Source organism: Hyla sarda, chromosome 3, assembly GCF_029499605.1.
Source record: "Hyla sarda isolate aHylSar1 chromosome 3, aHylSar1.hap1, whole genome shotgun sequence".
NCBI lineage: Eukaryota > Metazoa > Chordata > Amphibia > Anura > Hylidae > Hyla > Hyla sarda.
In genome coordinates this window covers 21,395,568-21,467,656 of record NC_079191.1, presented here as the reverse complement: position 1 = coordinate 21,467,656, position 72,089 = coordinate 21,395,568, and the positions used below count along the sequence as shown (strand labels likewise).

General features: G+C 43.9%; 2 protein-coding genes across 2 annotated transcripts in view; one reads left to right on the top strand and one right to left on the bottom strand.

The window, feature by feature from the left end:
• The window catches only part of EVA1A (eva-1 homolog A, regulator of programmed cell death), a 370,201-nt gene extending 352,471 nt beyond the window's left edge, over positions 1 to 17,730 (bottom strand). The window contains exon 1 of the mRNA XM_056563857.1: positions 17,611 to 17,730. Within this exon, the coding sequence (XP_056419832.1) occupies positions 17,611 to 17,704 (94 nt within the window). The 5' untranslated portion in view covers positions 17,705 to 17,730. The remainder of the gene's footprint in view (positions 1 to 17,610) is intronic.
• Positions 17,731 to 41,292: 23,562 nt separating this feature from the next.
• On the top strand, positions 41,293 to 61,985 carry MRPL19 (mitochondrial ribosomal protein L19). The gene is made up of 6 exons (XM_056563010.1): positions 41,293 to 41,489; positions 43,569 to 43,677; positions 47,604 to 47,722; positions 58,011 to 58,145; positions 59,997 to 60,175; positions 61,667 to 61,985. Exons 1-6 carry the CDS (start codon positions 41,444 to 41,446, stop codon positions 61,910 to 61,912), a joined length of 834 nt encoding a protein of 277 aa, XP_056418985.1. The 5' UTR covers positions 41,293 to 41,443; the 3' UTR covers positions 61,913 to 61,985.
• The last annotated feature ends 10,104 nt before the right edge of the window (positions 61,986 to 72,089 follow it).

The following is a 72,089-nucleotide window of genomic DNA, read 5'->3' as shown; positions in this document are numbered from 1 at the left end:
GGGCAGTTTTAGTCCCCGCCGTGCGCCGGGCGGGGATCGGAGCGGGATGGCTGCTGAAATCATTCAGCAGGCATCCCGTGCAAATGACCAGGGGGGTCATCAGACCCCCCCATGTCGGCGATCGCGGCAAATCGCAAGTGAATTCACACTTGCGATTTGCGCGATTCCGGGTCATTACGGGTCTATAGTGACCCGGTGACCCGCAATGTAAGGGGGATCGCGGGTGTCTAAGACACCCACGATCCCCCTGAAGCGATAGGAGTGAGGTGGCAGGGGTGCCACCCCTCCTATCCCTGCTATTGGTGGTCTAGACGCGACCACCAATAGCAGATCGGGGGCGGGGGGGTTTACTTTCGTTTTCCCCGTCCTGCCCTCCCACAATAGGCGGGGCAGGACGGGGAAACGACGGGGACCGGCGCCGAAGATCCACTTACCGATCCGGGCGGGCGTCGGAGGCTGCAGGCGACGGAGATCGGCGGGCGGCGATGACGTGCGGCTGGATCCGACGGAAGCCGGTGAGTTGCCTAGCAACATCTGGAGGGTACAGTTTGAGACCATTATACAGTGGTCTCTAACTGTAGCCCTCCAGATGTTGCAAAACTACAACTCCCAGCATGCCCAGACTGCTGTTTGGGCATGCTGGAATATGTAGTTTTGCAACAGCTGGAGGGCTACAGTTTGAGACCACTATATAGTGGTCCCTAAACTGTAGCCCTCCAGATCTTGCAAAACTACAACTCCTAGCATGCTCAAACAACTGTTTGCTGTCAGGGCATGCTGGGAATTGTAGTTTTGCAACAGCTGGAGGTCCACAGTTTGGAGATCACTTTGCAGTGGTCTCTAAAACTGTAGCCCAACAGATGCAAAACTGCAAATCCCAGCATGTCCAAACAGCAATCAGCTGTCTCGGCATGCTGGGAGTTGTAGTTGCGTACCTCCAGCTATTGCATAACTACATCTCCCAGCATGCCCTTCGGCGATCAGTACATGCTGGGAGTTGTAGTTTTGCAACAGCTGGAGGCACACTGGTTAGAAAATACTGAGTTAGGTAACAGAACCTAACTGAAGGTTTTCCAACCAGTGTGCCTCCAGCTGTTGCAAAAGTACAACTCCCAGCATGCACGGTCTGTCAGTACATGCTGGGAGTTGTAGTTTTGGAACAGCTGGAGGTTTGCCCCCCCCCCCATGTGAACGTACAGGGTACATTCACACGGGCAGGCTTACAGTAAGTTTCCTGCTCCAAGTTTGGGCTGCGGCAAATTTTTCGCCGTATCTCAAACTTCTAGCGAGAAACTCACCGTAACCCGCCAGTGCGAATGTACCCTAAAAACACTACACTACACTAACACCTAATAAAGAGTAAAACACTACATATACACCCCCTTACACTGTCCCCCCAATAAAAATGAAAAACGTATTGTATGGCAGTGTTTCCAAAACGGAGCCTCCAGCTGTTGCAAAACAACAACTCCCAGCATTTCCGGACAGCCACTGACTGTCCAGGCATGCTGGGAATTTAGCAACAGCTGGAGGCACCCTGTTTGGGAATCACTGGCGTATAATACCCCTATGTCCACCCCTGTGCAATCCCTAATTTAGTCCTCAAATGCGCATGGCGCTCTCTCACTTTGGAGCCCTGTCGTATTTCAAGGCAACAGTTTAGGGCCACATATGGGGTATCTCTGTACTCGGGAGAAATTGCACTACTAATTTTGGGGGGCTTTTTCTCCTTTTACCCCTTAGGAAAAGGAAAAGTTGGGGCTACACCAGCTTGTTAGTGTAAAAAAATAAAAAAAATTACACTAACATGCCGGTGTTGCCCTTTACTTTTTATTTTCACAAGCGTTAAAAGGAAAAAAAAGACACCCAAAATTTGTAACGCAATTTCTCCTGAGTACGGACATACCCCATATGTGGGTGTAAAATGCTCTGCGGGCGCACAACAAGGCTCAGGAGTGAGAGCGCACTATGTACATTTGAGGTCTAAATTGGTGATTTGCACAGGGGTGGCTGATTTTACAGCGGTTCTGACATAAACCCCCCCCCAAAAAATACCCACATGTGACCCCATTTTGGAAACTACACCCCTCACGGAATGTAATAAGGGGTACAGTGAGCATTTACGCCCCACAGGTGTTTGACAGATTTTTGCAACAGTGGTCCGTGAAAATGAAAAATTTTATTTTTCATTTGCACAGCCCACTGTTCCAAAGATCTGTCAAACGCCAGTGGGGTGTAAATACTCACTGCACCCCTTATTAAATTCTGTGAGGGGTGTAGTTTCCAAAATAGGGTCACATGTGGGGGGTTCCACTGTTCTGGCACCACGGGGGGCTTTGTAAACGCAGATGGCCCCTGACTTCCATTCCAAACAATTTTTTTTCCCAAAAGCTCAACGGCACTCCTTCTCTTCTGAGCATTGTAGTGCGCCAGCAGAGCACTTGACGTCCACACATGGGGTATTTCCATACTCAGAAGAGATGGGGTTACAAATTTTGGGGGGTATTTTCTGCTATTAACCCTTGCAAAAATGTGAAATTTGGGGGGAAACACACATTTTAGTGAAAAAAAAATTTTTTTTTTACATATGCAAAAGTCGTGAAACACCTGTGGGGTATTAAGGCTCACTTAATTTCTTGTTACGTTCCTCAAGGGGTCTAGTTTCCAAAATGGTATGCCATGTGAGGGTTTTTTGCTGTTCTGGCACCATAGGGGCTTCCTAAATGCAACATGCCCCCCAAAAACCATTTCAGAAAAACGTACTCTCCAAAATCCCCTTGTCTCTCCTTCGCTTCTGAGCCCTCTACTGCGCCCGCCGAACAATTTACATAGACATATGAGGTATGTGCTTACTCGAGAGAAATTGGGCTACAAATACAAGTATACATTTTCTCCGTTTACTCCTTGTAAAAATAAAAAAATTGGGTCTACAAGAACATGCGAGTGTAAAAAATGAAGATTGTGAATTTTCTCCTTCACTTTGTTGCTATTCCTGTGAAACACCTAAAGGGTTAAAACGCTGACTGAATGTCATTTTGAATACTTTGGGGGGTGTAGTTTTTATAATGGGGTCATTTGTGGGGTATTTCTAATATGAAGACCCTTCAAATCCACTTCAAACCTGAACTGGTCCCTGAAAAATAGTGAGTTTGAAAATTTTGAGAAAAATTGGAAAATTGCTGCTGAACTTTGAAGCCCTCTGGTGTCTTCCAAAAGTAAAAACTCATCAATTTTATGATGCAAACATAAAGTAGACATATTGTATATGTGAATCAAAATTTTTTTTATTTGGAATATCCATTTTCCTTACAAGCAGAGAGCTTCAAAGTTAGAAAAATACAAATTTTTCAAATTTTTCATCAAATTTGGGGATTTTTCACCAAGAAAGGATGCAAGTTACCACCAAATTTTACCGCTATGTTAAAGTAGAATATGTCACGAAAAAACAATCTCGGAATCAGAATGATAACTAAAAGCATTCCAGAGTTATTAATGTTTAAAGTGACAGTGGTCAGATGTGCAAAAAACGCTCTGGTCCTGAGGTGTAAAATGGCCTGGTCCTTAAGGGGTTAAACAAAAATAAAAAAAAATAATAATTTAACTAAAACCACACACACACCCCAATCAAAAAAAGTCACATCAAAACAAAAACTGTACTGTTAAAAACAGAACGGGGGAAAGAAAAAAAATAAAAAATAAATAAATAAATAAATGCTTTCATACAGGCCCATATAAAAAAGGAGAAAAAGAATAAAAATAAAATAAAGTTAAGGGTCAGACTAGGACAAGATTTCCCCCCGCATTTATATCCTGTGAGGTTATGCATATATCATTAAATTATGCAAATTAGCATGGTCGGTATTTTTTTTTGCAAGAAAAAGGTGGCAACTAGAGATGAGCGAATTTACAGTAAATTCGATTCGTCACGAACTTCTCGGCTCGGCAGTTGATGACTTTTCCTGCATAAATTAGTTCAGCTTTCCGGTGCTCCGGTGGTCTGGAAAAGGTGGATACAGTCCTAAGAGACTCTTTCCTAGGACTGTATGCACCTTTTCCAGCCCACCGGAGCACCAGAAAGCTGAACTAATTTATGCAGGATAAGTCATCAACTGCCGAGCCGAGAAGTTCGTGACGAATCGAATTTACTGTAAATTCGCTCATCTCTAGTGGCAACCCTAAACCAGCTTTTCGGTCAATCCTAAATATTTTGATATTTAAAAGAGTTACCATTTTGTCGATTTTAAACAGCTATGAAAATGGCAAAATCACAAAGTCATTACCCAATAGTTTAGCCAAAAACTATCAAGACTTGAGCCTCTTCACAAGCACTTTACCTTAGTAGAGAGAAGAAGACTTGCCATACAGCAGGGTCAGGACATAGGGTAAGTGGAGTAAACGCCATAGAGATTAGGTTGGGCTGAATATATTATATTTATATATTTTTTAGGCTAAAATGTTTAGCCTAAAGTCTATCTGTGTGTTATACGCAGATAAGCCGCTGCAGTTCAATGATTTAATCATTGCGCCGCACATAGCAACGACGCAGGGGACGCCACAACGGAGGCCAGAAGCAGCGTGGACCCGACCCCGGCAACAGGTAATTATACAACCGGGGATGGGGGAGGTAACAGGGCAGCGGCGCCGGCAATGGGTGCCACTCCCCCTGGCTATCGGCGCCACTGCCCCATTGCCGATGCCGCTTCTCTCCCTCTAGCTATCGGCGCTGGCAATGGGGCAGCGGCACAGATAGCCAGGGGGAGAGAAAGGGCGGCAGCAGGGCTCTAGACCCCAGGGAAAGGCAGGGGGAGAGAAGCGGGCAGCGACGGCCTTTCTCCCCCTGCCTTTCCTGGGGGCTTCTGCGGGGTCAGAAACAGTGTATCTGGGTATACACACGCACCCTCATTTTAACCATATTTTTTTACCCAAATATCCTTGGTAAAATGAGGGTGCGTGTTATACCCCGATAAATACAGTGTGTGTGTAGTGTAATATATATATATATATATATATATATATTATATATACATACATACATACATACACATACATTTTATAGGGTATATGGTGTATAGCTGTGCAGTGATGAAAGGGTGCTGGTTTATCCCTTAACAGTCATGACGCCAGGGTGAGGGCTCCTCTGTCTATGCTTGTTTTATCGCCACCCGTCCCAAGAGTGATAGGGAGGTATAATTGTTGTCCACAACCGGAGGTTTCAGAAAACTGTCGGAACTTTTACTGCAGGTTTTATGCTGAATTAAACAGGAACAGTCGTTGTACAGAGTCTATGAGGATCCTGACAGTTGGTTGGGACCTTGTGAGTTTTAAGCTCAGGAGATTTATATGCGCTGTTCCGCTGGATTTGAGTTTAGGTCCAGCAGTCATGTGGACTTTAGCGGGGAGTTGTATTATAACTTTGGTACTATCAGGCTTCGGCCTGGTCTTGTCTTTGAAAGTTGCACGGATCTCTACTCTCTGCTAGTCCAGAACCCAATAGAGTGAGGATTGGCTGGCAGCTCCCTTATATGGGCAGGGGCTGGCCTTGAGCTCATTGGTCCATACCATCTGTCATTCACTTTACAAGGAATTATGTCTAAACATGTGACCAGACACGTGACCTAGGAAGGTCCTTTAACATACCTAATAGAATTAACATTAGTCACATGACTTAAGGTCCTGCGACACTATATACACAGTTAAATATACAATTAAATATACATACAAACGTCACAAAATTGGAGGAAGAGGCGACTAGGGGCTATCCCACCAGGAGGGCCCTACTGGAACAAAGTAACTTCGGCTTTGGGGACCACCATACAAGGTACGGTATACTATACGGTACCGGGAAACCACATTATATATTATATATTTTTATTTATTTTTTTAACATTACTGGTGTTAGAAGTAGGTGAGGGTCTTTCTTAGAGTCTATTTAATAGTGGTGTTAGTTTGTGCAGATTTAAAGGGCCACTCCAGCCTAAAAAGGCATCCCCCTCCTTACTGGTATAAGGAGGTGAAGGTAAACAGCTGACCAGTAAGAAGGGGTGCAGGGAGGCTATTTTTCTGATGAGACACCACTTCCAGTCCCCGCTGCTCTCCAGTTTGAACAGCCAATTCACCATAAGTAACTTTCTAAATGGAACTCAAAAACTCCCTAAGATAAAAATCTGTGCAGAGGAAAGGTTGTCCAGTTGCTCAAAGCAACCAATCAGATTGCGTCTCTTTCATTATTAACAAGGCCTCTGTAAAATGAAAGAAGCAATACGATTGGTTGCTATGGGCAACTCAGCAACTTTTCCTCTTGACAGGTTGATTGATCTCCCCCATTGAGCATCCAAAAGGTACTTCTAAACTGTGAGCGAGGGGATTGGTGGGGAAGCGGGCAATTAGTTGACATCTCATTTTTAAATGGCTCATGGGGGAGATTGCTCAAAACTTGTGCAGAGGAAAAAGTTGCCCATATGATTAAATCAGATACCTTAAATTTTTCTAAAAGGCCTTTGAAAAATAAAAAGCGATCCAATTGGTCAACTTAACTCATTCTGATATATATATATATATATATATATATATATATATATATATATATATATATATATATATATACATATACACACACACACACACACACGTATACATATACATATATAGTTACATAGTTAGTACGGTCGAAAAAAGACATATGTCCATCAAGTTCAACCAGGGAATTAAGGGGTAGGGGTGTGGCGCGATATTGGGGAAGGGATGGGATTTTATATTTCTTCATAAGCATTAATGTTATTTTGTTCCATGAATGTATCTAATCCTGTTTTAAAGTTGTTAATTGTTCCTGCTGTGACCAGTTCCTGAGGTAGACCGTTCCATAAATACACACATACATATACACACACATTTCTATGTTTTGTGTTTAATAAAAACTGCCACTAGGCGTCTCCCTACTTGTCCAGAGCACATTCTACCCCCCCCCCCCCCCCACCTCTTGCAGACTTTGGCAGATGTTCAAAGTCCGCAAATGCAGTTTGGAGTGCCAAGGTGGGAGGTGCAGCCTTAGCCAATCATCGCTCATCTCATGCTGAACTGCTCTGGGCTGTATCTAGCAGAGTGAGGGAGGAAGTTCTCCCCTGTATGGTTTCAGATGACATCACATCTGTTGGGCAATGTCTCTACCCAGTCTGTGAATCTGACTGAGACCGAGCAGAAAATACAGAGCAATATCAAGGTAATCAAGGTTGAAAACTAAAAAAGTAAAGGCAGGGGGTGGTTTATCATGATGGGGCAGTGAACTGGGGATTATAAAATGTAACAAGATAATGAGAGGTACTCTAAAAATTTGTTTTATGGTAAATGATTTCCAATAGGTATTCTGACAAGTTGTAGGACTCTGTAGGCCTAAAAAGGTTGGCCTTATTCTGAATGTTTTCTAGTAGGATTGGATGATCATTCCTCATTGGCTTTCCCCATGAACCATCAATAATTCTGACAAAAAATAAAATAAAATAAAATATATATATATATACACACACACACACACACACATATATATACACACATACACACACTAATTGAAGGGAAATTGACCCATTTATGGCCAACCCTACAAAGACCATGAAGACCATGAACGTTCTCAGATGGCACATTTCACAATCCCTAATCCTTCTCTTTTTTTCCCCTGCAGCCATTCCAAGGTCTCTACATTGAAGTCTTCTATAATAGACCCCCTTCCTCTCATTACCAAGCCCATTACCATGTCCCACCTCAATATTAGAGTCTATTTAAGCCTCATTCAGGACGTGTTAGCATATAGATGTCCTTGATAAGCCTCTGAATGGACTTGTCAGACTAATTGCCTTTATAGAAGGTCTGTAAAGAGTTTACCTACAAGGGAAAGGTCCCCCACACCCAGACCAGTCCCTATCAGCTCAGATAAACAGAAAACCAATTAGCACCCGAGGGGACAATGAAAAAGGTCGCCCATTAGGACGCAGAAAATGTTCACACCGCATGAGACTAGGAAATAACTTGGCCTTAAGCAAGACCAGTTAAATGGCAATAGCTTCAAAGCACTTCCAGCCAAGGGAGGTGAGGAAGTTCTCTTTACATTCATGGTAGACAAGTAATGGAATCATTTGTATGATGTATTTGTGCATCTTATGGCCCAGAAATTCAGATAATACAATAGTGGTTCCAGATTTTGTCAGTCAATGGAAATTCAATATGGAGTCTGCAAAGTAAGGAACCCCTCAACAAGAGACTGGTTGAGAAACACTGCATTAGAGCATGGCTCTCCAGATTTGTAAATTACTTCTATATAAAAAGTCTTAACCCTTCCAGTACTTGGCTGCTGTATGTTCCAGAGGAAGTTGTGTAGCCCTTCCCAGTCTGAGCACAGTGATCTCTGCTGACACCTTTGTCCATGTCCGGAACCATCCAGAGCAGGAGAGGTTTGCTATAGGTATTTGTTCCTGCTCTGGACAGTTCCTGACATTTACAGAGATGTCAGCAGAGAGCACTGTGGTCAGACAGGAAAGAACCACACAACTTCCTCTGGAGCATACAGCAGCTAATAAGTACTGAAAGGATTAAGATTTTTAAATAGAAGTAATTTACAAATCTGTAAGTTGATTTGAAAACCTTTGTTTCCCAAAGGAGTACCCATTTAAAAAAAAAATTAAATAAATAAATAAATTAAAAAAACACAAGCAATTCTACAAACAGAAGCACTGTCTGGCTGGTAATGACTTCCCCCACCAAACAAGATCAGCTATGACCTGAAAGTGAATAATAAATAATGAAAAATAATAATAAATAATAATAATAATAATGAATAAATTATATATATACAATATATATTTATTTATGTATATATAAAATATTTGAATAAATATGCAATATAACGAATAAAAAAAAAAAATAAAAAAAAAAAAAAAAGACTGTGGCCCTCATCACTCTGATCAGCTTTTCTTTAATTCAGTACTGTGAAGCAGGTACAGTCATCGATGGTCAGTGGAGATTCTGCTGATGGGAGATCTTTTTTTTCTCTTTGATTGAGCAGTTGAAATGCGACTGGCTGATCCTCATATTTTTACAGACATGAGCTGTCGGGGGGGGGGGGGGGGGGGTATCAGAAGGCCCTTATGCACATCAGCTGGTTCAGTCAACACTACCTTTAAAAGGAAAACTGTCAGCTTGCTCCCCTCGCACTAACTGGGTGGTAGTGTGGGGGACCCTGATCAGTTTGATGCTTACCGTGCCCGGATCCGCCCCGCCGTTCGGCTGAAATCCTTGTCTTTCTGTATATGCTAATTAGGTGCTAAGACTATGATATTCCGCACTCCCATTCACACTTCTAAATTTCCACTTGCGGAAATTCAGAAGAAGTGTGAATGGGAGTGCGGAATTCCATGGAAGTCTATGGGTTTTAATTTGAGGCAGAATTCCGCGAGCGGAAATTCTGCAGTGCGAATAGACCCTAAGGCTAGGTGCACAATACAGAATCTCCAGGCAGAAAGTTTACGCCTGGAGATTGCGAGTGCGGCCAGCACCGACTGATTTAGGACCGCACGGACACTGCAGTCCCCAGTAGACTGCAATGTGTTCAGCGAGTATTTCCGCCTGAAGAATCAGCAACGCCATTCTACATGCGGAAATTTCCAAGCGTATTTTCCGTTCACAAATTCCGAAGTGTGAATCTTCCCACCATAGTTGTCTACTAGGGATGTAAGAAAAAAATCGATTCTCGCGATAATCGCGATTTTTCATTTGCCGATACAGAATCGATTCAAAATATTTTTGAATCGATTCTTTTAGGGATGTGGAATTTTTAATAAAACGCACTTTATCTTACCTGCCAACGAGCCCCCGGAGCTCCGGTACAGGTGTTGGGTCCCCGGGCTGTATTCTTCTTACTTCCTGTTAGTCCGGCACGTCACATGGAGCTTCAGCCTATCACCAGCCGCAGCGATGTCCCGCCTCCGCTGGTGATAGGCTGAAGCTCCATGTGACGTGCCGGACTAACAGGAAGTAAGAAGAATACAGCCCGGGGACCGAACACCTGTACCGGAGCTCCGCGGGCTCGTTGGCAGGTAAGATAAAGTGCGTTTTATTTTATTTTGCAGCCCGGACGGGATAACATGAGAAAAGTGAGCACCGGAGTACTAGATCGCCGCTGTCAAAGCTGACAGCGGCGTCTATTGGGATCTATGAATGCTCCCAGGTGGGCGATATATCGCGATGTATCGTCACCTAGACGGTATCGCGATATATCGCGATATATCGAATCGCCACACTGGTATCGCGATTCGAATCGAATCGCCAAATTCTTGGCGATTCACACCCCTATTGTCTACCATACCCCAGATGGAGGAAATGTGGAAGTGTCATCTGTAGTGAGGACGAGGGTCTGTCCACCATGGTGGGAGAGTCATGGCTTTGTTTTACAGGCTGCCTGGCTGGAGCGCATTCCCCGACTTCTTTCATGAGTCTCATCCCTGTGTGCATATGGTCTCCTGTCTCACAGATCAAAGGAGACTCCCGACAGCAGAGCCCACAGTTCACTGGTCATTTAGAACAATGCAGGTCATCTAGTCTTGTGATACATTGTATGGAAAGTTTCTCATTTGTAGCCGTTACCAGCCAAAATCCTAATAGAATATATATTTTAAATTTTTTTATTTTTATTTTTTAAATAACGCACATGAAACTCTTCCAATGACTGAAGAACTGTTGATTTATTCAGAATACCGAATAATAATAATAATAATAATAATAATACCGAATAATACTACTAATAACGAATAATAATACTGAATAATAATATAATACCAAATAATACTAATAATACCGAATACTACTAATAATAATAACGAATAATAATACTGAATAATAATATACATAATAATAATACTGAATAATAATAATAATAATAATAATGTATATATACTTGAGTAAAAGCCGACCCGAATATAAGCCAAGACCCTTCACTCGAGTATAAGCCGAGGGGGAGTTTTCAGCACGAAAAATCGTGCTGAAAAACTTGGCTTATATGGTAATAAGTAATAATACTAATAATAATAAAATAATAATTCTAATAATTCTAATTCTAATTATTATAATAATCATGTTACCATACCTTGACCAAAGCCTCTCTCTCTCCCTCTCTCTCCCTCCCCCTCCCCCCCCCCCCACTATGAAAATTCTGCATTTCCCGTGCCAAAAAAGTTAACACAATAAGCTATCCCAAAATTGGGCACCACAATCATGAATCCAGTGACAGTTTGTGCACCACAGAGAGTAAGGTTAGGTGCACTAGATAAGAAAGTGACAGATCATCTGGGATTACTAGATCAATGATCTTTCAGATTCTTACTTATCACTACGACTCCCCATTATTTCTGCTGGCGTAAGGGTGGGTGAACTACAGCAAAAATTTCTGTAAAAGAGTGTGAACCCAGCCCAATGTTAGATTCATTACTATCTGCCAAGCCCCCTATTCTGTCCCGTAGTGTCAGTGTCCTCGGACTAGCCTTGTATACAGTCGGTATAGCGATGGACCTGGCACAGTCCCCTCACAGTGAATAGACTCCCCCTCTAGACCCCCAGGGGTCTCAGGTCGGGCGCACTCCTTACTTAGTCTACAATCTTTAGTCATTTACAAATTCTGGCGCTTTACAAAATAAATACTTTTTGGTGAAAACCAGTCTCTGAGATGCAAATGCTGCATCTCTATACAAAGACCCAGTCATTGTGCGGAGCAGGTTGTGATGCTTGGGAACTGCTAATTCCCTCACAAATAACCTCTATGGGGGAAATAAGCCTGGTTGTTGTCACAGCATAGGCTGCAATGAGGGTCTCCCAGCTGGGAAACAAGGTCTCTGTTAGCTTGCCATGACATAACCCACTACATAAAGGTCCTCAACCCAGTCCTCAAGGCCACCAACAGTCCAGGATATGAATTTTTCCCTGTTCTATTCCAATGGAGTAACTGAAAAAATAAAAATAAAAAATAAAAAAAAATGTTGGTGGGTCTTAAAGGGGTACTCTGCTGCCCAGCGTTTGGAACAAACTGTTCCAAAAGCTGGAGCTCGTGACGTCATAGCCACGCCCCTTCATGCATCACGCCCCACCCTCAATGCAAGTCTATGGGAGGGGGCATGGCAGCCACCACGCCCCCTCCCATAGACTTGCATTGAGGGTGATGTAATGAGGGGGCAGGGCTATGACATCACAAGCTCCCGACGCAAGCTCCAGTGTTCGGAACAGTTTGTTCCAAATGCTGAGCAGTGGAGTACCCCTTTAAGGACTGGGTTAGGGGCCACTGCACTTATGGCACAATGACACAGTGAATTTTCACTTGGAATATTTTGGGGTGGACATTTCTGTGTTACGGGGGACTATGGGGAACTGAACTTACACATGTATCCTCTATGCACGGGATAGGGGTTGACATCCTAATCTCCTGTACTGTGCTTGGCTACTTACCCATCCTCCTCTCACTCTGCCCCCATCATCCATCATCATCTGAGACCAATGCAAGTGACGGCCAACTCCGCCAGTAACCAGCTGCGGTGGGACAGCGCTGCGAGCGGCCCGTCACTTGTGCTTGTCTTGGAAGGTGGGTGCCCGGAGGACATTGAGGACAGGCAAGTAGCCAGGCCCCATACAGGAGATCAACAGGATAGAGTACAAGTTCAGTTCCCTATAGTACCTCTTTAAATGTCTGCCATGGATCCTAAACAGATTGTTTTGGCAGTCATGTGAAATTTTATTGGCCCCTTCTGAAATTCTATGGAAGGTAATATACATCGTAGGAGTTGTTACTAAGCTTTTCTCGACACCTGAATGGCGATAGCCTATTATGCCTAGTTGGATGATTGCCATCTTAGACATGGACAGATGTGATTTACAGTGCCCCCCCACCCCTCCTACAGTCTATAATATTGTTATGTTCCCATCAGGCTATGCTTTATGCTGGACGGGGTAAAACTGGACTGGCCCCATTTCCTTAGGAGCTGTAATGGTGGCCATTTTGGTTGTCACCAACATCACCTTTTAAAAAGGGAACCAGCAGTTAGGGGAGAGTTGCGGCTGACAGTTCCTGCATGGAGACACATGGTGCTTTTGATATATGTCAGCACTTCAGGAGCAATTTTTCTTTCTGTTAAAGATTGGAAGACTGGAACGCCTCCTCACTCCTCTCCCATTCTTTTTCCTGCTTGAGTGACAGTCAGCTGGAAACCGAGCCCTGTCTCCATATCTTTTTGATGAGCTATGCAGAAAAATGTTATGCAGGTTGAGATGTGAAAACAGGGCTCGGCTTTCAGCTATTTGTCTGCAGAGCCCAGGAACGAGATATGGAAACAGGGCTCGGCTTCCAGTGGGCTGTCACTCAAGTAGAGACAGGGAAGGGAGGGGGGGGTGTTGAGCAGGTGTTCCAATCCTTAGCACACTTCAAGGGCTTGGAAACACCAGAACATAAAAGCATTTTACGCATTATGAAAGCGCAGACATATGAAAGGTCTCCTTGCCCTAACACCATCTATCATTTGGAACATGAATTGCAGCCAACATTCTCTTTAACCACCAAGTCTGGTGCCTTTACCTACTGACAATTTTTGGATTTTAATGCAGTAAAGACAAAGATGGAAGCCGACATGTTTGAATCTCAAGCTGCCCGAGTCTGGGGATTTGTCTGGCCCCAGGAAGCATTACACAAATCTATCATTTAAGTGTTTAGACACATTGTAATTCTTATTTCAGAGACTGAGTTTAATGCAAAACCCCCTGCATTTACCAGTCAGATGACATCACTACGATTAACCACACGCCTGCCAGGGACTAGACAGGATTAGTAGATTGCTGCATGTAGAACCCTCTGCTGCTTACATACAAGGACTGTCAGAAGATATTATTGTCCGACATTGGCCTATGGAATATGAGCAAAGATTATCGGCTGCAAGGGGGTCACACAAATGATCCAACAATTGTTTGTGTGACCCCCTCCCGAAGTGGACTCTAAGGGTACGTTAACATGAGTATTTTTTGCTGCAAATCTGCTGCCTATTGACTTCAAGAATTAATATATGCGCATTCTTTAAAGGAGATCAGCGATGGGTAACAATTATCCAAACACTTTATAAAATGGGAAGGGGGGGGGGGGGTCATTCTGATTTTTATTAGGGAAGGGGTTAAATCACATTTATTAACTTTTTTTAAACTATTTTTATGCAGTGTTGTAGCTCCCTCTAGGGGCTATTACACTGCATATACTGATTGCCACATGCTGGTATGACCCCTCTGGCTGTCCTCAGCTGTTCAGGATGCCGCTATTTCACTGCGGTGGTCCCGAACAGCTCCGCTGAGCTAACCGGCAGTGTATTCTCCTGTTTTAAACGCCACAATCAACTTTGATCGCGGCGTCTAAAGAGTTAATACTGGACATCAGCCTGATTGGCTATGTCTGGTATTAGCTGCAAGTCCTGGTTGCTGATAGCAACCGGGACCCCGCAGATATGAAGCGCGCTCAGATTCCGACCGAGTTTCAGAGATCGCGAGCCAGCGACGGATGTAAATATAAGTCGTTAAGGTGTTAAAGGGGAACTCCAGTGGAAATTTTTTTTAATCAACTGGTGCCAGAAAGTTAAACCGATTTGTAAATTACTTTTATTTAAAAATATTAATCCTTCCAGTACTTAGCTGCTGTATGCTCCACAGAAAGTTCTTTTCTTTTTGAATTTCCTTTCTTTGTCTGACCACAGTGCGCTCTGCTGACATCTGTCTGTTTTAGGAACTGTCCAGAGCAGCATATGTTTGCTATAGTGATTTTCTTCTGTTCTGGACAGTCAGACAGAAAAGAACTTCACAGCTTCCTCTGAAGCATACAGCAGCTGATAAGTACTGGAAGGATTAAGATTTTACAATTTGTATAACTTTCTGGTACCAGTTGATTTAAAAATAAAATAAAAAAATAGTTAAAGTGGATTTCCATGCCAAAATCTTTACATTCAGTAGTGGCTACTAGAGATGAGCGAACTTACAGTAAATTCGATTCGTCACGAACTTCTCGGCTCGGCAGTTGATGGCTTATCCTGCGTAAATTAGTTCAGCTTTCAGGTGCTCTGGTGGGCTGGAAAAGGTGGATACAGTCCTAGGAAAGAGTCTCCTAGGTCTGTATCCACCTTTTCCATCCCACGGGAGCACCGGAAAGCTGAACTAATTTATGCAGGATAAGTCATCAACTGCCGAGCCGAGAAGTTTGTGACAAATCAAATTTACTGTAAGTTCGCTCATCTCTAGCGGCTACTCATTCAGCATGGTCCCATCACAAAAAGGATTTTGGCAATGCCTACAGCTGACGAAATCCCTGGGTGGCGATTTCATAGTTTAAATGTAGCCAGATAATCTATGCAGGTTCACATGTCTGAATCGCCTGCTGGTGATACAGTCGGTGCTAGGGCCACATGGGCTGCATAGATAGAGGATAATGCATTTGAGTCGATGTGACATTTTTTTTAATTTTCCCATTGAGATTCTCCACCACAGAAATTCTGCAGTGTGCAACAAAATTTAAGGAGACTCCAGGGAAAAAAAGTTATATACATATTTTTTTTTACGTTTTCCACCGGAGTACTGCTTTAAGGCTGCTGCACCAGAATTTCTGAAGGATGAGTGAACCCGGCCCAAGTCATTGCACAGTTCTCACCATAGTCATACAAAATTCTATCCAGAGGGATACAACGACTATATTGCTCTGGGACTAGTGACCAGCAGGTTATCTGAGGTCATGACCGGCCAAGCATCAATAGGGACAACACTGACAGCTCAGGCAGGGGGTCCGCTGCCGGCCATGCCATTTGTGAAGAGCTTAGGAAAGGGTGGAGCGCATGCTTGCGGCTTGGTCCATTTAGCCTGGCATTCCCCTAACCTGCAGCTGCCCTCCTACTGTTGCAAAACCACGACTATCAGCATGCTCCAAGAATCTTTGGCTGTCAGGGCATACTGGGGGTTGTAGTCTTGCAACAGCTGGAGGAGTTTCTGGACCCAACAGATAAAGAATATATAAATTTAATATGTGTGTGTATATATATATTATACATACACACACACATACTGAAGAACAAGCAAAATGTCCAGCGCAGGCGAGTATGGAACGATGCTTCTTTATTCAGATAAAAACTTCAGGTACATGGAAGACATGGACAAAGGTGACGCGTTTCGGCCTTGATGTCAGGCCTTAGTCATACACTGAACACAGGCAAAAAAAAAAAAATTTATATTATAATATATATATATATATATATATATATATATATATATATATTTATTTTTTTATTTTTTATTTTTTTTTATATCATCTGGTGCCAGAAAGTAGTAATTTACAAATCTGTTTTACTATTTAAAAATCCTAATCCTTCCAGTACTTAGCTTCTGTATGCCCCACAGGAAGTTTTTTTTTTTAAAGTTCCTTTCTAGCTGACCACAGTGCTCTCTGCTGACCCCTCTGTCCATGTCAGGAACTGTCCAGAGCAGGAGAAAAGCCCCATAGCAAACCTCTCCTGCTCTGGACAGTTCCTTACATGGACAGTGGTGTCTCGAGAGCACTGTGGTCAGACAGAAAGGAAATTCAAAAGAGAAGAGAACGTCCTCTGAAACATACAGCAGCTGATAAGTACTGGAAGGATTAAGATTTAACAGAAGTAATTTACAAATCTGTTTAACTTTCTGGCACCAGTTGAATTAAAAATAAAAGGGGGTACTCTGATGGAAAACATTTCAAAATAAACTAGTGCCAAAAAGTTAGATTTATACATTTGTATTTATAAAACTCTTAACCCTTCCAGTACTTAGAAAATAAATTCCTGTGGAGCATACAGCATCTGTCTGACCACAGTGCTCTCAGCTGCCACCTCTGTCCATGTTTGGAACTGTCTAGAGTAGCAAAGGTGTCAGCAGAGAGCATTGTGGCTAGACTGGAAAGCCCTACACAACTTTCTCTGGAGCATACAGCAGCTGATAAGTACTGGAAGGATTAAGATTAAATAGAAGTAATTTACAAATCTGTTTACCCTTTTGGCACCAGTTTATGGGAAAAATAAAATAAAATAATTTCTACTGGAGTACCCATGTAAGATCAGACCTAACCCAATGCATTAAACTAGACCAAAAATTTTGGCTATTCGGTACCTTCAATAAAAAAGGAGGAAGGTGCAGAGATTGAACGCCAGGAACTTCATAAACCACAATTCTGCAATAGCTGTACGACCTACTCATGGTTACTCTTTGTGTTTTTAATTTAACATATGTTTATAGGGGGAAGGGGGGAGATGCAGTGTAAACCCAGCCTTAGGGAATCGCTTTCCATGCAGGTTTCCTGATGTATGTCTAGGGCAGTGGTCTCAAACTGTGGCCCTCCAGATGTTGCAAAACTTCGACTCCCAGCATGCCCGGACAGCCGTAGGCTGTCCGGGCATGCTGGGAGTTGAAGTTTTGCAACATCTGGAGGGCCACAGTTTGAGACCACTGGTCTAGGGTCAGCAGTCTCCTCTCAGCAATATGTGGAGAAGCAGACCTCTGTAGGGGGAGACTGCCCCTGCACATTCCAATTTGTGTTTCACCTACCTGAAAACTCGGATGAAGTCTCCGCCAGGTTACCCAGAGTCACCAAGTACAATATTCCCAAAGTGCCGAAATAGGCAGGGGTGCAGAATCCCATCCTGGAGGAGAACAACTACATCCAGCAATCCCTCACAGCATCCCTTTCCTCCAAGCAGAGCATGCAGCCTCACAGAGTGCCATGCTCCGGGCACAGGAACATTCAATATCCTCCCTGCACAGGCAATGAATGGAGCAGCTGAAACTGTAGCAGGCTCCATCTACCTGTGGGTGCAGGCACTCCCCTGGGTCCTAGTGCCTGCTCCCTACACTGTCTAAGGGATGCTACAGCTAAGGATCTGTCAAAAACTAGCCAAATTCATAAAAAAAAAAAATATATAAGATAAAGTACTTAAATACACAGCTGCAAAGTTAATTTTTATACAAAACATTTTTTATCTTAAATACTGACTTAACCCTTTAAAGGGACAAGTCCATTTTAACGTTTCCTCCTCTCCTTTTATAATCCATAACTTATTTTATATCACCTTCAGACCCATATGAGGGCTTGTTTTTTGCATGAACAATTTGTACCACAATTTTTTTTTTTTTTACCATAGCAAAATAAAAAAAAAATAAAAATATATAAAAAAAAAAAAAAAAAAAAGGATTAATTGTGGGCAGAAATTTTAAGGAAAACTAATTTAGCAATTTTTTTGAGGGGGTGGTTTTTATGCAGTGCACTTTATGGTAAAAATTCTACATTGTTTTTATTCTGTAGGCTAATGCGTTTAAAAAGAAAACTAAATTAGCATTTTTCTGTACAATAAAAAAACTAGACTACCGGTAACTTTTTTTTTTTTTAATTGGTATGCATAAAGTTATCATTTTCTGACCCCTTTAATACATCCCCGTATACAGAAAAGTAAAGTATGAAGGCTCTTTTTTTTGCACCGTGATGTGTAGTTTTTATCTGTACCATTTTTGCTTTGATGGGACTTTGATCGCTTTAATAAAAAAATAAAAAAACCAAAAACCAAACCAAACACCAAAAATACTAATGGTTTGGACATTTACGCAAGTGGCGATATCGAATATTTTAATTTCTCTTTTCCCTTTTTGCAAAATGGGAAAATAAGGGGGGGGGGGGTGGGGGGTGGTTGTATAATTTTAGAAACTTATTTTACACTTTTAGATTGCGTTTACTGTATAACGCTATGCCTATGGCATAGCGTTATACAGCAAGTTTGGCAATCCACTGCTATAGCTAGGTTACATCAATCAAATCGGGTGGCAGGAGGCAGGTAAGGGGACCCTCCATTTTGGCTCATGTTGCGGGAGTTCCTTGAATTCCACTGAGCTGCCGGCATCTTCCACTTTAGATGCCGTGATCAGCATCTAATGTGTTAAATGCATGGCAGTGGAGGGATCGCTGCTGCCCGGCATTAGCACCGCGTGAGGCTACTGATAGTGGCCAACACTCACTGCTCTGAACAGTGCAGCTCCTGCGCTCGCTTCAAAGCCGCATAAAGTGGTATTCCACCGCAAACATCTTAACCCCTTATCCAAATAATCGGGGGATAAAATGTTAGATCGCGGGGCGGCTGCATTGCCAGTCAGGCACGGAGCGGAGTTTGCTCCATGCACTGATCCAACACCTTATCCTCTATCCTTTAGATAGGGGATAAGATGTTTGCATCGGAGTACCCCTTTAAGGATTCAGGGCATACAGGTACACCCTGCGTCCTTAACAGGCTAAAGTTTATAATCCCTTAAGGGCACAGATTTTTCTTCCATTTTTTGGTTTGTTTATAAGAAACAGTATGCTTAAAAAAAAAAAATTGCCTCTTCCAACCCCTATAACACTTATTTTTCCATATACTGTACAGGGCTGTAAGGGGGACAGTTTTGGCACACTGATCTGGAGGTTTTTTATTGATACCATTTTTGTTTTAATGGGACTTTGATCTCTTTTTATAAATTTCTTATATACGAAGTGACCCAAAATCTGAAATTCTGCCTGCACTATTGGACAGCAAGTAGGGACCATCAGTGACTCCTCTCAGATAATTGGGACTCAGGGAATCAGCTCTGAGCTAGCCAGAAATGATATTCCCTGCATTTAGACACTGATCAATGCACTAAAGGGGTTAATGCCGGACCCAGTCGATTTCCAATTTTAGTCATGGGTCCTCTGATAGCAGCCAACACCCTCCATCCTTAACGATGTATGCATACATGGCCTTCTACAGTTCTGCATATCATTCCAACATGGCCGACTAGAAACAATGTACGGGCATACCAGAAAATTTGGATGACAGGAGGAGTAGAGGTGTCCAACCCTTTTTTCCTGTAGAATACCAGACACCCAACGGACTCCATTCAAGTCAAATAGATCTGTTGGGATCTTTCGGTGTCCATCGTGATCTGACCTGTACACAGGTCAAAATTTTAGATTTCGCATTGGAATCCGGCATGGAAATTCCGCTGCAGCAGAGTCCCATTGATTCTGCTGTGCACATGGGGCAATTTCCGTGCCAGATGTTTCCGGCACAGCAATTCCATTTTCCATGTCCACACGGAATGCATAGTCATCTATGAGACAGCGCATTCCTGTGCGCTCCTAGCAGCGGCATATTATGCCCGCACCCCGCAGTTTGCGGAATGTCCGCAGAGAGATTTTCCGTGCAGACATTCCGTTGTGTGAACATAGCCTTAAAAGGGGTACTCCGTCCCTATACATCTTACCCCCCATCCTTTTGAGATAAGATGTCTGATCGCGATGGTCTTGTGGCTGGGAACCCCCGCAACACCCCCTGTCATCTGGTGCACGGAGCGAAGTTCGCTCCGTGCACCAGATGACAGGGGGTGCTGCAGGAGAGATTGCGGGGGTTCCCAGCAGCGAGACACCCATGATCAGACATCTTATCCCAAAAGGATCGGGGGATAAGATGTCTAGGGTCAGAGTACCCCTTGAAGACCCTAGCTTATGATGACGGCAATGGACAATTACATTGATGGCATCTTGAGACCTTTTCTATAAATGAGAATATAGTTGTACTTCTATATTGTAATAGTCATCCACTTGACATCATATAAGCACATGCACAGCCTATTTGGCAGTAAGATCAATACAGGTCTTCCATGCACCACTCCACACTCCATGTGCCATCGTCTGGTATATACATATTGCATTGTTTCTAGTGGGGACATGAGATGGATCATCTGTATAAACATCAGCTGGACACAATGATAGGAGGACTGTATTGGGCAGATCCATAGATTACAGATTAAACCCATGGCCACATACACTTAAAAACACCAGCCGCAAGCTTTACTGCTGAATAGTAAGAGTTAACTCCCTGCCCCCCATATGTATGCGGACACTTAGCGGGTCCCCTACCCCAGTCCTCAATCACACACATCAGAGTCTTCCATGGTACATTTGTACATGAATAGTTGAATTAAGCCCCTTCCCCCATTTTACTTCTACAAATTCTCACTCCACAGGGGGTCCAACTTGTGTGGACGGAGTTAATTAAGGGAAAAGAAAATTCTTGTAGAAATTATGAATTTGGGTAAAGTATTAGTATTATATATGTATTCATTTATTTATAGAAATTAGTTTTAGCAATAAAGATGGCAAAAATGAAAGACGGACTGACTGACGGAAGTGGACATAAAACCTTTGATAAACTGCGAGGACAGAGTTCATGCCGGCAGATGGTAAATGGTGTTGAGGCGGCATAGGCCATATTTGAATTTGCATATTCGAATATATGGACGAATATTCGTCATATATTCGCTAAATTTGCATTTTATTTTCGCATATGTGAAAATTCACATATGCGAAAATTCATACGCCAGTCTCCCAAAGTAGTATTAGAGCCTTCTTTACACCACACAAGCTGGAGGTAGAGAGGGGTGATCACGAATATTCGTAATTGCGAAAATATAGTGCTATATTCGCGAATAAAGTTCGCATTGCGAATATTCGCAAGCAACACTAATGGTAAAACATGGGGGGGGGGGGGGGGGTACAGAAATTTCCATACATCTCCCATGTGATCCCAGCAGCACGTACTGTATGAAGATGAGAGAGGCAGGAACGGACTGGATAGGTAATGTGTGAAGATGGTGGCTAAGGGGGCTTCATCCCGGGGGTGATATATGGATGGATTTTTTGTTTTAGAAAGATCCTCTGACAATCTGCCGTCTTCTTACAAATAGCAGGCAAACCAAATAAGCGCTCAGTTTTCCTGCAGTGCCTCCACAGGGGAAAGAAAGCATTACACTGACCCAATTGATAATTCTAGGCGTTGTGTACTACAAGACAAGCTAGGTCTGAGAAGGTCTTGATAGAGGTTCTTCATTCTGGGAAAAAGAGGAGGGTCTGGAAAGGTGGATTCCGACAGGTTAAGAATCATAAAGAGAGAGGAAAAAAAGAAAGAGGGAAATTGCGCCCCTAGTGAAGAATGTTTAAAAATTGAGTTTACACGTATTCAAGGTTAAACTCACCGGAGGGCATTGCGCTCAGGGCACAACACCTAAAAAGCGTGGTATGGTAACAATTCCCAGGTCCGCAGCCTCAGTCCTTTGGTAGCAGGCACGCTGTCCCAGTGTAACGTAATAGCAGGTATTGGAAGAAAATGTGGACAAATTTTGGCGCTGGACTCTGGATATTAAGAAAATCAGGAACACATCCGCATTCCTTTCAGAGGCTTTATTGTGAATACATAAGCTACGCATTTCTGGCCCAAACCGGACCCTTCATCAGGCTGACGAAGGGTCCTGTTCGGACCAGAAACTCGTAGCTTATGTATTCACAATAAAGCCTCTGAAAGGAATGCGGATGTGTTCCTGATTTTCTTAATATCCAGAGTTCCAGCGCTAAAATTAGTCCACATTTTCTTCCAATACCTGCCGACATGTTAAGAATATCCTTTAAAGAGAATCTAGCACCCTGTTCATCCGCACTAAACCCAATATACAGGCCCTTATTTACTAAGAGTGATGTGTAGGTTTCTTTGTGGGTTTTAATTCCCTACAATTTATTTTCCACAGTATTTACTAAAATTTCTCAACATTTTCCCCTTTCCCTACTTTATTTTTTATTTTTTTACACCTGCTCTGATCTATCAGGTTTTTCTCAGCTCAAATCCACCACATTTGATGTGGAAACCTTAGTAAAGATGTTTTTTGTGAAAATGTCGGGAACACGCCCCTTTTTCTTAGCAAAATGGAGAGTTAGTCGGGGTTTTTCAATTCTGCCACAAATTCTGGCGCAGACAGAATTTCTGGTGCAATGCAACAGAATCTGGCGCACAACCCGACAAAACATCTCTGGTTTGCAATAGTAAATGAGGGCCACTGTGTTATAGTGCGGGTGAACAGATTCCCAAAGGGGGTCACTTCCCTAGATACATTGGGGGACATTTCCTAATCTAGTCTATTCTGGGTATGCTTATAGACCAGCGTATGTGGTAGTCTCCTGTCTATTGTGCTCCTAATTTATCAAAGGTCTCACAGCCCTTGATAAATTTTGTGCTCAGACTTCAGGGTCTACAGCTTAAACTGCATTTAGACCTGCTCCAACATGGTCTGACATTTCAGCGTATTTTGGGCAGATGCGACTTGTCGCACAAAAGTTGCACTTGATAAATTCAGCACCAATGCATTTTCCAATGCATTTCCGTCTAAAATAGACTTGCATGCATCATGTTCTAAAAATCCTCTACAGCAAAAGTCGCAGAAAAGTCGCACATATTTAGACCGACTTTCTGTGCGACAAATTTAGACAGGAAAAACCAGTCTAAATCCTTTGATAAATCTCCCCCATTGAGTATATGCAGAGTTCTGACACTAATCTTCAGCTGCATTGCTATCCAGGGCACCGGCTCACCCAGCTGCCCTGCCTCCCCCATATTCTCCGTCTGCCCACCCACTTCATTATGCTAACAACACAGGTCAGTGCTCTGCAGAATTCATTATCATAGTGAACGAGTGGGGCCAACACAATATGGAAGAGGCAGGAGAGCTGGGTGAGCCGACTCCCTGTCTCCATAGTGTTCTGGATAGCAATGCAGCAGGAAGTTTACAGTGTCAAAACTCGCACTATAATCCAGTATATTAGTGACCACCATAACGAGCAGGGACAATGTTATTTTATTTTGACCAACCGGTCATTGGGGAGCAAACTTCATATGTGAAAAGTGATTTGGTCAAGGGATCTTTATCATGCACCTTGTCTATAGGGGGTAGTATATTACTGTTGGTGCCGATATGGTGAAGATGGTTATTATAAAACTGTAAAATCTATTTATATTGCTTTTCTGTTTGCTCAGTTGTCCCTTCATTTCTCCACTCCCACCAACTAATATATAGGCCCTGATTTACTAAGTGTTGTGTAGGTTTTAATTTCCTGCAATTTTTTTCCCCACAATATTTACTAATGTTTCCCAAAATTTTCCTTTTACACCTGCTATGATCTGTCTGTTTTTTCTCAGCAGAATTGCACCACATTTTCTGTGGAAAGCTTAGTAAATATGTTGGGTTTTTGTGAAAATGCCCCTTTTCGGTGACAACGCCCCTTTTGGATTCTCTCAGTAAAATGGAGAGTTAGTCAGGTTTTTCCTCAATTCTGGTGCAAATTCTGGCGCAATGCAACAGAATCCGGCACACATCCCGGCAAAACATGTCTGGTTTGCAATAGTAAATGAGGGCCATAGTATACTAGCATTGCCAGGAGAGTGGGAAAGCTGGGCAGCACACATACTGGGAAAGCTGGGTGGCATGCAGTATCCTAAACCTGCAGTAGTGATGAGCTGCTCATCCTTGATGTGTTCTCTAAACTCTCACTCAGCCCGCAATGAACCTTTTCTTCTGCACCTGCCTGCTAGACAGTTAAATCATACTTTACCATGACATTCACCCGGTAGCAGGATGTTTAAAACATTCGTCAATCTCCGCAGCCTGAGTGTAACACGATCAGGAGAGGTCAGAGGTTCCATAGACTTGCATGGGACTTCCTATACATCCTTCAGTGCTGGAGAATAGCCGAAGGCTGTCCGGGCATGCTGGGAGTTGGTTATTTAAACAGCTGGAGGCAGGACGGTTGGGAAACCCTGTTCTATAGGGTGCAGAAGTAACTGTATGACCCAGGAGGTCCAATAGCTTCTACTACATAAGCTACCAGCATTATGATGAGGCAATGGGGAGAATGATTTAAGAGGGCTCCCGCTTAAATCCCAGAGCAGAGAGATACTTTTCTCCCCGGCTTCACTCCTCCTTTGATACTAAATTCCCCTTCTGTGTAATTATAGGGTTGTCTTATTTTAATGCAGAAGATGATCTTGGCTCTGACTTTATGGAAACCGCAGAGTCTGGCAGGTCACAGGTAAATAGTCATTACTATAAAGCCGCAGAGACAAAACATGGCGGTTCTGTGCAGATACCTTAAGTCAGATCTGAAATCCAAAATTTATCGCCCTGGAGACGGATGCCATCTATCTTATGTGGGGTTATTTGAGGGGTGAATTGAGGCAGAACTTTGTCTCTGGAGCTCTGATGCGGAAAATACGGTGCAGCGGCATCCCATTGCTTTCCATGGGATTCTGCTGCACCATTCACACTACTGAACTTCCGCAGCAGACATTCCGCCACAGAAAGGCTGGGTTCACACTATGGGATTTCCGCCTGCTATTCCAGGCAGAAATTCCGCTTACTAAAATGTGTAGTGTAGTGAATGGGTTTCCGTACATAAATTCACACTTCGGAACTTGTGAACGGAAAATCCGCTTGGAAATTTCCACCTGAAGAATGGCGTTGCTCATTCTTCAGGCGGAAATACTCAGGAAACACATTGCAGTCTATTGGAGACTGCAGAGTCCGCACAGTCTTAGCGCCGACTGATTCAGTCGGTGCTGGCCGCACTCGGAATCTCCGGGCAGTGTGAACCTAGCCAAAAGGTCTATTCATATGGCAGAATTTCCGCTTGCAGAATTCTGCCTCAAATTAAAGCCCATAGACTTCTATGGGACTCCGCACTCCCATTCACACTTCTGAATTTCCGCTTGCGGAAATTCAGAAGTGTGAATGGGAGTGCGGAATCCCATAGAAGTCATTGGGCTTTAATTTTTGAGGTGGAATGCCGCAATCGGAAATTCTGCCGTGTGAATAGACCCCAACTCTGGACCCCATATACCAAAGGAATAAACCTGTTCATTCTTTCGGTGGAATGCGCTCGGAAACGCATTATCGTCTATGGAGTCTGCCTAGCACTGGCTTGTTCAGCTGATGCCCGCTGTAGATTGAATCCATGCCCGGAATATCTCTGTAGTGTAAATGAGCCTTAAGGGTATGGGTTTGCGGTAGCTTGGGGGGTGTAGGGTGAATAGGGTGCAGCTGTGTGGTGATGAAAGGGTGTAGCATTAACCCTTAACTATCGTGATGCCAGGGTGCGGGTTCCTCTGTATAATATATATATATATATATATATATATACATATATATACACACACACACACACACACACATGTATATATATACACACACACATATATACACACACACACATATACACGTCCCAGGAACGATAGGGAGAAGAAAAAAAAAAAAAAAGGATTGTCCACAACCAGAATTGTAGTAAACTGGAAATAATTTTGCTGATTGCATCCTGCATAAAATCTGCAGTAAGCAGTCCATACAAGAGGACCGGACTTTAGGCTCCTCACAGGTTGGTTGGGACTTTGTAGGGAATAAGCTTTGAGGATTGTTTTCTGCTGTTCCACTGAATTTAGGGGTTTGCTTTAGGTTCAGTAGTCACATAGAATCAGCTGGATTGGAGTTAGGTAGACTCAGTTATCAAGAAGTTGAAGCGATCGGCTTCAGGCCTAATTAGTCTTGTAGATTTGCGCAGAGCTCCGCTCGCTGTCATATCGCGGGGGAAAGAGAGAGCGATGATTGGACACAGCGCCCTTGTATCTGAAGCGGCAGGCTCAAAGCTTATTGGTTCCCCAAACCTGTCAGTCCGATCACAAAGGATTGTGGTACATCACATGACCCGAAAGGTCCTTAACTTTAGCATAACACATTTACTATGAATCACATGACCTAAGGTCCTGCGAGTAACCTTTATATAAAATAAATTACAGATTTATGAGGCGACTGAGGGTTATCCCACTAAGAGAATCCTAACAGCACGGAGGAACTCCGAGTATGGGGACTTACGACCAAAAGGTACAGGACCATGTCCAGTACCGGGACACCACAGGTTACACTATGGAACATTAACCCATAGATATTTTGGGTTGGAGATTCTGGGGGGGGGATTTAGCAAAATCTGTTCAGAGGAAAAGTTGCTGAGTTGCCCATAGCAACCAATCAGATCGCTTTCACTTTTGAAAAGGCCTCTGAAAACTGAAAGAAGCGATCTGATTGGTTGCTATGGGCAGCAGAAATCCCGCACAGGCAAGAGCCATCACCTGCAGTCCGAACATGATCATTTCTTTGGGCGGGTGAATTTCATCAGCAGAATTTTTAGCCCCTGAAATTCCATAGTGTAATTGCGCCAATGAAAGACCCATTTAATGGATAACCCATTCACACTAATTCTAGAATTCTGCATGGAGATTCCGCAGTGTGAACACAACCTAATGCAGAACAGGACTGATCTCCACTCTGGCCAAAATAGGAAAATTATGACGCATGTTCATACTGCAGAATCCACGCACACGGAATTCCACTAGCGGAGATTCTGTCAGGCGGCCGCTGCAGAAAATACTTCGGCAGTAGGACCGCGGGGCAAAGCGCCGTCACCATTGATGGCTATGCAGTACTCGTGGAATTCCGTGCAAAGAATGAACATGTTCTTTCTTTGCGTGGAAAAATTTTCAGCGGTGGAGTTCTGCAGTGTGAACGGGTCTCACAGAAGACCCATTCACACTGATAATGTTTACAGCACGGAATTCTACTCGCGGAAATTTCGCCCACTGAATTGCGCAGTGTGAACATAATCTTAAACAGAACCCCACCTTCCATAAAAAAAAATAAAAAAAAAAGGAGTAAAATAACTTATCCTCTATCCAAAGCATAGGGGATAAGTTCTAGATTGTGGGGGTCCGATTAGCTGCTTTCAGCAGACCGCCGGGGGCCCCGTTAAGGAGATTGCGGGGACCCCCTGCGATTTATACTTTATCCCCTATCCTTTGGATAGAGGATAAAGTTATTTTCACTGCACTACTCCTTTAACCTAATAAAACCACTTATAGGGTTAATTAGGGCAAGTTCACACTATGGAATTTCTATGTGGAGAATTTTCAGTGCAGCAGCCTCCTATTTGCTTTAATGGGATTCTGCTGCATAATACACAAAGCAGAATCTCTGCGGTGAAAAATCTGCCACAGAAACAGCAAGTCCGGACTCTGCAGAAAGAATAAAATATGTTCTACGGCACAACAAAAGGACACCAGAACCCAAATGTCCAGTAAGTGAACAAAACACCAACCTATTTCTATGCTCATGGGGAGGGAGGAGTACTGACTCACTGGAGACCCAAGTGGAAACTAGTGAGAAAAATAAAGTCTACAGAAGGGATAAAAATCTCTAACCTACTTATTTTTGATGTGTAATATAATTTAATTTTTATTCTTTTAATTTCTGTGTAATATATAATTTTTAAATCTAACTACATTACACATACAAAATAAAAAATAAAAATATAATAATATTTGATTATTTATTTTGTTTCATTATATTTATGTGTAAATATATATTTTTTTCCCCCTCACAAAAAAAAATAAAAAAAAGCACACTCCTACTTCAAGCCAGACTCCATGAAGCACAAAGGGTTAATGATCCTCCTGGTGCCCCAGAGATGAGTGGACACGGCACAGCTTGCACCTGGCGCACGTGATCCCAGGTTTAATCCTCTCTAACTTCCTTTCACTCTTAAAGACAAAGATGTTAAAGACCCTGATTCCAGAACACCCACACAGCCAGGAGGGACCATACACAGTGCTGCGGAGAGAGGGGGGTGGGGGCACAATGGGGCCTTAGAATACACACTGCTGCCATTTCTAGCAAAGGGTTAATGACTAGTTGGTGAAGGTTATAGAACCATTTAGGCTGTTTGTGCTTTTATATTCTATTAGGAATAGATCCTGTTTTTTTTTTTACGTGCAGAGGTTTTTTTTTTTTTTTTTTTTTTTTTATTTCACAACAGCGTGCCTCCAGCTGTTGCAACACTACAACTTCTAAGATGCCTGGACAGCAATCGGCTGTCAACAAAATAATGTTATTCTACAATCCAGAGCAGCATACACCTGGAGAGTATACGCAACAATACACATAGGATTTGATAAATCTCCCCCCTGTCTAAAAGAAAGGTTGCCCATAGCAACCAATCAGATCACTTCTTCCATTTTGCAGAGGCCTTGTTAAAAATGAAAGAAGTGATCTGATTGGTTGCTATGGGCGACATGACAGGTTTTAATTAGGGATCGACCGATAATCACGATTTTGGGCATTATCGGTATTGGCAATTACCTTGCCGATAATGCACCTGCCCCGACCCGCCGCACCGCCCCGGCCTCATTGCCTCCCCCATCCCCGGTTTTATAATTACCTGTTCCCGGGGCCCGCGCCACTTCTTGCTCCTGCTGCGTCCTGCGTCACCGTCAGTGCGCACAGTGAACGTTCAGGAGGACGCCACTGGAGCCAGATGTAGAGTGGACCCTGGGAACAGGTAATTATGGGGGGGGCGGTTGCAGTGCGGTGGGGTGGTCGGTGATAGGTCTCAGGACCCCCTGACAGGCAGGGGGAGAGAAGCGGGTGGCGGCGGCCTATGGCACCACAAAAGCCACTGCAGTGCCTTGATTTAAAGCGCCCGCTTTAAATCAATGATCTGCAGCGGTGTCGCGGGGGGATGAATAGCCGATAACTTATACCGGAATATCGGTATAAATTATCGGCTATCGGCCCTAACCTCCACAGATTATCGGTATCGGCCCTAAAAAACCCGATATCGGTCGATCCCTAGTTTTAATAAATCTCCCACTTAAATTATTGATTTTGGAAGTTGACTGAATGCATTCACTTCACTTTTTAAAGGGGTACTCTGCCCCAAAGGATAGGAGATAAGATGTCTGATCCGCCACTGGGGACCCCAACGATCTCCCTGCTGCACCCAGCGTTCGTTTAAAGCGTCAGGTGCAGCTCCGGAGGCTCGTGACATCAGTCACGCCCACTCATGACGTCACGACCACGCCCCCTTAATGCAAGTCTATGGGAGGGGTCGTGACTGATCATGAGTGGGGCATGACTGATGTTTCGAGCCTCCACCCAGCATTGCCAGTCCAAGATAGTGGCGGTCCCCAGCAGCGGGACCCCTGCGACAGACATCTTATCCCCTATCCTTTGGATGTGGATAAGATGTCTAGAGGCAGAGTACCCCTTTAATGAGCCATATGCCAATTATAGTCCTTGGGGTGTGAGCGTCCCCAAGTGGTCACCATGCTCCAGGCTGTATCACACCTACTCAGGAATGGTTTGACCATGGAGGACCTGGACGAGAATACAGTAAGCGGAGAGGTGCTGCTGGTTGTGCCGAGGATGTGATTAGGACACAACAACTATGGGATGCCACAAGCCCCAATAATTAGTTAGCCCCAATTTGAATATTGTGTAGGACACCTTTTGAACACAAAAAAAGATTTAAAAAAAAATTATAAGATTCAGCTCACCGCTATTAGCCGTGACTAAGAGCCACTTACGGCTTGAAACGCGTCAGTGTATCGCGTGTTCTTTTATTCTCCATGGGTATCCTTTGTTTTTAACAGTGAAAAAAATTGATTAAAACTTCACTTTTAATTCATTACCTACTTTTGGAGCAGCTGGAGGCCCAATTTTCTGCCCTCTTCGACACCTTTTGAAACAAGCTTGTCATACGCCTGCCCATCTAACACACTACCCCCCCCCCCCCGTGCCGCACAACTACTATTCCCAGCATGTCCTTACAGTAAGCACATGCTGGGCGTTGTAGTAGTATTGTGTGGGCGGGTGATGTGCGGATGACAAGCCTGTCACCCTCCTGTACATCTCCTACCCACTCGTCCCACCGTGCCTTTGAAAATGAAAGTAAAAAAAAGTTGCACCTGCGACTGTGCGACTTATGTAAAATGCTGTCATAGGCAAGTTTGTAAACCAGGTCTGACCTTGGTTAGGGCGCTTTCACACCACGTTTCGTACTTACGGTTCCCGAATACAGGTGGGAGGGGGGGGGGGGGGGGGAGGGCTTTATCGCAGCGCCCGCACTCAGCCTTATTCGGGAACCGTATTTAACGCATGTCTATGAGCCGACAGGAGTGAACCGCAGCCTCCTGTCGGCTGCGTTTTCCCGACCGTAGGCAAAAACGCGGTTGACCATGTTTTTGCCTGTGGTCGGGAAACCGCATACGGACGAAAACGCAGCCAACCGGAGGCTGTGGTTCACTCCGGTCGGCTCAGACATGCATTAAATATGGTTCCCGAATACGGGCGAGTGCGGGCGCCGCGATTAAGCCCCGCCCCACCTCCTCCCAGCCGTATTCAGGAACCGTAAGTACAAAACGTGGTGTGAAAGCGCCCTTACACTTGCGACTTTTTGAAGCGGGTTTGCGACTTTAGCAATAATAAATCCTGGACCAATGCAAAGTAAAAACTGAAAATTGCTTTAGGTAGGGCAGATTGGTATTTTTTTTTTTGTTCCCACAAAAGTTTGGCCAGGTTCACTCGGCAGAATTTTGGCACCGAGCTCTGGCCGGCTCCTTACATGACAGTGGGCTCAGCCTATCACTGGCCGGGGCGGGACATCGCTCCGGCCGGTGATAGGCTGAAGACTGTCCGACTTTTCAGTCCACAGCGTATGGCTGACGTAGGCGAGTTAAAGCTTATTTTCTGTATCTTTTGAAGCCCGGGCATAGGGATACAGGGGACAGCAGTGGTCTCCAACCTGCGGACCTCCAGCTGTTGCAAAACTACAACTCCCAGCACCGCGCGCGGGTCACATGATTGGGGGGGGGGGGGGGGTTGGAAATACCGCTATATGCCGTGGAACCGCCATAAGTTAAAAAAAAAAAAATTGTGATATACATTTTTGGTCATACCGCCCAGCCCTATGTGTGGTCATATAAGGGTGTAAGTGTGGCAGTATATAGATAGAGCTCGGAGCTAGCAGGAGAGATCTTATAGGTGATTATTATCCCGTAGTTTGCAGATTGTTACCAGATTTTTAAACAAACAGCAAGAGGGTAATACAGATCTATTACACCACAAAAATACACTAGAATGTATATTTTTCTAAGGTTACTTTAAGGTGGAGTGTCACTTATGTCAGCTCTTCAGCAATGACTAAATGGTTTGTCAACAAGTCCCGTCTGACTAATAATCCTCCATGTCTCTGGGTGAATGCAGCCTGTGTTCTCCCTACATGAGAAGGACCTCTCTGGGCTGACACTCCTTATGGTAGGTCGTTCCGGAGCAGTTTGCTGTGTTGTAACACATTACATTAATGATCTTAAAACAATGTGGAGACCTCCCCTCAGATCTACCTCAGGGCCATCAGAAAACCTCTCCACCCTGGATCTACGCGAGACACCTAGAATGGCTTCAGGTGGACATTACACAAATTCATTGAAAGCTTGGGGATTTTAGGGATGTGGCATCGTACCCACTGTGGAAGATCTTCCAATGTAACACTGGGAGGTCACAGGTCACTCATCCAATATGGCCTCAGTGTTTCTCCAGCTATGGCAGATCTACAAGTCCTAGCATGCATGCTGGGAGTTGTAGTTTTGCAACAGCTGAAGGCCCAAATGTTTATACCAATACGGACTTTATATACCCTCCATGGTGCACAGCTATTTCTCATTCTCCATTTCAATGGATAGGAACAGATATGAGCTGTTAGTAGTACACACAGTAATTTCCTCCCTTAGTTGTTTGGCCAACAGCCCTTACAGAATTATACCATGATATGATGCTGGTGAAAGTGCACAAAACTGGCTGCACTATGCTGGGGGAAGATTTACACAGAACAGCAGTACAATGATCCCTCAACATACAATTTTTTAACGTACATTGGCCTTTTCTGGGCCATTGTAACTTGAAACTAGACTCAACATACAATGCTACAGACAGTCCAGATCTGCAAAACATATCAATGGCTGGAAGAACAGACCAATCAGAATGGGCATCCACTGGTAAAACCCCTGTATTACTGAAGCATATGCACTGACTGGCTGTCTGGTAGCGCCCCCTACAGTACAGGGAGGTATTACATGTTCTGTACTCTTTACCTGTTCAAGGGTTAGCTTCTCCTTTGGACACAAGGTGAGGGCGGCTCCATATTACTTTTTTAGGACACTGTGTGTACTGTACAGGACCCTGAAGAAGCTCCTGTCCTCTACATAGACAGTGATTACAGCTCCCAGCAGATCTTTATTACTTTTATATGTATGGACTTGATTTATCTTTGTTAGCCATCTGTTTTTGTTTAATCCTCCGCTTTTCCTTTTTTTTTGGTGGCTTCAGGACCAGGGGGGGGGGGGGGGGGGGGGGGGGGGGGAGTTGAGTTACTGCTGCACTGTGCATGGAAGGTGCTATGTGAGCACATATGAAAAATAGCTGCATAAATCCAGTGTTTCTAGAGACAGAATTCCCCTAGGCAGGCAGTGATAAGTAGTTTTCTGGGAAGTGGGACACCTAGTGGCCAAGAGTTTAGTGCTGTCTTTACCTGGATAAGGTGTTCCAGGAAAAAACATTTTTTTTATATATTAACTGGCTGCAGAAAGTTAAACAGATTTGTAAATTAAAAACAAAAGGAAAAATAGCCAGCACAACAACCTAATATACAGGTGCCCGCTGCTGTGGCAAATACAAAATAGAATGTTGCAACAGCACTCTGTCAAAAAATGGCTCTTAGCGCACTTTTTGATTACCCCCCCCCCCCCATCCACCACGCGGAGGTGGCCTCATATCGGATGGGACCCTAACATGAGAACTCACCTCTGCTGTGCATGATTTGTAAATTACTTCTATTAAAAAAATCTTAATCCTTCCAATAATTATCAGCTGCTGAAGTTGAATTGCTCTTTTCTGTCTGGCAACAGTGCTCTCTGCTGACATCTGTTTGTCTCAGGAACTGCACAGAGTAGAAGAGGTTTGCTATGGTGATTTGCTTCTACTCTGGACAGTTCAAGACAGGTGTCATCAGAGAGCCCTTAGACAGAAGTACAACTCAACTTCAGCAGCTCATAAGTACTGAAAGGATTAAGATTTTTTTAATTTAAGTAATTTACAAATCTGGAGCCAGTTGATATGAAAAAAAAAGTTTTCCTGGAAAACCCCTTTAAGTGATTACAGATCACATAGGCCTTTGGTTTATAACCTGCGGCCCTCCAGCTGTTGTGAAACTACAACTCCCAGCATGCCTGGACAGCCGTTGGCTTGAATAGGTCCAACTCAGGATTAGAGCAACGATGAGTAATCCAACGGCCATGATGGTAAGCGTGACAATAGGTCTGTAACTATGCAAGAATGGCCCATTATGTGTCATCTGCCGCACGATATTAAGACGCCGCAAAATCAACATAATGGAGTTTAGTCATATACATTAAAGAATTACAGAAATGAGAGGACGATCAAAGAGAACTACACCTAGAGACGATGACACTACCTGCCATGATCAAAGACCTAGAGAAGAGTCACCTTCAGAAGTGGATGGTGTAAAGGCAATGTTTCCCAATTAGTGTGCCTACAGCTGTTGCAAAACTACAACTCCCAGCATGCTCGGACAGCCTTCGGCTGTCCGAGCATGCTGGGAGTTGAAGTTTTGCAACAACTGGAGGCACCCTGGTTAGGAAACACTGGTCTAATTGTGGCGAAACTACAATTCCCATTACGTCCTGCACTGCGTAATTTCTAACTGTTGCAGGACTACAACTCCCAGCATGCCCAGACAGCCTTAGGCTCTTCAGGAATGCTTGGAGTTGCGGTTTTGCAACAGCAGAGGGATGAATCTCGACCAGTGTGCCTCCAGCTGTTGAAAAAATATAACCTCCAGCATGCCGTGTCAGGGGTTGTAGTTCTGCAACAGCTGGAGACACCTTGGTTTGGGAACACTGGTCTAGACCATTTTTTTTTGCACTAAAGTTTGTGTTTGATGGTGCATTTTAAAAGGGGTTCTAAACACAGCGCCACCCTGGTCTTCAGTTTGTATACGGTATTGCAGCACGGTTCTATTAAAGCTAATGGAGCAGGGTTGCAATTACGCATGCCTAAAAAAAAAAAAAAAAAAAAATAAATATATAATTTTTATAATAAAAATATTAAATAAATAATAAATAAATTATTAAATAAAATAAATAATTAAAAACATAATTATTAATAATAAATAAAATAGTAATTAATATAATAATAATAATAAATAATAATAATAGAAAACTAAAGTATAACAGATGTGGAACAGAAACCTGCCACATTATGAGAGTGGGAACAAGGTTTAATTCTTCAGCTAAGCCCTGTATAAAGAGCCAAGGACAAGATAGTGCGGGGACCATGCATGCGGCGGATGTTTACACATGGCGGAGCGGGGATGGGATCCTATGGAATGTTCAGCCTCAGGCGGCGGTAGTATACGACAACATCTGCAGGAATGCTACCAGGCAATGCCATTAATAAAAAATATTTTACATGTACGGTAGCGGCTAATTCATCACAATTACTGATCCGTCGTGTCTAGAGAAGTGATGTCACCAGAGCGGCAATGCCTGCCTGTACCTGCACATAAGAGGGGGAAGAGCCTGAACATTACACCATGGGAATAGTTTAACTCTTTAGGGTACGTTCACACGTATAGGATCCTGCGCAGATTTGAAACTGCAGATTAGAAGCCGTGCTCAGTCATTTAGTTTACATTGAAATCTGCAGCAGAAAATCCTGCGCAGGATCCTGTACGTGTGAACATTTACCTTGGGGGAATTTCACTGAAAAAAAAAAAAAAAAAAAAGTGTTCTGAATATATGAATATTTTATTCTATTAATATAAAATATTCAGATCACTATATAATTAAAGTTTATATACAGCGTTCTGATTATAATAAAATTTAGACACTAATATTTTTTGTAAATCGTGATCAAAATATTTTATAATTAAAAGGAGTATTCCAGGAATTTTTTTTTTATTTGACTATGCTACAGGGGCTGTAGAGATAGTGTAGTTCCTAATACAGTGGTCCCTCAACATACGATGGTAATTCGTTCCAAACGAGCCATCGTATGTTGAGGGATTAGTGCAATGTAAAGTATAGGAAGCTGTATTCACCTGTCCCCGCCGCTCCGGACCACGTCCCGCCGCTCCCGATGGTGTCCCTGCCGCTCCCGATGGTGCTCTCCTGGTCTTCTCCGGTCCTCTGCTGTCTTCCGCAAGGCCTTACTGGGCCTACGTAGCGACATCATTACGTCGCTGCGTACGCCGTTCCTATTGGATGACGTGCGCAGCTTCGTATTAACGTCAACAGAGAGGGCCGAGAAGATACTGGAAGACCAGCGCTGGACCCGGAGGGCACCCTGGAGCATCGTGGAGGGGTACGTAATACTCACCGCATCACACGGGGAACATCAAGTTGCTATCCGGCAGCAGCTTAAGCATTTTGTGCTGCCGGATAACACTTAATGCGATGGCCCCGACATAAAAAAGCATCATATGTCGATGCCGACATCAACATGCGATGGCCTCTGAGAGACCATCATATGTCGGGGGGGGGGGGGGGGTCAATGTATAGTGTCTGTACTTGTGTGTGACAGTTTTCTCACAATTCTTATGTGATTTTCACCCCAATATTTGTTTTTACCAGCATACAAAATGACTGTTGTCTGATTATTCCCAGGTTGCAATGGGGCCGAGACCTGACTCACTAGTCAGCTGATGACAAGGAGCCTATCTGCTTCAATGGGTGGAGCGATCAATCTGCAACTAATGCAACAGCTGTAGGCACCCTGATTGAAAAACATAGGTCTTTTGAATGGATGCAGCTCATTTATGTTTCAATGGCTGGGGTGGCTGATGTGTGGGAGGGAGGAAAATGGAATTATGGGATTTGTAGACAAAGAAAAACTCAAACAGGAAATATCAGTTCACAAAGAGCTAGCCACAGCATTATGGTAATCTCACAACATAGCCATTTAGCCCCAAGACAAGCGCAGATCCTTCCTAAGCATGTCCATTACTGTCTGCCAGGTACGTACTAAAGTCACCTTATGGTGGAGAACCCCTTTAATATATAATACAATTCAGAACAGTAGATTAACAAAAATGTAAAAAAAATATATATATATATATATATATATATATATATATATATATATACACACATATACACACACACACTAGAAGAGTTGCAGCACTGCTCAGTCCAATATAGCTGTGGTGCCAGCGCCCCAAACCTGATCAGGGTTCGTCCAGATAAAGAGATTCCAATGGTGCAGCACTCCAAAAAATAAGGTGCATTTATTGAAAACATGTCTCTGTACAGCAAGCCTTGAAAATGGCTCCATAGGAGCAGAAACATTGCTGTATAGACACATGTTTTGAATAAATACACTTATTTTTTTGGAGTGCTGCACCATTGGAATATATATATATTTTTCCCCCCAAACCAAAACTACAACTCCGAGCATGTTGCACTACTTTACTTTATAGTATTCTACTATATAGTGCAACATGCTAGGAGTTTGTTTTATGCTTTGGGGCAGCAGCAGAGCCATAGGCTGTGTCAGGGCATGCTGGGAGTAGTACTAGGTTTTTGATCAGCTGCAGGCTCTGGAGCGGACCCAAAACTAGTAACTACAACTCCCAGCATGCCCTGACACAGCCTATGGATGAATAATAATAATAATAATAATAATAATAATAAGGCATCCAGGGCAAACGCCAAGGGGGGCCATGTAGGCCTCCCATGTCGGCGATCGCGGCAAATCGCAAGGGAAATCGCCCTTGCGATCTGCGGCGATACTGGGCTGATCGGGTCTCTGGGACCCGACCGCCCGGTAATTTTGCATGATCCCGGCTGTCACAGACAGCCAGGACCATGCTGAAGGCTAGGAGCGAGGTGGCAAGCCTGCCACCTCCTCCTATCCCCTGCGACCTGACCAATCGCAGGGTGGGGGTTACTTCCTCCCGCCCTGCCAGGCCCCTGGAAGTCCGGAGAGGAAGACCGGAGGACACCGCAGGGGACGCGGGAGTGCTGGGGACCGGCCCCGATACTTACCTCGTCCCTGAAGACCCAGATCCCGCACAACAAGGCACAGAAGGGAGTGCGCACCATGTACATTTGAGGTGATTTGCACAGGGGTGGCTGATTGTTACAGCGGTTTTGACAAATGCAAAAAAAAAAAAAACATATGTGACCGCATTTAGGAAACTACACCCTTCACGGAATGTAATAAGGGGTGCAGTGAGCATTTACACCCCACTGGTGTCTGACAGATCCTTGGAACAGTGGGCTGTGCAAATTAAAAATTTCGTACAGCCCACTGTTCCAAAGATCTGACAGACACCAGTGGAGGGTAAATGCTCACTGTACCCCTTGTTATGTTCCTCAAGGGGACTAGTTTCCAAAATGGTATGCCATGTGTTTTTTTTTGCTCTCCTGGCACCATAGGGGCTTCCTAAATGCAACACGCCCCCAAACAAAATTTGCTCTCAAAAAGCCAAATATGACTCCTTCTCTTCTGAGCATTGTAGTTCACCCGTAGTGCACTTCTGGTCAACTTATGGGGTACCTCCATACTCAGAATTGATGGGGTTACAAATGTTTGGGGTTTTTTCTGCTATTAACCCTTGCAAAAATGTGAAATTTGGGGGGGGGGAAACATTTTAGTGAAATTTTATTTTTTTTACATATGCAAAAGTCGTGAAACACATGTGGGGTATTAAGGCTCACTTAATTCCTTGTTACGTTCCTCAAGGGGTCTAGTTTCCAAAATGGTATGCCATGTGTTTTTTTTTGCTGTTCTGGCACCATAGGGGCTTCCTAAATGCAACATGCCCCCCAAAAACCATTTCAGAAAAAACGTACGGTACTCTCCAAAAGCCACTTGTCGCTCCTTCCCTTCTGAGCCCTCTACTGCGCCCGCCGAACACTTTACATAGACATATGAGGTATGTGCTTACTCGAGAGAAATTGGGCTACAAATATAAGTATACATTTTATCCTTTTACCCCTTGTAAAAATTCTAAAATTGGGTCTACAAGAACATGCGAGTGTAAAAAATGAAGATTGTGAATTTTCTCCTTCACTTTGCTGCTATTCCTGTGAAACACCTAAAGGGTTAAAACGCGGACTGAATGTCATTTTGAATACTTTGGGGGGGGGGGTGCAGTTTTTATAATTGGGTCATTTGTGGGGTATTTCTAAGATGAAGACCCTTCAAATCCACTTCAAACCTGAACTGGTCCCTGAAAAATAGTGAGTTTGGAAATTTTGTGAAAAAATGGAAAATTGCTGCTGAACTTTGAAGCTCTCTGGTGTCTTCCAAAAGTAAAAACTCGTCACTTTTATGATGCAAACATAAAGTAGACATATTGTATATGTGAATAAAAATAAAATTTATTTGGAATATCCATTTTCCTTACAAGCAGAGAGCTTCAAAGCTAGAAAAATGCTAAATTTTCAAATTTTTCATAACATTTTGGGATTTTTCACCAAGAAAGGATGCAAGATACCACAAAATTATACCACTATGTTAAAGTAGAATATGTCACGAAAAAACTCTCGGAATCAGAATGATAACTAAAAGCATTCCAGAGTTATTAATGTTTAAAGTGACAATGGTCAGATGTGCAAAAAATGGCCGGGTCCTGAGGTGTAAAATGGCCTGGTCCTTAAGGGGTTATTCAGGAAAAAAATAAAAAAAAATAAAAAATTCTTCATATCAACTGGCTTCAGAAAGTTAAACAGATATGTAAATTACTTAATCCTACCAGTACTTATCAGATGCTGAAGTTGTGTAGTTTTTTCCAGTCTCACCACAGTGCTCTCTGCTGCCACCTCTGTCCGTGTCAGGAACTGTCCAGAGCGGGAGAGTTTGCTATGGGGATTTGCTCCTACTCTTGACAGTTCCTGACACAGACAGAGGTGTCAGCAGAGAGCACTGTGGTCAGACTGGAAACAACAACTCAACTTCAGCAGCTGATAAGTACTGGTAGGGTTAAGACTTTTTAATAGAAGGAATTTCCAAATCTGTTTAATTTTCTGGAGCCAGTTGACATGAAGAAAAAAAAAATATATATAAAAAAAAACACACGCATATATATTAAAGTTTTTAACTGGAATACCCCTTTAAGATCACTTCTTGGTCATACAAACTATACAGTGCAAGTGACCAGCCTGCGACAAATTTAGAAGAAAAACCATCTACGCACATACACGATTTACCATATGGTGAAATTAATAAACCCCCATAGTTTCTTTTTTCTAATTTCATCATACAATAACATATTTTAGCGATAACTTTAAATCTGAAATTTCTGTGACATTTCACAAAAAAAGTTGCAAGGGATAAATCCGTGACCACTGCACAAAAAGTGCTATTAAAGGGGTAATCCGGTGGAATTTTTTTTTTTTTTTTTTTTTTTGTAAATCAAAGTGTTTTCCACCGGATTACCCCCTTTAATAGCACTTTTTGTGCAGTGGTCACGGATTTATCCCTTGCAACTTTTTTGTGAAATGTCGCAGAAATGTCAGATTTAAAGTTATTGCTAAAATAAATATCTCTTATTGTATGTTGAATTTAGAAAAAAAAAAAAAAAACTATGGGGTTTTTATTAATTTCCCCATATGGTAAATCGTGTATGTGTGTAGATGTTTTTTTCTTCTAAATGTGTCGCAGGAAAAGTCACAGGCTGGTCATCTGCACAAGAAGTGATCCTAAAGGGGTACTCCAGTTAAAAACTTTTCCTCATGTCAACTGGTGCCAGAAAGTTAAACAGATTTGTAAATGACTTCTATTAAAAATAATTGTCCTTCCTGTACTTTTTAGCAGCTGTATGCTACAGAGGAAATTCTTTTCTTTTTGAATCTATTTTTGTCTTATCCACAGTGCTCTCTGTAGCATACAGCTGCTAATAAGTACTGGAAGGGTAAAGATTTTTTAATAGGAGTAATTTACAAATCTGTTTAACCTTCTGGCACCAGTTGATTTAAAAATAAATAAAATAAATAAAGAGATGGTTTTCCACCAGAATACCCCTTTAAGAACACTTCATGGTAATAAAATATTAAAAAGTGTTCTAAATTAAATGTCACACAGCGTCCGCCTGCGACTTTTCATGATACAAATGTAGACAGACATTCAGTTTAAGGGTAGGGTCACACGTAGCGTATTTCAGTGCTAGCTAAGGCCATTTCTTATTACTCCCATAGACTTTGCTAGCACAGAAATACGCAACGTATACGCTACATGTGACCCTTTTGAAAATCCCCCCTAAATATATTTATAAACTTTTTTTACCACACAATATATATATATATATATATATATATATATATATATATATATATATATATATATATATCTATCCCCGGTTGCCATGGTTACACTTTCAGGCGGTTCCTCACCCATATGGACACGTACTCCTATTCGCGCGCAGAGCCTTCGTGGACGTCACGTGATACCATTCGCGGTCCGTACTGTTTACACTTTTTAAACGCTCCGCTCCTCTGACACTTTTGACCCTCGCTGGCTTTCCGTAGGCGAACGGCAGCGGCCTCACCGCGCATGCTCGGCGTCTGACAAGAGAAGTCAACGGCGTGGGAACAAAAACATGGCGGCGTGCGGGAGGTCATGGCTGTTCGCCCGGTACCGGACAGGTGAGAGGGGCGGGAAGGGAGACGCGTAACACCACGTGACCGCTGTCTCAGCACGTGTAACAACGCCTTATATACTGTTGTATGTTTTACGTACAGAACGCTCAGTGTTGTGGCTGTTTTGCAAAACTACAACTCCCAGCATGCCCTGACAGCCGAAGGCTGTCAGGGCATGCTGGGAGTTGTAGTTTTGCAGCGTAATAGTAACATACTCCAGGCCTGTGTCCTCCATTATCCCAGGGTGCAAATGGGTTGTCATGGTAGCCAGAGCCACCATTACTTTACACACAGCAGGACCTAATACAAGCATTGTGCCCCCTAGTGGTACATAAAAACACCACACAAGAAAAACCCATTGCTAGGAGTTTCTCTTCCCAGAGAGAGTAAAGAAAAAGTTGCATAAATGTGAACAAAACAAAAAACAGCGCCACCCCTATCCTCAGGCCATGTGTGGTACTGCAGCTTAGCCCAATTCACTTCTATGGGGCCAAGCTGCGATCCCACACACAGCCTGAGACGATCTTTGCTATTCAGCCACCATGTTTTTCCCTAATACCGTTCAAGCCAAATGTATATATTATTTATATAGCACTCACCGTATACAAGAGCCTTGGGTCAGTCATCATAGTCAGAAAAATCATGTGATGATGGTCTGATGTGTGAACAGTCACCTGCTATATAAGGGTTAAGCCCTGCCCCCTCATTATCCCGTCACAGTGTTTCCTAACCAGTGTGCCTCCAGCTGTTGCAAAACTACAACTCCCAGCATGCTCGGACAGCCAACGGCTGTCCGAGCATGCTGGAAGTTGTAGTTTTGCAACAGCTGGAGGCACCCGGGTTAGGAAACACTGTCTTAAGGGTGCGTTCACACGGCCATCTGTCCCTGTTTTTTTATTTTTTTATTAGTTTTTTTTTTTTTTTTTATCCCCGTTTCGGTTCCGTTCTTGCAGGCTGGTGTTAAAAAAAAATCCCATTCATGTCAATGGGATTTTTTGTTTACATCAGTTTGTACCCGTCTGCGCCCATTTCCGTTTTTTTTTTTTTTTACAGCAGAAAAAAACGGCACATGCAGTATTTTTTTCTTCCGACAAAAAACAAAAAATGAATACAGTAAATTTAACATTGAAGTCTATGGAAAACATATGAGCCTTGAATGTCACCCGTTTGCATCAATTTTTTTTTTAAATCTGTTTTCACTTCTGAGCATGCTCAGAACAAAAAAAAAATTAGTTTTTTGGTTTATTAACTGAAAAATAACAAATACAAACGTTTCCATCCTTTATTATCCATTAATTTTTTTATTTTTTATTTTTTAGTCCGTTTTTTTTTTTTTCTTGCTGGGAGAACAAGACGGGTCTAGACGGCCGTGTGATTGTGAACGCAGCCTTAAAGGGGTACTCTGGTGGAAAACATATATATATATATATATATATTTTTTTTTTTTTTTTAATCAACTGATGCCAGAAAGTTAAACAGATTTGTAAATTTACTTCTATTAAAAAAATCTTTAACCTTCCAGTACTTTTTAGCAGCTGTATACTACAGAGGAAATTCTTTTCTTTTTGGAATTTCTTTTTTTGTCTTGTCCACAGTGCTCTCTGCTGACCCCTGATGGCCAGATCAGGAACTGTCCAGAGCAGAACAGTTCCTGACACAGACAGAGGTGTCAGCAGAGAGCACTGTGGACAAGACAAAAAAAGAAATTCAAAAAGAAAAGAATTTCCTCTGTAGTATTCAGCAGCTAATAAGTACTGGAAGGATAAGGATTTTTTTAATAGAAGTCATTTACAAATATGTTTAACTTTCTGGCACCAGTTCATTAAAAAAAAAAAAAAAAAAGTTTTCCTCCGGAATCTTTTTTAAAGTTTATTGTTTAATTTTTTTCTACATTTATACTGTTTTATGACTCTTGATCACAGTGGCGCAATACCCACATATACCGTAGCGGAGAGCAGTGGGCGCCATTCACTTCATTGCCCCAAATGTTTCCCTCCAGTCGTTACAGAACTACAACTCCCAGAATATCCGTTGCCTGTATATTACCCTACCTCGATGATCCCCATTTCTCTTTTCTCCATACAGGAATTTTGACTCCCGCCAGACTCCTCAGCGACGGGGAAACCACGACGTTCAAGCCGCCCGTCAAGCCGTTAATTGTGGATAAGAAAGCGTCACAGGAATCGCTGAAACGGTATTAGGCCTCATTCCTAATAGCAGCGTTAATCCAGTGGTTGCAAAACTACAACTCCCAGCATGCATTGGCTGTTTTTTTCTTATTTTTTTTAAGAAAAGAAAAGGCATGTTTTTCTAGTGCTGATCTATTAATATCTAGTAACTGCTCAGCACTAGAAAAACATGCCTTTTCTTTTCTTAAAAAAAAAAACAGCTCCACCTTTGTCCACAGGTTGTATGTGGTATTGCAGCTTAATCCATATTCGGTTCAGTGTAGCTGAGCTGTAATGTCACATTCAACCCATGTACAGGATTGGCACATTTTTCTGAAAGCAATGTACCGTATATACTCGAGTATAGGCCGAGTTTTTCAGCACGATTTTTCGTGCTGAAAACACCCCCCTCGGCTTATACTCGAGTGAACTCCCCCACCCGCAGTGGTCTTCAACCTGCGGACCTCCAGAGGTTTCAAAACTACAACTCCCAGCAAGCCCGGGCAGCCATCGGCTGTCCGGGCTTGCTGGGAGTTGTAGTTTTGAAACCTCCGGAGGTCCGCAGGTTGAAGACCACTGCGGCCTTCAACATCATCCAGCCCCCCTCTCACCCCCTTTAGTTCTGAGTACTCACCTCCGCTCGGCGCTGGTCCGGTCCTGCAGGGCTGTCCGGAGAGGAGGTGGTCCGGTGGGATACTGGTTCCGGGCTGCTATCTTCACCGGGGAGGGCTCTTCTAAGCGCTTCGGGCCCGGCCTCAGAATAGTCACGTTGCCTTGACAACGACGCAGAGGTGCGTTCATTGCCAACGTAATTCTGCGTCATTGTCAAGGCATCGGCTCTATTCCGGGCCGGAAGCGCGGTGAAGATAGCAGCCCGGACCACCTCCCCACCGGACCACCTCCTCTCCGGACAGCCCTGCAGGACCGGACCAGCGCCGAGCGGAGGTGAGTACTGTACAGAACTAAAGGGGGCGAGAGGGGGCTGGATGATGTTGAAGGCCGCAGTGGTCTTCAACCTGCGGACCTCCGGAGGTTTCAAAACTACAACTCCCAGCAAGCCCGGACAGCCGATGGCTGCCCGGGCTTGCTGGGAGTTGTAGTTTTGAAACCTCTGGAGGTCCGCAGGTTGAAGACCACTGAGGGCGAATGATGAGAAGAGGATGATGAAGGGGGGGGTGTGGGGATGATGAAGGGGGGGGGGTGTGGGATGATAAGGGGATGATGAAGGGGGGATGTGCGGGATGATAAGGGGATGATGAAGGGGGGATGTGTGGGATGATAAGGGGATGATGAAGGGGGGATGTGTGGGATGATAAGGGGATGATGAAGGGGGGATGTGTGGGATGATGACAAGGGGATGATGATGAGGATGTTAATGACGGGGGTCTGGATGATGACGGGGGGGATGAGGTATTTCCCACCCTAGGCTTATACTCGAGTCAATAACTTTTCCTGGGATTTTGGGTTGAAATTAGGGGTCTCGGCTTATACTCGGGTCGGCTTATACTCGAGTATATACGGTAACAATATTTTTATTTTTTTTTATATTTTTATTTTGCACAACTCCTTTAACCCCTTAAGGCTAAGCCTCCACTTGTTTGTTTGTTTTTTGGGGCAAAACGCCCAGAAAAACGCCACTTCTGCCACATGGCGTTTTTTTGGTCAAAAAACGCTGCGGCCAGATGTAAGCTGTAAATCAATGATAAATCGCAAATTCTAATTCCACTTGGCGTTTTTTCACTTTGGCGTTTTTTTTTTTTTTTTAATCCTTTTGGCGTTTTTTTTCCCCTTTTGGCGTTTTTTTCAGCTCCTTGGCATTTTGAAAAAAAACGCTGCATGTCACTCAAACTGGCGTTTTTTCTCAAAATCGTGACGTTTTGGTCCAATAGAAGTCTATGGGAGTGAGAAAACGCCAAGAAAAACGCCATGTTAGTTTTGCATTTGGCGTTTTTATTGGCGTTTTTTCACCTGTGTAAAAAAAAAAAAAGAGGAACAGCAGCCATTTTCTCTTTAGTCAGCCAAAAGTTTTATTCAGAGGCTGGACATTGTTGGTTGTGTGTATATTTTTGACATTCTGAATCAACAATGCCTTCAAAACCACTAAAACACCAAAAATGCATCCGCCGGGGTGGATTTAAGTAGAACTCTACAAAGGAAATGACATCATGAGGGGGCAGATACCTTCCATTAATCTTAATCCCCTTTTAGCTGTGTACGAAATAGAGCTTGGAAAGGCAGGAAAAACTGCCACGTTAAAATAGATGCTATTTCCACACAAATGAGAAAACGCTAGAAAAAACGCCAGATGCAGGACATTGCGCTGGCGATTTTTCAGGCGTTTTTTCATGCATTTTTTTAATCCCTAAAAACGCAGGACAAAAAAACGAAGTGGAAACTTAGCCAAAGGACCAAGCACATTTTCACATTAAGGACGGGAGCATTTTTTGCACATCTGACCACTGTCACTTTAATCATTAATAACTCTGAGATGCTTTTACCTTTCATTCTAACTCAGAGATTGTTTTTCTTCGTGACATATTCTACTATATCTTAGTGGTAAATTTTTGTCGATACTTGCATAATTTCTTGGTGAAAAATTCAAAAATTTGATGAAAAATTTAGCATTTTTTTTTTTTTTACTTTGAAGCTCTCAGCTTATAAGGAAAATAGACATTCCAAATAAATTCTATATTGATTCACATATAAAATATGTCTACTTTATGTTTGCATCATGAAGTTGACGAGTTTTTACTTTTGGAAGACATCAGAGGGCTTCAAAGTTCAGCAGCAATTTTCCAATTTTTCACAAAATTTTCAAAATCGGAATTTTTCAGGGACCAGTTCGGTTTTGAAGTGGATTTGAAGGGTCTTCATATTAGAAATACCTCATAAATGACCCCATTTCACAGGAATAGCAGCAAAGTGAAGGATAAAATTGAAAAACCTTCATTTTTTTTACACTCGCATGTTCTTGTAGACCCAGTTTTTACACCCCAAATAACTCGGGCATAACTCAGGCATTTTAGAAAATTTTGTGAGATGTTAAAGCTCACTATACCCCTTGTTACATTCCGTGAGGTGTGTAGTTTCCAAAATGGGAGTCACATGTGGGTGTTTTTTTTTTTTTTTTTTTGCGTTTGTCAGAACCGCTGTAATGATCAGCCACCCCTGTGCAAATCACCTCAAATGTACATGGTGCACTCTCACTCCTGAACCTTGTTGTGCGCCCACAGAGGATTTTACGTATGGGATATTGCTGCGCGGCAGGGACCGGAATTCCCACGGGCGTACAGGGTCCTTAATAGGTTAAAGGGGTTATCCAGGATTAGAACAGTGCCACACCTTTCCCCCAGTTGTCTATGGCATTATGGCTCTGCTCCATTCATTTCAGTGGAACTGAGCTGCAATACCACAGGCAACCTAAGGGCAAGGGTGGTGCTGTTTCTGGAAAATACAGGAATTTTTTTTTTCTAATTACGGAGAACCCCTTTTAATATTGTGGTCCTTGAACCAGACATTGCTAAGTGTCTGGGCCCTGTGTGATGGCTTGTGGGGTCTCTATGGGGGAGATTTATCAAAACCTGTACAGAGGAAAAGTTGGCCAATTGCCCATAGCAACCAATCAGATCGCTTCTTTCATTTTTAACAAGGCCTCTGCAAAATACATAGGTTTTATTAAATCTCCCCCTATGGCTGTATATTACAGGATGGCAGACACTCCATAGGCCTGTGTTTCCCCAGCCGAAGGCTGCCCGGTCATGCTGGGAGTTGCAGTTTTGCAACAGCTGGAGGCACCCTGGCTGAGAAACACTGCCATAAGCATTGCCTGCAGAGGAGACGCCTCTGTAATAGTGTCTGGTGGAATCAGTATGTGTCCATGTAAACAGAATGGCTCCATGCACAGTTTAACATAGATTTTCTAAATATTTCCCCCCCATCATTCTTCATGTAGGTTTTTGAGTCCAGAATTCATCCCCCCTCGATGCAGGAAGAAACCCCTGACGTTCTACCTGGAAAGACAAGACATGATCGAGAGGAGGAAAGTCCTTAACATTCCGGAGTTTTACGTAGGTGCGGAAGACAATCACCACAGATACATAGTATGAGTTGTATTGTTTTGGTGCCCCCGTCCCCTGCCACTTATTAAAAAAATAAAAAAATTTGGACATGTCACTGGTATGTGCCAAAAGTTTTGATTGGACAGGGTCTTAGTGCTGAGACCCCACGATCATTAGAACAATTTTTGCCGTACTGTTTTAAATCCGTTTTTCTAAAGAAAACCGTATGGCAAAAAAACGGATCGAACAGTATGGGAAAAAGTAAACCGTATGCGTTTTTAAACAGTATAATGTTTTTAAAAGTGCATACAGTTCCGTCAGTTTTTATAGAAAAAAAAAAGACGTTTTTAAAATGTTGTCCATTTTTAATGGGAGGGGTCTTGGGTGGGGGCTTTAGGAACCGTATACATGTGCGTTACCCATTGACGTCCATGTTAAAAAAAACGTATGTGCTTGCAGTATGGTTTTTAACCCCTTAAGGACCAAGGGCGTACCTGTACGCCCGTGGGAATTTCGATCCCCACCACGCGCCAAGCGGGGACTGGACCGGGGTGACTGCTGATATCTATCAGCAGGCACCCCGCGCAAATGCCAAGGGGGGTCATCAGACCCCCCCCCATGTCGGCGATCGGCGCAAATCGCAAGTGAATTCACATTTGCGCGATTACGGGTCTATGGTGACCCAGTGACCCGCAATATAAGGGGGATTGCGGGTGTCTAAGACACCCACAATCCCCCTGAAGAGATAGGAGTGAGGTGGCACGGGTGCCACCCCTCCTATCCATGCTATTGGTGGTCTAGACGCGACCACCAATAGCAGATCGGGTGGCGGAGGGGTTTACTTTCGTTTTCCCCGTCCTGCCCTCCCACAATAGGGGCAGAACGGGGAAACGAAGGGGACCGAACGATGAAGATCCACTGACCGATATGGAGGCTGCGGGCGACGATCGGCATCGGAGATCGGCGGGTGGCGATGTCGAGCAGCAAGCTCCCTGGATCCGACGGAAGCCGGTAAGTTGCCTAGCAACATCTGGAGGGCTGCAGTCCGAGACCACTATATAGTGGTCTCTATACTGTAGCTCTCCAGATGTTGCAAAACTACAACTCCCAGCATGCCCAGACATGGGCATGCTGGGAGTTGTAGTTTTGCAACAGATGGAGGGCTACAGTTTGAGACCACTATATGGTAGTCTCTGAACTATAGCCCTCCAGATCTTGCAAAACTACAACTCCTAGCATGCCCACACGACTGTTTGCTGTCTGGGTATGCTGAGATTTGTAGTTTTGCAGCATCTGGAGGGCCACAGTTTGCAGTGGTCTCTATACTGTAGCTCTCCAGATGTTGCAAAACTGCAAATCCCAGCATGCTGGGAGTTGTAGTTGCGATCCCTCCAGCTGTTGCATAACTACATCTCCCAGCATGCCCTTTGCTGATCAGTACATGCTGGGAGTTGTAGTTTTGCAACAGCTGGAGGCACACTGGTTGGAAAATATTGAGTTAGATAACAGAGCCTAACTGAAGGTTTTCCAATCAGTGTGCCTCCAGCTGTTGCAAAAGTACAACTCCCAGCATGCATGGTCTGTCAGTACATGCTGGGAGTTGTAGATTTGAAACAGCTGGAGGTTTGCCCCCCCCCCCCCCATGTGAACGTACAGGTTACATTCACACGGGCAGGCTTACAGTAAGTTTTCTGCTTCAAGTATGAGCTGCGGCAAATGTTTCGCCGCAGCGCAAACTCCTAGCGGGGAACTCACTGTAAACCTCCGCCAGTGTGAATGTACCCTAAAAACACTACACTACACTAACACATAATAAAGGGTAAAACACAACATATACACCCCCTTACACTGTCCCCCCCCCCCCCCCAATAAAAATTAAAAACTTATTTTACAGCAGTGTTTCCAAAACGGAGCCTCCAGCTGTTGCAAAACAACAACTCCCAGCATTTCTGGACAGCCACTGACTGTCCAGGCATGCTGGGAGTTTAGCAACAGCTGGAGGCACCCTGTTTGGGAATCACTGGCGTAGAATACCCCTATGTCCACCCCTATGCAATCCCTAATTTAGTCCTCAAATGCGCATGGCGCTCTCTCACCTCGGAGCCCTGTCGTATTTCAAGGAAACAGGTTAGGGCCACATATGGGGTATCTCCGTACTTGGGGGAAATTACAGTACAAATTTTGGGGGGCTTTTTCTCCTTTTACCCCTTATGAAAAGGAAAAGTTGGGGTCTACACCAGCCTGTTAGTGTAAAGAAAAAAAAATTTTTTACACTAACATGCTGGTATTGCCCTTTACTTTTTATTTTCACAAGAGGTAAAAGGAAAAAAAGACCCCCAAAATTTGTAACGCAATTTCTCCTGAGTACGGAAATACCCCATATGTGGGCGTAAAATGCTCTGTGGACGCACAACAAGGCTCAGGAGTGAGAGCGAACTATGTACATTTGAAGCCTAAATTGGTGATTTGCACAGGGGTGGCTAATTTTACAGCGGTTCTGACATAAACGCAAAAAAATAAATACCGACATGTGACCCCATTTTGGAAACTACACCCCTCACGGAATGTAACAAGGGGTATAGTGAGCCTTAACACCCCACAGGTGATTGACAAATTTTCGTTAAAGTTGGATGGGAAAATGAGAAAAAAAAAAAACATTTCACTAAAATGCTGGTGTTACCCTAAATTTTTCATTTTCACAAGGGAAAATAGGAAAAAAGCCCCCCAAAATTTGTAACCCCATTTCTTCTGAGTAAGAAAATACCCCAAATATGGATGTAAAGTGCTCGGCGGGCGAACTACAATGCTCAGAAGAGAAGGAGCGCCATTGGGATTTTGAAGAGAAAATGTGTCTGTAATTGAAGGCCACGTGTGTTTACAAAGCCCCCATAGTGCCAGAACAATGGACCCCCCCCCCCAACATGTGACCCCATTTTGGAAACTACACCCCTCACGTAATGTAATAAGGGGGTACAGTGAGCATTTACGCCCCACAGGTGTCTGACAGATTTTTGGAGCAGTGGTCCGTGAAAATAAAAAAAATTTCATTTGCTCAGCCCACTGTTCCAAAGATCTGTCAAATGCCAGTGGGGTGTAAATACTCACTGCACCCCTTATTAAATTCAGTGAGGGGTGTAGTTTCCAAAATGGGGTCACATGTGGGGGGGGTCCACTGTTCTGGCACCACGGGGGGCTTTGTAAACGCACATGGCCCCTGACTACCATTCCAAACGAAATACACTCTTCAAAAGCTCAATGGTGCTCCTCCTCTTCTGAGCATTGTAGTTCGACCGCAGGGGCACTTGACGTCCACACGTGGGGGGGTATTTTTCTGCTATTAACCCTTGCAAAAATGTGAATATTTGGGGGGAAACACACATTTTAGTGAATTTTTTTTTATTTTTTACATATGCAAAAGTTGTGAAACCCCTGTGGGGTATTAAGGCTCACTTTATTCCTTGTTACGTTCCTCAAGGGGTCTAGTTTCCAAAATGGTATGCCATGTGTTTTTTTTTTTTTTTTTTTGCTGTTCTGGCACCATAGGGGCTTCCTACTGACGGCGACATGCCCCCCGACCAAAATTTGCTCTCAAAAAGCCAAATATGACTCCTTCTCTTCTGAGCATTGTAGTTCGCCCGTAGGTTCACTTCAGGTCAACTTATGGGGTACCTCCATACTCAGAAGAGATGGGGTTACACATTTTGGGGGGGTATTTTCTGCTACTAACCCTTGCAAAAATGTGAAATTTGGGGGGAAACACACATTTTAGTGAAAAAATATATATTTTTTTTACATATGCAAAAGTCGTGAAACACCTGTGGGGTATTAAGGCTCACTTTATTCCTTGTTACGTTCCTCAAGGGGTCTAGTTTCCAAAATGGTATGCCATGTGTTTTTTTTTTTTTTTTTGCTGTTCTGGCACCATAGGGGCTTCCTAAATGCAACATGCCCCCCAAAAACCATTTCAGAAAAATTTACTCTCCAAAATCCCCTTGTCGCTTCTGAGCCCTCTACTGCGCCCGCTGAACACTTTACATAGACATATGAGGTATGTCCTTACTCGAGAGAAATTTGGGCTACAAATATAAGTATACATTTTCTCCTTTTACCCCTTGTAAAAATTGATAAATTGGGTCTACAAGGACATGCGAGTGTAAAAAATGAAGATTGTGAATTTTCTCCTTCACTTTGCTGCTATTCCTGTGAAACACCTAAAGGGTTAAAACACTTACTGAATGTCATTTTGAATACTTTGGGGGGTGCAGTTTTTATAATGGGGTCATTTGTGTGGGGTATTTCTAATATGAAGACCCTTCAAATCCACTTCAAACCTGAACTGGTCCCTGAAAAATAGTGAGTTTTGAAAATTTTGTGGAAAATTGCTGCTGAACTTTGAAGCCCTCTGGTGTCTTCCAAAAGTAAAAACTCGTCAATTTTATGATGCAAATATAAAGTAGACATATTGTTTTTGTGGAATAAAAAAAAATATTTGGAATATCCATTTTCCTTACAAGCAGAGAGCTTCAAAGTTAGAAAAATGCAAAATTTACAATTTTTTTCATCAAATTTTGGGATTTTTCACCAAGAAAGGATGCAAGTTACCACAAAAAATTTCCACCATGTTAAAGTAGAATATGTCCCGAAAAAACAGTCTCGGAATCAGAATGATAAGTAAAAGCATTCCAGAGTTATTAATGTTTAAAGTGACAGTGGTCAGATGTGCAAAAAAACGCTCTGGTCCCAAGGTTGTAAAATGGCCTGGTCCTTAAGGTGTTTTAAACCGGAGTCAAAACCGTGGTTGACCACGATTTTGTCTCCGGTTAAAAAACTTTACTGCAACCGCATACGTTTTTTTATTTATTTATTTTTTAACATGGATGTCAATGGAAAACGCGCATGGATGCGGTTCCATATGGGAAAACGTATATGGTTTTTTACTTTGCACATGCGCATTTGAATCCTAAAGTCCCAAGATCCCTCCCATTAAAAATGGACAATATTTTTAAAAACGTCTTTTTTTTCGATAAAAACGGACGGAACTATATGCACTTTTAAAAACGGTATACTGTTTAAAAACGCATACGGTTTACTTTTTTCCATACTGTTCCATCCATTTTTTTGCCATACAGTTTACTTTAGAAAAACGGATTGGAAACAGTATGGCAAAAATGTGATGTGAACCCAGCCTAAGACAGTGAAGTCCTTTTCTTAGTCCCAAGCACAGCTCAGGATAGTAGTACAGCTCAGGATAGTAGTACAGCTCAGGATAGTAGTACAGCTCAGGATAGTTGTAGGTTAACCAGCCTAGCGGTATTCCCAAGCGTGACTCGGGGTTAATTTTCGCTGCTAGAAGCGGTAACCCCGAGTCACGCTCGGGGTAGAATTGCAGAGTTGCTGTGCGGGCTGCACAGTATATCGCAAAAGCAATCGAATCGCGATTTTTGCTTTTTGCGATGTAGTGATGCAGCCCCCGGGAAAATATGTTATTATCTGCTCGGGTCGGCTCCCGTTGCGGGGGCCGGCCAGAGCAGGTAAAGACATATACTAAAAGTCAGTGTTTCTCAACCAGGGGGCCTCCAGATGTTGCAAAACTACAACTCTCAGCATGCCCGGACAGCCAAAGGCTGTCCGGGCATGCTGGGAGCAGTAGTTTCACAACAGCTGGAGGCCCGCTGGTAGAAAAACCCTGAACTAAGTGTAAAAGTAAAAAGGAAGAAAATAAAAAAACCTTTTGCTCACCTAATCCCGGTCCCTGCAGATGTCGTTCCCCTCCGTGCGCTCTGGTCACTGCTCTATTCATCTTACAGGACCTTTCACTTTTCAGCCAATCACAGGCCGCAGTGGTGTAAAGCCTGTGATTGGCTGAAGGGGAAAGGACTTGTTCTGCAGCAAATACACTAGGTTTGAAATCTGCCCGGCAAACCCAGTGTATTTGCTGCAGGACAAGACAAGGTGACAGAGGGGGGGAATGTGACAAGGGGGGGGATGTGACAAAGGGGGGATGTGACAGGGGGGGGAGTGGAATGTAACATGGACGGGGGGAAAATGTAACAAGGGGGGGGAATGTAACAAGGGGGGGGGGAATGTGACAGGGGGGATGAATGTGACAGGGGGGGGGAGAATGCAACAAGGGGGGGGGGAATGTAACAAGGGGGGGAATGTGACGGGGGGGGATGAATGTGACGGGGGGGGGGATGAATGTGACGGGGGGGATGAATGTGACGGGGGGGATGAATGTGACGGGGGGGATGAATGTGACGGGGGGGGATGAATGTGACAGGGGGGGGGGGGAGAATGCAACAAGGGGGGGGGGTGACAGGGGGGGGGGGAATGTGACAAGGAGGGGGAGAATGTGATATGGGGGGGGGGGGGGGAATGTGACAAGGGAGGGGGAATGTGACGGGGGGGAGATGTGGAATTTCAATGCAAAAAATTGTACCGCTTTTGGTACAAATTTCCAGACGGAATCATACCGCCAGGGAGGTTAAAGGATGAAAAGAGACAAATTTCAAATCAACTGGTGCCAGAACATTAAACAGATTTGTAAATTATTTCTATGTAAAAATCTTAATCCTTCCAGTACTTATCAACTGCTGTATGCTCCACAGGAAGTTGTGTAGTTCTTTCCAGTCTAACCACAGTGATCTCTGCTTACACTTCTGTCCATGTCAGGAACTGTCCACAGCAGGAGAGGTTTGCTATGGTATCTTCTCCTGCTCTGGGACAGTTCCTGACATGGACAGAGATGTCAGCAGAGAGCACTGTGATCATACTGGAAAGAACTAAACAACTTCCTCAGGAGCATACAGCAGCTGATAAGTATTGGAAGGAATAAAGGGTAGTCTGACAAAAAACAACTTATCCCCTATCCACAGGATAGGGGGTAAGTGGCTGATCACAGGGACCCCCTGCATCTCCGCTGCTCCCATAGAAATGAACTAAGTGCTTATATGCACCGCCCTGTCTCCTTTTTTGTTTTTGCTTGTTTTATATGTGTGAAAGACTAACCACGACCTCATGTTCCGGCTACAACCTTACTGCCTCACCCAATATCCCTTTGAGTGTGACGTCCACACTATAGGAAGATGCACTCAGTTCTTTACCTTTGTAGTCAGGCAATTTGTTTGTTGACAGTAATTTGTTTACTGAGACTATTTTGTCTTATTGACATGTCGTTTTTTCTCTGGGGAAAACTTAAAGGGGTTCTCCACCATAAGGTGATTTCAGTACGTACCTGGCAGACAGTAATGGACATGCTTAGGAAGGATCTGCGCTTGTCTTGGGCTAAATGGCTATGTTGTAAGATTACCATAATGCTGTGGCAAGCTTTCTGTGAACTGGTATTTCCTGTTTTCAGTTTTCTTGTTTGCCTACAAATCCCACAATTCCGTTTTCCTCCTTCCCACACATCAGCCGCCCCCACCCATTGAAACATAAATGAGCTGCAGACCTGTGGTCTTCAATCAGGGTGCCTACAGCTGTTGCATTAGTTGCAGATTGATCGCTCCACCCATTGAAGCAGACAGGCTCCCGGTCATCAGCTGACTAGTGATGTCAGGTCTCGGCCGCATTGCAAGCTGGGAAAAATCCGAGACAACAGTCATTTTGTATGCTGGTAAAAATAAATAGTGGGGTGAAAATCACAGAAGAATTGTGAGAAAACCGTCACACACAGGTACAGACACTATATTAGGAACTACACTAACTTTACAGCCCCTGTAGCATAGTCAAATAAAAAAAATTCCCGGAATACCCCTTTAATAAACATTTACTATAATAAATAAATAATGAAGTGTGTGTCATCTGAGGGCGCTGAGCAGGGGGTCCCAGCAGACAAAATTCCCCCCCCCCCCCCCCCATGATCAGACACTTATCCCGTATTCTGTGGATGGGGTAAAGATGTTTTTATCGCCGGACTACCTCTTTAAAGTTGTTAAAAATAAATAATTTACAAATCTATATAACTTTCTGGCACCAGTTGATTAGAAAAAAATGTTCCCGCTGCTCAGCGTTTGTAACAAACTGTTCTGATTGTTGGAGTCGGCACCGGGAGCTCGTGACGTCATAGCCCCGCCGGAGGTCCCCTTACCTGGCTCCGTCCCTCTCCTGGGTTCTTCTGCTCTGGTCTGAGATCGAGCAGACCAGAGCAGAAGATCACTGATAACACTGATCAGTGCTATTTAAAGTGTAAAAATGAAAGTAAAGAAAGTAAAAAATAAAATTAAAATAAAAAGTGAAAAATCCCCTCCCCCCAATAAAAATGTAAAATGTAATTTTTTCCCATTTTACCTCCATAAAGTGTAAAAAAAAAATAAAAAAATAATAATAAATAAACATATTTGGTATCGCTGCGTGCATAAATGTCTGAACTATTAAAATAAATTTTTTATTGATCCCGTACGGTGAACGTAAAAATAAAAAAACGCAAAATTGCTACTTTGTCACATTTTATTTTAAAAAAAGAAATTATTAATTAATAAAAGTTTTATAAACACAAATGTGGTATCAATAAAAAGTACAGACCACGGCGCAAAAAAATTAGCCCTCATACCGCCCTTATACGGAAAAATGAAAAAGTTATAGGTTGTCAAAATAGGATTTTAAACACTCATTTGGTTAAAGTTAGCTTTTTTTTTTTCTTATTTGCGCAACAATAATAGAAAAGTACCGTATTTTTCGCCCTATAGGACGTTCCGGCATATAAGACGCACCCAATTTTAAAGGTGCAAAATCTAGAAAAAAAAAGATTCTGAACCCAACAGTGATCTTCAACCTGCGGACCTCCAGATGTTGCAAAACTACAACTCCCAGCATGCCCGGACAGCCGTTGGCTGTCCGGGCATGCTGGGAGTTGTAGTTTTGCAACATCTGGAGGTCCGCAGGTTGAAGACCACGCGTATAGGAGGTAATACTCCCGTTTCCCCGCTGCTCCGGACCCGTCACCGCTGCCCTGGATGTCGCTCCATCGTTGTCGCCGCGTCCGCGGGGTGTCCCCGACGCTCTGGACGTCTTCTTCACCGGGATCCACGCTCTCCGCCGCCGTCATCACGTTGCTATGCACGCCGCTCCTATTGGATGACGGGACGGCGTGCACAATGACGTGATGACGTCGAAGCAGGGGATCCCGGCACGAAGCAGACACCGAGGAGGCAGGTAAGGTCCCTCCTGATGCAGCCGGGTTAGTGTCACTTTCCCTTCAGACGCGGCGGTCAGCTTTGATCGCCGCGTCTGAAGGGTTAATACAGGGCATCACTGCGATCGGTGATGTCCTGTATTAGCCGCGGGTCCCGGCCGTTGATGGCCGCAGGGACCGCCGCGATAGGGGTGTAGTCGCCGTATAAGACGCACCAAATTTTTCCCCCCAGTTTTGGGGAAGAAAAAGTGCGTCTTATACGGCGAAAAATACGGTAAATAATAATGGGTATAATTTTAATTGTATTGACACACAATAAAGAACACGTCATTTTTGACGTAAATTGTACGGTGTGAAAACGAAACCTTCCGAAATTTGCAAAATTGCGTTTTTTATTTACCCACACAAATAGTATTTTGGTTGTGCCATACATTTTATGGTAAAATTAGTGATGTCATTAGGCAGGACAACTGGTTACGCAAAAAACAAGCCCTCATACTAGTCCGTGGATGAAAATATAAGAGTTATGATTTTTAGAAGACGAGGAGGAAAAAACAAAAATGCTAAAATAAAATGGGCTTGGTCCTTAAGGGGTTAAAGAGTACCTGTCACCAAATAAACTTTTCTAAACTAACTCAGGCTATGTTTCCTAACTACTCCTAACACCCGTAAACACCCCTCACACACGTAAAAAAAAATATTTTGAGCTTTAAAAAGCTGTGTATTTTACCTTTTTTATTCTTGCTCACATAGTGCAATCTCCCAGCAGGAGAAAGTGGGAGTTTCCCAGCAGACATGACATGACTGAAGCCTGCTGGGGGACCACTTCTGCCCTCACATCGTTGCAGTGCTGTGATGAATAGAAGACCTCAGGCTCTGTGCAGCTGTCAATCAAGCTCAGTGCAGAGAAACACTTCCTGTGTTTGGTCTCCTGCCAGGCCGGGAGGAGACCAAATTCACTGTATGAATTGTGGCATTTTCTATTATATTTTAAACATATTTTTGTTGATAATCTTAAAAGCAAGTGAATGGGAAAGTGTCTAATTACACAAGGAACGCCATATTAAAGGTTTAGTGAGAGGTACTCTTTAATAAATGATACACGTTAGTAATTCACATGAATGCACTTATTCCCTTCCATCTCTGCTCTCGCCCCTCTGATCTTTAGGCAGCATTCTTGCGGTGACAGTGGCCGATCCTCATGCGAGCAAGAAGAACAACAGATTTGTGGGAATTTGCATTGATAGATCTGGACACGGCCTGGGGGCCACGTTCCTGCTGCGAAATGTTATCGACGGACAAGGTTGGCAATGTTCACGTTTCGTGTTTTCAGTTCTGTTTTAATAAAAAGTTAAAGGGGTACTCCGGTGGGAATTTTTTTTTTTTGTTTTGTTTTTTTGTTTTTTTTTAGGTCTGTATAAGTCAACTGGTGCCAGAAAGTTAAACAGATTTGTAAATTACTTCTATTAGAAAATATTTACCCTTCCAGTACTTTTTAGCAGCTGTATGCTTCAGAGGAAATTCTGTTCTTTTTGAATTTTTGTCGTGTCCACAGTGCTCTCTGCTGACACCTGATGTTCGCCATATCAGGAACTGTCCAGAACAGCATAGGTTTGCAATGGGGATTTTCTCCTGCTCTGGACAGTTCCTAATACAGGCATCAGGTGTCAGCAGAGAGCACTGTGGACAAGACAAAAATAAATTCAAAAAGAACATAATTTCCTCTGTAGCATACAGCTGCTAAAAAGTACTGGAAGGGTAAAGATTTTTTTTAATAGAAGTAACTTACAAATCTGTTTTAACTTTCTGGCACCAGTTCATAAAAACAAAAAAAACAAAATTTCCACTGGCGTACCCCTTTAAGACACAAATGCTCAATATTCATCATCAGACGGATCTGTAGAGATCACTTCTCAGCAGTCTCCTTGTTTTATCATAACAGGCAGGATTACAGTGAACTGTGACACCTTTATATAGATGTCACTGGTTACACTACGGCAAAGCGCTTCTGAACAGATTACACACACGTCAATTCTTCCTGCAGCGGCCGGAATTGGGGGTTCAGGTGATTCCGCTGTCTGCACAGTGCACCAGACTATGCTGAAACTGAATTTCCGAGCAGAATTTTTCTGTCATGTGACTATGGCCTATAGGTGAAAGTACCAGCTCACCTCCTTCTTGACCATTAGGCCTAAATAATAAGCTGACACTTCTCAGCATTCTAATCATATTATATATAGGTGTCACGGTTCATTGCCAGTAATAATAATGCTCAGACTGCTGAGAAGTGTCAGCTTATAGTTAGGCTTAGTTCCAGCTCCCCTCCCTCTTGACCACTAAGCCTAATAAGATGACACTTCTCAGCATTATTACCCGTGGCAGGACTACAATGAACCGTGACACTTATATCTAAATATCACAGGCAAGATACACTATAGGGGATAGTCCCTTCCCTCTTGGCCACTAAGCCTAATAATATGACACTTCTCAGCATTATCACAGGCAGGATTATAATGAACTATATATATATATAATATATATATATAGATGGCAGAGGACCCACCATTCACAATAGGTGATGGTTGCTGTCCTCCTCCCTGCTCTGTTATCTCTGCACATAACACAGAGCATGCCCACTACACTCTACTATAAGAGAATAAGCCATCTTCCTGTTAACAGGAGCTCAAGCAGTATGGCTGCTCCCATAATCCTGTACAGAAAAAAAAAAATGAAAAAAATCTACAATAAATGTATTAATAGTAGACTGACTCCCTTAAAGGGGTACTCCGCTGCTCAGCGTTTGGAACAAACTGTTCCGAACTCTGGAGCCAGCAGCTTGTGACATCATAGCCCCGCCCCCTCAATGTAAGTCTATGGGAGGGGGTGTGATGGCTGTCACGCCCCCTCACAGACTTGCATTGAGGGGGCGGGCGATGACGTCACAAGCTCCCGGCTCCAGTGTTTGGAACAGTTTGTTCCCAACGCTGAGCAGTGGAGTACCCCTTTAAACTATATATGTTCTGTGTATTTATATATATATATATATATATATATATATATATATATATATATATATATATATATATATATATATTTATATATGTCCGAACCATTAGTTTCCTCTCATTCGCACATCTGTCCTCTTCCGTTGTAGGGGTGGAAATAAGATACGAGATATACAACCCCCTTATCCAAGAAATCCAAGTGTTAAAGCTGGAGAAGAGAGTGGACGACAAGTTGTTCTACTTGCGCGACGCTCTCCCGGAGTACAGCACCATCGATATTAATATGAAGCCTATCCTGTGCCTGGACCCAGAAGTTCCTGTAAACCAGGTGAGACCGTATGAGACTTACATAGTCACCAAGAGAAGGTTACATTGTCTGCTTATTGTTGCCTATGCATGCCAATGAAACAGTGCCCCTAGTGGTAAAAATGTTAAACTTAAAACAGATTGAAATAGATGTCCCACCACTGGGGTATGACCAGAGTTACACTTAAAACACTTAAAGGGGTACTACCTTGGAAAACTTTAAAAAAATAAATAAATAAATAAAAAAAAAATCAACTGGTGCCAGAAAGTTAAACAGATTTGTAAATTAATTTTTATTAAAAAAAATCTTAATCTTTCCAGTACTTTTTAAGGTCTGAATACTACAGAGGAAATGGTTTTCTTTTTGGAACACAGAGCTCTCTGCTGACATCTGTCCATTTTAGGAACTGTCCAGAGCAGCATATGTTTGCTATGGGGATTTTCTCCTACTCTGGACAGTTCTTAAAATGGACAGAAATGTCAGCAGAGAGCACTGTGTTACAAAAAGAAAATTATTTCCTCTGTAGTATTCAGCAGCTAATAAGTACTGGAAGGATTAAGATTTTTTAACAGAAGTAATTTACAAATCTGTAACTTTCTGGCACCAGTTGATTTAAGAAAAAAAAAAAAAAAGTTTACCACAGGAGTACCCCTTTAAGGACACAGCTCATTTTTGCCTTAAGGACATAGGACGTAAATGTACGTCACGGTACTTAACGCACTAGGCTGTACATTTACGTCCTATCCATGAAGCGATAGGGGTTTTTATATACTTTTATTTTCTATTTTACACCTTATAGGATCTCATAGGTGACTCTTATATACAGTCATTAGATTGCATTCAATGTATATTGCTATGCCCCTATATATATATATATATATATATATATATATATATATATATATATATATATATATATATATATATATATATATATATATATATACCATTACAGTGTGATCAGTTATCCACTGATCTAACCTGGCTAGGGTGGCAGCAGTAGGTAAGTAAGGGCACCCCCCTCCTCCGTCAATTTTTCTGCGTGGTCCTAGTGCCAACATGTTCTGCTAGTTGCCATTTTGCCACGTGATCATGTTCATTCTTCAAGCTGATGTCCATTCTGCACAGAGCAGCAGAATCCTATAGAAGACAATGGGACTCTGCTGCAAGCGGAGTTCCGACTGCTGTTTAGTTGCTGTAGTTGACACTTACCGTGTGATTTATGTGGTTAAAAGGGTCGGGACCTGAGTTATCTTTGTTGAAGTTGGGTGTGGTATTACATCTTGGCTCTATTCACTCTAATGGAACAGAGCTGCAATACCACACACAACCTGAGCACAGGGGGTGGCGCTGTTTTCCAAAGAAATCAGCTCTGATGCTATAGTCACCCATACACCTTTAGTAGCCGAACATTTGTGCGTTGCAAACAGGGATAAAATAAAAACAAAAAAAAAGTTGTAATAATTGTGAATTCATGGTTCTTTTACCATCTTCTCCCCCCCCCCCCCTAAGATCCAAGTGAGGATGAAGCCGCGACCCTGGTCCAAGCGTTGGGAACAGATGAAACACAACATTAAAGGGATCAACTTTGATTATTATCTCCTGGAGAAGCACAAAGAGAGGGCCAAGAAGTCCGCCAAGCCCTGGCTGGAGTTTGACATGTTAAAGGAATATGACACCAGCAAAATAGAGAAGGAAATATTAGAGGAAGTCAACCAAAAACTGAATCGGACTGAAATCGGTACCGGCGCGGCGTGAAGAGGCGGCGAGGAGATGATGCCGAGGGAGGGTCATTCTATATATTATGTGAATTAAAGCTTTATACAGTGACTGGAAGCTTATGTTATTGTTCTAAAACGCTGTCTCCAGCTGTTGCTAAACTACAGCTCCCAGCATGCCCGGACAGCCGAAGGCTGTCCGGGCATGCTGGGAGTTGTAGTTTTGCAACAGCTGGAGGCATCCTGAGAAGAAAAAAAAAAAAAGATTTCTGCCTCAACAGGTCAAGAACACCCTCTGATTATTACTGGGACAAGTGAACCATGTAGCCCTGCACACGGTTAGGCGGTTCACACGGCAGAATGTCCGCACAGAGATTTTAGCAAACTGCGGGTACCGGCAGCGCGCACAGGAATGCGCCATCTCATAGACGGCTATGCATTCCGTGCTGTGTCCGCAGACAGAATGAACAAGTTCATTCTTCCTACGGAAAACGAAATTTCCATGCCGGAAACATCTGGCAGGGTAATTCTTCCGTGCGCACAGAGCGTCAGAATCCCATTGAATCTGAGGCCGGGTTCACACGGCAGAATTTCTGCATGAATTTATAGCCAATTCACTTTGATGAAATTCCTGCCGCAGAAATTCTGCTGTGTGAATGGGACAGCGGAATCCCATTGAAGTGTATTGGTTATAAATTCAGTGCAGAAATTCTGCCGTGTGAACGCAGCTTAAAGGGGTACTCCGCCCCTAGACATCTTATCCCCTATCCAAAGGATAGGGGATAAGATGTCAGATCGCCGCGGTCCCGCTGCTGGGGACCCCGGGGATCACTGCTGCAGCACCCCGCTATCATTCCTGTGCAGAGCGAGATCGCTCTGCACGTAATGATGGGCAATACAGGGGCCGGAGCATCGTTATGTCACGGCCCCGCCCCTCGTGATGTCATGGCCCGCCCCCGTCAATACAAGTCTATAGGAGGGGCCATAGACTTGCATTAAGGGGACGGGCCGTGATGTCATGAGGGGCGGAGCCATGACATCACGGTGCTCCGTCCCCTGTATCGCCCGTCATTACGCACAGAGCCAACTCGCTCTGCACAGTAATGATAGCGGGGTGCTGCAGCAGTGATCCCGGGGCTCCCCAGCAGCGGGACCGCGGCGATCTAACATCTTATCCCCTATCCTTTGGATAGGGGATAAGATGCCAGGGGCGGAGTACCCCTTTAAGGGCGCGTTCAAACGTTATTTGTTCTTGCGGGTTTTCCGCTGCATATTTGAAAGTGGGCGGGCTCTTCTCGGCTGTCCATAGCAGATTTTCCGCGGCAGAATTAACGCTGCGGAAAATCCGCCGCAGTTCCTACTGACTTCAATGGGGCTTGCGGCGGATTTTCCGCAGTGTAAATTCCTCCGTGGAAAATCTGCTACGGATAGCCGAGAGGAGCTAACCCACTTGCAAATACGCAACGGAAAACACGCAAGAACATAGTGTTTGAACGCACCCTTAGGGTACGTTCCCACAGGGCGTATACGCAGCGTATTTGACGCTGCGCAAATTTTACGGCAGCAGCAGGAAATACGCTGCGTATCCCTTGCTCACTATACACACAGGGCTTTCCGGCGGCAGCCCTATGTGTGTAGTGAGTTTGAGGCGGGGCCGTGTGCCGGCGTGTCTGACGCGCGGCCCCGCCTCCAAAACGCACTGCACACATAGGGCTGCCGCCGGAAAGCCCTGTGTGTATAGTGAGCAAGGAATACGCAGCGTATTTCCCACTGCTGCCATAAATTTTGCGCAGCGTCAAATACGCTGCGTATACGCCCTGTGGGAACGCACCCTTAAGCTGCGTTCACACGGCAGTATTTCTGCAGCTGTGGAAAATCTGCTACGGACAGCTGAGAAGAGCCCGCCCCCTTTCAAATACGCAGCGGAAAAACCCGCAAAAACAAATAGCGTGTGAACGCACCCTAAGGGTACGTTCAGACGAGCGGATTTTCCGCGCATCCGCCGCTGAAGGACTTCTCTATGCTGCCTTTACATGTGCCTGCTCGGAGCGGCAAGACACACTGCGATGTGCGAGTATACTTGCACATCGCGGCAGCTCATGGCCGCGATGTGTGCGGGTACATCGCTTCAGTGTGTCTGCATGTAGCGGCTTATTGCCGCTCCGAGCAGGCACATGTAAAGGCAGCATATAGAGGTCCTTCAACGGCGGATCCGCAGCGTAAAATACGCTGTAAATCCGCTCGTCTGAACGTACCCCAAGACTATGTTCGCACGGTGGAATGTCCGCATGGAAAATTTCTGTACGGACTCTCCACAGACAGCAGAACATGCCGGCGCTTAGACTACTTAGAAATGCACTCTCATAGACGGCAATGCATTTCCTTGCGGAATCCAGGAATCAGGATTTCTGCAGATGTTGCTGCCACGGAAATGTTGCCGTGTGAACAGAGAAGCAGAATCCTATTAAAATACTGCAGGAAATTCCACACAGACATTCTTCCGTGTAAACCTGGCCTAAGGCTATGTTCACATGGTGATAATTCTGTTTTTCTGCTCAATTTCCATTTTTTTAAATTTATTTCTGTTCTCTCTTTGCGGAATTTCTGTGCGCTCCACACACATTCTGGCCAGAATTCACAGCCCCATTTACTTCAGTGGAATTTAGTAAAATTTCGGAGGTCAAAATTCCGCCATGTGAATGGGACCGCGGTGTAAGGTTGTAAAAGATTTTACCCATTTTCTTGGTGTATTGTTTGCACAGTTGCTCAAAATTTATCGACACACCCCCTTCCCATAGACATGAATGGAGGGGGTGTGGCATAATGAGGTGAGGGGGAGTTGTCGTGACATCACATTCATGGCCTCCAAACAAAATCTTCAGAATTGACACCGGAGTACCCCTTTAGAGGGGTACTCACTGCTCAACGTTTGGAACAAACTGTTCCGAACGCTGAAGGAGCCAGGAGCTTGTGAAGTCATAGCCCCACCCCCTCAAGACGCCCCGCCCTTCTATGGGGATTTTCTCCTACACTGGACAGTTCTTAAAATGGACAGAGATGTCAGCAGAGAGCTCTGTGTTCCAAAAAGAAAATAATCTCTTCTGTAGTATTCAGAAGCTAATAACTACTGGAAGGATGAAGATTTTTTAATAGAAGTAATTTACAAATATGTTTAACTTTTGGGTACCAGTTGATTTAAGAAAATAATTCCACCGGAGTACCCTTTTTTTTTTTTTTTTTTTTTTTTTAAATGGCACCTCTCCTGTCTGTAGGTAATGTGTAGTTTTAAGAGAGCCAAGCTGCAATACCAGACAAACCTGTGGACAGGAGTGGTGCTGTTTCTTATAGAAAAAAAAAAAGTAGGATTTTTCTGATACTGGACAACCTTGTTGAAGGGGAAAACACATGTTTAACCCCTTAAGGACGCAGGACGTACTCAAACGTCCCCTTTTCCGAGTCCTTAAGGACTCAGGACGTTTGAGTACGTCCTGTCAAATCCCGGCCCCCCGCCGCTAGCCGTAGGGGAGCCGGTGCCCGATGCCTGCTGAAATCGTTCAGCAGGCATCGGGGCATATCGCCCAGGGGGGTCATTATGCCCCCCCATGTCGGCGATGGCCGCAGATCGCTGGACAATTCAGTCCAGCGATCTGCGGCAGATTCCGGGTCAATCGGGACTCCAGTGACCCGGTGACCCGGAATTACTGGCTGTTCGGGGCCGTCTCTGACGGCCCCGAACAGCCAGAGCCTGCAGGGGTGAGGTGGCACTGGTGCCACCTCACGATCGCCCTGATTCGTCGGCCGGATTACCGGCCGACCAATCAGGGCGCCTGCTGCGGGTGTCACTCCCGCAACCCGCTCCGCCCCTCTTCCGGAGGACGTGAGCGGGTGCGGGACGTGCACCCCGGGTGCTGGGGACCCCGATCCCCGGCGTCCCTGTTGTGATCGGGGCCCCAGGAGCAGCTGCGGCGGCGGAGACGACGAGGGACTGACCTGTGCGGCGAGGATCGTTTGAGGTGAGTGACAGCCTCCTGCTGTTGCTTAGCAACAGCTCCTAGCATGCAAAAAGGGCATGCTGGGAGCTGTAGTTATGCAACAGCAGGAGGCAGACCACCACAACTCCCAGCATGCCCTTATGGGCATGCTGGGACTTGTAGTTTTGCAACAGCTGGAGGCACATTTTTTCTATGGAAAAGTGTACCTTCAGCTGTTGTGTAACTACAACTCCCAGCTTGCACCAACAGCTAAAGTGCATGCTAGGAGTTGTAGTAGTGCATCTGCTGGTTGCATAACTACAACTCCCAGCATGCCCGTTGGCTGTCGGTGACTGCTGGGAGTTGTAGTTTTGCAACAGCTGAAGGCACACTGAGTTATGTAGCAAACCAGTGTGTCTCCAGCTGTTGCATAACTACAGTCCCCAGCATCCCCAGTCAAAGTAGTATGCCTCCAGCTGTTGCATAACTACAAGACCCAGCATGCCCTTCCGCTGTCCGTACATGCTGGGGGTTGTAGCTTTTGCAACAGCTGAAGGCACACTGGTTGCAAAACACTGAGTTTGTTACCAAACTCTGTGTTTCACAACCAGTGTGCCTCCAGCTGTTGCAAAACTACAACTCCCAGCATGCACTGATAGACCGTACATGCTGGGAGTTGTAGTTTTGCAACAGCTGGATGTTCCCCCCCCCCCCCCCCAATGTGAACGTACAGGGTACACTCACATGGGCGGAGGATTACAGCAAGTATCCGGCTACAAGTTTGAGCTGCGGCAAATTTTCTGTCGCAGCTCAAACTGCCAGCGAGAAACTACTGTGAACCCCCGCCCGTGCGACTGTACCCTAAAAACACTACACTACACTAACACAAAACAAAGTAAAAAACACTACATATACACATACCCCTACACAGCCCCCCTCCCCAATAAAAATGAAAAACGTCTGGTACGCCACTGTTTCCAAAACGGAGCCTCCAGCGGTTGCAAAACTACAACTCCCAGCATGCACTGATAGACCGTACATGCTGGGAGTTGTAGTTTTGCAACAGCTGGACGTTCCCCCCCAATGTGAACGTACAGGGTACACTCACATGGGCGGAGGATTACAGAAAGTATCCGGCTGCAAGTTTGAGCTGCGGCTCAAACTGCCAGCGTGAAACTACTGTGAACCCCCGCCCATGTGACTGTACCCTAAAAACACTACACTAACACACAATAAAATAAAAAGTAAAAATCACTACAAATACACATACCCCTACACAGCCGCCCTCCCCAATAAAAATGAAAAACGTCTGGTACGCCACTGTTTCCAAAACGGAGCCTCCAGCTGTTGCAAAACAACTACTCCCAGTATTGCCAGATAGCCACTGACTGTCCAGGCATGCTGGGAGTTTTACAACAGCTGGAGGCACCCTGTTTGGGAATCACTGGCGTAGAATACCCCTATATCCTCCCCTATGCAAGTCCCTAATTTAGGCCTCAAATGCGCATGGCGCTCTCACTTTGGAGCCCTGTCGTATTTCAAGGCAACAGTTTAGGGTCACATATGGGGTATCGCCGTACTCGGGAGAAATTGTGTTACAAATTTTGGGGGGTATTTTCTGCTTTTACCCTTTTTTAAAATGTAAAATTTTTGGGAAAAGAGGCATTTTAGGTTAAAAAATTTTTTTTTTTTTTTACATATGCAAAAGTCGTGAAACCCCTGTGGGGTATTAAGGTTCACTTAACCCCTTGTTACGTTCCCCGAGGGGTCTAGTTTCCAAAATGGTATGCCATGTTTTTTTTTTTTTGCTGTCCTGGCACCATAGGGGCTTCCTAAATGCGGCATGCCCTCAGAGCAAAATTTCCTTCAAAAAAGCCAAATGTGACTCCTTCTCTTCTGAGACCTGTAGTGCGCCAGCAGAGCACTTTTCACCCCCATATGGGGTGTTTTCTGAATCGGGAGAAATTGGGCTTCAAATTTTGGGGGGTATTTTCTGCTATTACCCTTTTTAAAAATGTAAAACTTTTAGGAAACCAAGCATTTTAGGGAATTATTATTTTTTTTTTTTTTTTACGTATGCAAAAGTTGTGAATCACCTGTGGGGTATTAAGGTTTACTTTACCCCTTGTTATGTTCCCCGAGGGGTCTAGTTTCCAAAATGGTATGCCATGTGTTTTTTTTTGCTGTTCTGGCACCATAGGGGCTTCCTAAATGTGACATGCCCCCCAAAAACCATTTGTCGCTCCTTCCCTTCTGAGCCCTCTACTGCGCCCGCCGAACAATTAACATAGACATATGAGGTATGTCCTTAATCGAGAGAAATTGGGTTTCAAATACAAGTAAAAATTTTCTCCTTTTTACCCCTTTCAAAAATTCAAAAATTGGGTCTACAAGAACATGCGAGTGTAAAAAATGAAGATTTTGAATTTTCTCCTTCACTTTGCTGCTATTCCTGTGAAACACCTAAAGGTTTAAAACACTTACTGAATGTCATTTTGAATACTTTGGGGGGTGCAGTTTTTATAATGGGGTCATTTATGGGGTATTTCTAATATGAAGACCCTTCAAATCCACTTCAAACCTGAACTGGTCCCTGAAAAAAAGCGAGTTTCAAAATTTTGTGAAAAATTGGAAAATTGCTGCGGAACTTTGAAGCCCTCTGGTGTCTTCCAAAAGTAAAAACTCATCAATTTTATGATGCAAACATAAAGTAGACATATTGTATATGTGAATAAAAAAAAAAATATTTTGAATATCCATTTTCCTTACAAGCAGAGAGCTTCAAAGTTAGAAAAATGCAAAATTTTCACATTTTTCATCAAATTTTGTGATTTTTCACCAAGAAAGGATGCAAGTTACCACACAATTTTACAACTAAGTTAAAGTAGAATATGTCACGAAAAAACAATCTCGGAATCAGAATGATAACTAAAAGCATTCCAGAGTTATTAATGTTTAAAGTGACAGTGGTCAGAATTGCAAAAAATGGCTGAGTCCTTAAGGTGAAAAAGGGCTCAGTCCTTAAGGGGTTAAAGGGGTACTCTGCTGCTCAGCGTTTGGAACAAACTGGAGCCGGCAGCTTGTGATGTCATAGCCCCGCCCACTAGCTCCTGGAACCGGCTCCAGCGTTTGGAACAGTTACGCTGAACAGCAGAGTACCCCTTTAAGTTGAATGGTGCTAGAAAGAAACAGATTTGTAAATTACTTCTATATAAAAAATCTTAACCCTTCCAGTACTTAACAGCTGCTGTATGCTCCTCAGTTGTGTAGTTCTTTCCAGTCTGTCCACAGTGCTCTCTGCTGACACCTCTGTATATGTCAGGAACTGTCCAGAGCAGGAGAGGTTTGCTATGGGGATTTGCTTCTGCTCTGGACAGTTCCTAACATGGACAGAGGTGTCAGCAGAGAGGACTGTGGTCAGACTGGAAAGAACTACACAACTTCCTCTGGAACATACAGCAGCTGATAAGTACAAATCTGAATAACTTTCTGGCACAAGTTGATTTGAACTTTTTTTCCTTCCAGAGTACCCCTTTAAAGGGGTACTCTGGAGCTTCAGCATTCTGAACATTTTGTTCAGGACACTGAGAAGGAGGCAGTGACATCACGACCAGGCCCCCTCATGCCGTCACGCCACACCCCCTCCATTCATGTCCATGGGAGGGGGCGTGTCAGTAAACACGCCCCCTCACACTCACGAATGGAGGGGCCGTGACGTCCCAACCACTGCCGCAGGAATCTGGCGTTTGTTTAGAACGCCGGGTGCTACGGCAGATCGCGGGGGGGTCCACATCAGCGGGACCCCCGCGATCAGACATCTTATCCCCCTATGGAAAGGATAGGGGATAAGATGTCTAGCAGCGGAGTACCCCTTTAAGCTTCATCAATCCTAAATCTAATGAATGATCTGTCCATTCACTTAGTCTTGTAAAAGTCGTTTCGCTTTCCAAGTGTTGAGATTTCCTGGAAAAGTCTAGAATCAGATTTATTCAGTGAGACTGGCTGAAACCGGTTCATTTCACGAACCGTAACCCTTGGAAAGCAAAAAATGGCAGCCGATTGGTTAGATTTGTGTTCGCTGGATCTTTAGTGACCAGGATTTAGTGACAATTTTTATTATAACTCAATAATGAACTTGCAATCAGACAAGATAAATATACAATGATTTATTTAGTTTGCAAAAAGTAGAATTAAAAGCGTTAAATACGGAAAAGAGGTTTGTCGGAACAAGTCATGATCTAATAAATTACACACACGGTCTGAAGGAGTCGGGGAGCCGCGTACGGTCATGAGGGGCTCCGGCACAGGACTGCGTATAAAAGGAGACTGACAATAAGGCTATGTTCACAGGGCGGAATTTCAATGGGATTCTGCTGCACTGTTCACACGCTGAAATTTCCGCAGAGGGCGTACCCGATTCTGGCGTTTATAGACTTTTTGTGGATTTCGCTCGTCTATGAGACGGCGCATTTCCAAGCAGTCCTAGCGCCCACCGGATTATTTGAATGTGCGCAATGTCCGCACATATTTTTCAGCCGTGTGAACATGGCCTAATACTTTCTGCGCTGACATATGACTGAGGATATAGCAAATCTGTGGTGTTAAAGGGGTACTCCGGTGGAAAACATATTTTTTTAAATCAACTGGGGCCAGAAAGGTTAACAGATTTGTAAATTACTTCTATAAAAAAATCTTTATCCTTCCAGTACTTATCAGCTGTTGCATGCTCCTGAGGAAGTTCTTTTCTTTTTGAAGTTCTTTCCAGTCTGACCACAGTGCTCTCTGCTGACACCTCTGTTCATGTCAGGAACTGTCCAGAGCAGGAGAAAATCCCCATAGCAAACCTATGCTGCTCTGGACAGTTCCTGATAGAGACAGAGGTGTCAGAGAGCACTGTGGACAAGACAAAAAAGGAATTAAAAAAGAAAAGAATTTCCTCTGTGGCCTACAGCTGCTAATAAGTACTGGAAGGATAAATATTTTTTTTTAATAGAAGTAATTTACAAATCTGTTTAACTTTCTGGAACCAGTTCATAAAAAAAAAAAATTGGTGCTCTGCTGCTAGAGATGTTATCCCCTATCCAAAGGATAAAGAATAACATGTCTGATTGTGGGGGTCCCGCTGCTGTGGACCCACGCGATCTCTCTTGCGGCACCCCAGCCATCCGGTGCACGGAGGGAACTCAGAGAAGTGCTGGATGACTAGTGAACACAGCAGTCACACCTCCTCCCATAGACATGAATGGAGGGGGGGGGGGGGTGTCGTGACCTCACGATCAGAACTCCAGGCCTCTGTGACTAACGCCGCAGCGCCGGCCCGGAGATCGCAGGTGTCCCCACAGCCAGACCCCCCCCCCCTGTGATCAGACATGTTATCCCCTACCTCTGGTTAATAGATAACATGGGCGGAGTACTCCTTTAAACCCCTGGGAACAACACTGCCTGGCCTGACTCCCATCTGCTGCAGTGTTGTCAGGGGGAACAATCTGCACGTACATGTAACTATCTCTTTTTATTTGTAATTCAAAGTCTCCAAACTGTATCCTCCAGTTGTTGCAAAACTACAACTCCCAGTATGCCCGGGCATGCTGGGAGTTGTAGTTTTGCAAGAGCTGGAGGTCCGCAGTTGTAGACCATTAATCTACAGAATGCTTCTGCAGCTGTGACAAGTAAGGAGGGGACACATAATCCTCAACTTCTCCCTTTTTAGCCATTGGTCCTGCAGTTCCTGTCTGAGTAGTACAGGACAAAGGGGGAGACACTGAGCTCGGGGGGATGTATTGTGTTCCATGACCTGATTATCTTCATGTGAAAAGGCCCCATGTTGTGCTTCCTCTTCCCACATACAATGATGGAGGCCTCGTTCGTGCGGCAGAATTCCCGGGCGGAATAATCCTGCTCGGAAATTCCATTGCCGCAGAGTCCCATCGCTTTCAATGGGATTCTGCTGCAACGTGCACACGGCTGAAATCTTTCCTGTGTGTAAAAATTCAAGTTCCGACCTTCGCAGAAAGAATGGACGTCAGTGCATTTCCGAGCGGATTTCGCTGAAAGGACTGACGTCTAAGGAGATGGCGCATTTCCGGGCGGTCTTAGTGACGACATTTTCCAGCAGGACATTCCGCAAATATTTTACGTTGTGTGAACATAGCCTGGCACAGATTTAAATAGGTCAGTCAGTCCCTATTGTCACGCGAGTTTCGGCGCTAGTCTCGGGCAATGGGATTGCCACTTTTTATGTAACTG

Coding starts and splice junctions, on each gene's coding strand:
- MRPL19 (XM_056563010.1), top strand. CDS start 41,444: ATGGCGGCGTGCGGGAGGTCATGGCTGTTCGCCCGGTACCGGACAG. Junction 41,490..43,568: donor GTTCGCCCGGTACCGGACAG/GTGAGAGGGGCG, acceptor TTCTCCATACAG/GAATTTTGACTCCCGCCAGA. Junction 43,678..47,603: donor TCACAGGAATCGCTGAAACG/GTATTAGGCCTC, acceptor TTCTTCATGTAG/GTTTTTGAGTCCAGAATTCA.